Raw genomic sequence first — 72,089 nt, forward strand, 5'->3', positions numbered from 1 at the left:
TTAAAAGATTATAAACTTTTCATCTTATAGCTTGAACAATTTTTTCATAAACTTTCCTATTTGTCCTATCCATATGAAACATTCATATTCACAAGACAGCACCTAAAATCAAGACCCAACCATTAACCCAAGATTGAAATATATATTTCCTTAATTACTTCATAGAATTGTATTAAAAAAATTAATCCCAAAATGTTATAAGGCTAATCACAATTACCAAAAGACCACAACTTCTCAATTATCTGAAATCAAAAGCCATCACTTAGTATCCTACAAGAAAACCAGTTAATATATATACCTTTAATAGCCATTTCACAAATTGAACTCTTATACTACTACAGATACTTTTGGCATTCTATGACATAATTTGCATTTTACACCCTCAAACAAAGTTTTCAGATAAATCATTCAATTTGAATCTAATTTGAATCCAAGTTTCAAAAACCTTGTAATTTCTATGCTAACCTCTACTGTTCAGATAATCACAAGTCTAGTTTTGTCAATAGGTCTCAAATTATGCACACAAGCCCACTAATCTTCACATGTTCAACAATTTAAGAAAAGTTGGCATTTATGCTATCAAGCAAATATTTTCAATTTTTTTTGGTTTATCATTAATGCACTTTGATATTTATGCTTCAACCAAAAGATAAGTTAGTGAAAAAACAAAAACTAAGTTAATACCTACCATGGACGAGACAAAGATAGAGAACAATGACAATTGATGAAAACAGAATGATGGCAAGGCGTAATAGAGGATGAACCGATGGAAGAGAGAGAATGAGTAAACAAAACTTCGATCAGGGAAATGCATGACGACAATAAAGGGGAGAGAAGGGAAGAGTGATAAGGGTAAGGGATTTTAGGGATTTAAGGATTCTTATGAAAGAGAAAGAAAATAAGAAAGACATTTAGGATTTTGTTTTTATTATATTTATCGATAGATTACATATGAAAATTTCATCAATAACCAAAATTTATTAAATAATTTATTTCTTTTATACCGTATAATTCATTCTAATTTTTTTATGAAAATTGTTTATCAACAGAATAATCCATCGATAATGTTGATATCGATTGATTACCGACGGATTATTCTATTAGTATTTTCATGCCAATTATCCAAACTTGCCTCATATTTACGTATAGAATATCATGATATTTTTTTTCGTTGGTAAATTTTGTTGGTATTTCATCAAAATTCTATCAATGTTTCCATGGTAATTTTATAGTTATAATCTGTTGGTAAATCATTGACAATTTGTAGGTAATTACTGAAGGAATTTTTCATCGATGTTGAACAAATTTCTAGTAGTGATATTATCAACTTACAAAAATTATTAGAACAATGTTACTTCAAATCTTTGTCACACCTCCCATCATAATAAATTCACGTAAATATTTCATATTTCATAATGTTAAACTTCTAATTATAATAAAATTCATAATTTTAATTTTATGTAATAAAATATTTAAAAAATATAGATGATAGAAATAAATAAAATAATTTATTATATTAAATTTCATAAACAGTTAATGATTAAATCATTATAAAACTACATTGACATGACATTTAAAAATTAATATTTTCACAAACATTGATAAGTAAATTGTAAAATTTAAAATACTTGAAATTTTTTGAATTAATTGAATGATAAATACTTGATGTCATAATGTCTAAATCCGTAGAGCTATCGCTAGACATAGTTTAAGGAGTTGCCACCAATCTTTTTTCTTTAAAAGCAATTAACCACTTAACTGAATCTGTTTCATTTTAAAAAGAAATCTCAAACTTGATTTAGGTATTTTTAAAAGGTAGATTCTAATCTATGAAACCAAGTCAGATCCAGAAATACGGTTACATATAAAAAAGGTTCTAGCACCCTCATAACACCCAACAAATAATAGTACTAGCTATTTCGTGTTATCCATAGAGTCTTAAAAAATCTTATTAGATAGTTAATTATTATAAACTATTTTTAATTGACTCCAATATTTTTTGTAGAAAATTAAAAAATTCTCTCACCTTAAGATTATGTAAGAAAACTATCATTTCTTTTGCAAAAGTTTTGTCATCAAATTATTTAACATTTATTTTTAAAGCTCTACCATTGAATTACTTTTTCCTCATATTTTCAAATTTTCTTATTTAAAATATTTTAACTTTCCTAAAAAATAAACAAAATATTTAAATAAAAACTTATACGTAAATGAATAAATAATATTGGTTTATAAAAAATAAACAAAAATAAATAAACAAATAAACAGATAGATAAATAAATAATACCTTAGCTCGGCTGCAGGAATACCAAATGGCTGGAGTGGCTTAGAAAGCTATTCAGCTTAACTCAAACAATGCCTACTAAAAAGTAAGTCACGAATTGGGTTGCAATTGGATTAGGTTAGGCAATGAGTTGAAGCACAAATCTTGGCTTCTTTAATACCAAAAACAGCATTGTTTTTTCAATGGTATAAAAGCCTAATTTCTTTTTCTTAGACTACTTATTCCCTCTCTCTATCTCCTTTTGTTGTTTCTCTCTCTAGGTAATGTCAGGTCGTTGGTTTCTGTCAAAAACCACTGAAAAACTCATCGATATCTGGAAACATTGCCAAAAAATTCAAACCTTGCCAAAAAAAATCACCAAAAACTGTAAAAATTGCCATAATGTTGATCGAATTCTGAAATTTTTAGAAAAAAATTAAAAAATTCAAAACATTTTCCCAAAAAAATACTAATTCAACTTTCTAGCTTTCTAGAAACCTCTAAATGACCGAATGAAATTTACCACTCCTCAAGATTCTCTAAGTACTTTTTACCAAAAAAAATTTTTTTTTTGCTTTTAGAAAGATTTTTTTGAAATTTTTTATTAGTTTTTTCACTCACTGATTGCTACTGTCCTTTTTTTTTTTGTTGTGCAATCACTAAGGATTTATACAGTGATCAAATAGTAAGGATTAGGTGCAAAATCAATCAAAAATTTCAAAAATTAAAATCCCTTTTTTTAAAAAAATTATATTCCATTCATCCATTTTATCTTGGTGCACAATTTCAAATTTTAACTCTTTTTATCTTAGATTTTTATTAGAATTAGTCTTTTACCTTTTATTATTATTTATTATTTATTTTTCATTTTTTACCAAATATTTATCTAAATCATGTCAATAGGAAACGAGCCATATTTCATTAGATCATTAAAAACTTTCTAAGTAGCATGGGCCATAATCCATGGATAAAAAAATTAGTATTCTAAAAATGGATGTTTACACTTAAAGCAATAATATTTTAGTAATTTTGATAATTGATTAGTATTCATCTATTTTTCAAATTTAAATGGTATAATTATAATAAAATAAAATTTTATAATTTAATTTCATGCAATAAAAATAATAGATTTTTATTTTTTATATAATTCAAGGATTTATTTTAAGTATTATTAAAATATATTTCTATATGGAATATAAATGATAAAATAATTTATTATATGAAATTTTACAAACATTGTTAATCATAGAGCTGAGCAAATAGTCGATTTGGTTAATTTGGTTGTAAAAATTGAAAAATCGATTTAACCGATTTAATCTTAGGCTAAAATCGAACCAACCAAAATATAACATAAAATCGAAAAAACTAAACCAACTTAATCCAGTCAGTTTCAATCAGTTTTCTTGGTTTAGTCAATTTTTTATCCATAAGGGAATGCATCTATTATATGAATTTTGCTTTCAATCCACAGCAAGCAAATAGCTCTATAAAAAATGGCATAACCTTTGAACTATTAGCCTTCATAATTCACAACATCAGCTTTTCCTTCTTTTTTCTTGGGTGGTCCACTCTTTTCCATATTAGCTATCTCTCATCCATCTAATTTGCCTTTCTTAATGACATTTTTAATCATTTTACCCGAGATAACCATGTCGATGAAGTTTTTCATAGCATTTCCTATCAGTCTTTCATAATAGTTAAGTTTAAAAGTACTGGCAAAGAGCACTATTACCTCTTTCTCTGTGAGGAATGGTTGGACTTGGGTGGCGATAACCCTTCATCTTTAGGCATATAGCTTGAAACTTTTTATGGCTTTCTTTTTCATACTTTATAAGGAGAGGCAATCAAGAGCCAACTCTATTATGTGTCTATATTGGGTGATTAATGCCCTTGCCAATTCATTCTAGGAATGGATACAGGCTCAGTCCAACAACACATGCCATCTAATCGTAAAGCCTGTAAGGCTATCTTGAACCACATGTATCAGCAACATCTCATAATGAGTATAGGCAATCATTTTACGGCTATACATGGTAACATGAGTTACCAAGCATTTAGTCCCATCGTATTTTTTAAATTTGGAGACCTTAAACTTCGACAGAATAATCACATCTGAAATTAAGCATAGTCTAACTTCATCCATTAAATCGAAATAATCCATTCAATCAATAGCTCAAACTTTCTACTCTAAAATATTCATCTTTTACTATGAGCTTGACTCCTTTATCACCTTAGAACGTTTTATCTTTAATCTCTCCTTATTGAGATCATCAAAATCAAGGATTTTGATTAGGCCAAACACATTCACCTTAAAAGTGGGGTTAATGTAACTATGATATGGTATTTCAAGATTAGTGTAAGCATATACCCCAAAAATGGTATTTATGGAACCTGTACATCTTGAGAAGATTGGCCTTGATTTAGGCCAAACCTAGGAAGGTATAGAGAATCCACAATGTCTTAACTCTGATTTGAATTAGGGGTCTCTTTTACTATATTACCTTTATCCAACTTCTTTAGCATCTCCATCATCTTTGTCAATTTCCCTTTTTAACTCTTCTTGAGCTTTCTCTATCTTATCCATACGATAATTTTTTTCTTGTTTCATTTGCCTTATTTGTGATTGAGTATTATAAAGGTGATGGGTAAGTTGGATTACAGTTATCAACAATCAAGCTATCTTGAACCTTTAATACTATATCTCATAATTAGTAAACTTATATGATTATGTCATAAGAACCTAAGATGATTATTTTGTTAAATGTAGTGAATGAAAATGCATAAATGTAATTTAACCAAAAAAATCTCATGTATTTCAAGAACTCTGTTTACATGAAAATTATCATCCTAGAATTTTAACCGTAAAAATGCTTAATTTGTTTATATTGATCCTTTGCTTCATCAATGAAATTTAGCAGACACTACCCATGTTTCCTTATTGGGGTCACCACTTACCCCATTGCTTGTCTCTTCAACCATTTCTCTCGCCTTGTATACCCATTTTCAGATTTACGTTGCCAAGTGCTTAATATATTTCTGCCTCTTTAGATTTTCTCTTTTACCATACCATTCTTAGTATGATAATTTCCTATGCTTTTTAATCAATGTAACAATGTAATCTTCTTGTTCATTTAATCTTTGCCTCAACTTGCTTATATAACTATTTAACATGTTATTTTTTGTTTAAACCTTGGTAATTTTTTCCTCCAACTCAACATATTCTTGATTCAAACGCTCATTCTCATTAGTCAGCTTAATAATTGTTATCTCATTGGCTTTTACTTTCACATATAATCTCTTGTGTTCTTGGTGTAGCTCTGCTAGATCTCTTACAGTTATGTCATATTTCCTAGCAATTTTGTAAACCTTAGCTTCTTGTTTTTAAGCTTTTTCCTTCCATTAATCCTTCCCTTCTTGAAGCTTTTAAATCTCTTTCTTTAGCTTATCTTTTTCGACCTCAAACTCCCTTTTTCGTAAGCTTTAATTCGATGGTATTAATTCAAGTTTTCACCCATTGGTTGTTGAAAGTTTTTAAGAGTGAATATAACTTTTTTTCCTTATCTTGCTCTCCAAACCAAGTACCCATGAGTGACTTTATTAGTGAAAGATCCATGATTCACCTTTGAAGACTTTTTCATGCTTTAATCACATCATTCATCTTCTAAAATGCCTTTGGCTCACTATAAGAAAAATCTGACTGACAAAGTTTATATGCCATAGGAATGGTGCATAACTCGTTACTCTTTATAGGCTTAAAAGTGGAACCATAATCTTCTCTCCTCACTGATATAACAGGGGCTCATGATTCATCTATAAGACTAACCATTTTACCTTGGTGCTCATAAGCTTTTGTATAAAAGCCACTCACTCTTTTTTAAACTTTTGCTCTAGCCACTTGCTTTCACAAAATTCTTTAATTAAAACTTAATTACGAAAGTAAAGCTTTGAGAATGCATTTTTCTTACACTCAAAATAACCTTTCATCCATAGATATAATAGCGATGCACAGCCTGTGAAACTCTTTCTATTCTAACGATAATAACTTAATGATCTAACAATCTCTATCAATATTATCGATGAAGGGTTTTAGCCATTCACCAAATTTTCAAAGAAATCAACCATTGGTATCTTAATATAACCTAAAACTTTTGACAAAATCACCATTCCATATATGGCTAAGGCAACTACATCTAACCCTTGCTCATCATTGGAATGTTGCATAAGAAAATCATGAAAAAACTTTCAAAACAAACAATCTGCCCTAGTTTTCTCTTTGTTTGCAAATTTACAGTCTCCTTATTTATACCCATGAGACTCGTTAGATTCTTACAGAATCCTAACTTGTGTTTCTTGACATATATTCTGTTAGGAGCCTTGAGGTGCAAACCTAGCAAAGTCGAATATTCTTCAATGGTTGGTGTCATATTAACTTCATTAAAGATGAAATACTTGTATGAAAGATCCCAAAATTAAACTATAACTCTGATTAATTGACTCTCAACATTCACCGTAAGAAGGTATGCTATGTGTCCATGTCTTTAGCAAAAATCTTTTTGCCTTAATAGGCTTATCTTCTTCCACATGTCAACCAAGTCTTCTAAATGATTCTATTTAAGGAGGATAGATATCTCTTTAGACAAGGTAGAAGCATGATCGCTGGTAGACAATCTTCATCCTTTTGCTAGATTTTTTCCATCTAAACCTTTACTTTATTTGATGACTCGTAAGAAGATAATATGGATGAAGAACAAACTAGTCATTCTGTGGACATTATGAAAAACTTTTGGTTGAAGACTATATTCTCAGGTAAACTGATATGAGTATGAATCATGCAAAAATGAACAAATAAGAGAAAAGATTAGTTAGCACACTAAATAAGGAAAAATAAAATAAAATAAATAAATAAATTAGAGCATCATACATAATAAAAAGAATGAATCCTAAATTCTTGGTCAATTCTAGAGGAAATGACATAGCTTTTCCTATAGATTAGGCTTTTCTAAGGTTTATTATATATGGTTTAAGGTTGAAAATATAAAGGTTTCCAAATTATTCATTATATCATTGTCCATCACAAACTAGCAATCCATTTCAATCCTCTACCATTACAAGCTACAAGTAAAAAGGGTTTAATTTGAATAAGAGTATTTTGTTAGCCACTACGAAGGCATTAAAACCTCAAGAAAGTGTAGATACTTTACTCATTCATAAAAGGACGAAACTTGAGTGTAGAGCTTATATTATGCATATGCATATGATATAATAAGTAAAATAAATTAAATAAGTGAATAAATAAAAATCTTTTTAAAAAATCCAATTTTATTAGGCTATTAGATAACACAAATTTATTTACTGGTCTAACTCTCAACTTATCTCTAATGAAATCGTCAAATTATAATAACATCTAGATCCGTGAACTTATCATTAGACATAACTTAAAAAGTTATTACCAATCTTTTTTTTAGGTATGATTGGTCATTTGATTGAATCTATCCTATTTAAAAAAAAAAATCCAAACTTTATTAAGATATCTTTAAAAGTTAGATTCTTGTCTACGAAATCAAGTCAGGTCTGATAGTACGATTACATATAAAAAATATTATAACACTCTCATAACGTCTATCAAAGGATAATACCAGTTATTTCATGTTATTCATTGAGCTTTAAAAAATCTTACTAGATAGTTCATTATTGAAAATTGTTCTTAATTGATTCCAACGCTTTTGGTAAAAAATTAAGAGAACTTTCTCATTTCATGAGTATATAAGACAACTATTGTTTTTCTTGCAGAAGCTCTGCCATTGAATTATTTAACATTTATTTTTTAAAAATTTAAAATCCAATGAAAAATTGATACTTCAATTTTTTCTTAAAATTTTTTTTTATTTTATTTTAGAAAAAACTAAGGACTTATTTAACGAAAATTTAATACTTTCAAGTTTTTTCTTAAATATTTTTGAAACATTTTTCATTTTAGGAAAATTAATACTTTACTTTTTCTCAAACATTTGAAATATTTTTTTATTTAATAAAAATCAATACTTTAACTTTTTCTCAAAACAATTCTTTGAAGTATTATTTATCTTTTTTTTACAAAAAAAAAATCCTTTGAAATTTTTTTTTTGAAATATTTTTTAATTTAAGAGAAAAAAATAAATACTTTAACTTTTTCCTCATTTTTTCAAATTTTCTTATTTAAAATATTTTAACTTTCCTAAAAAAATTCAAAAAAAAAATCTTTGAAGAAAAACTTATATATAAATGAATAAATAATATTGATTTAAAAAAAATAAACATATAAATAGGTAAATAAATAATAAATAAATAATACCTTAGCTTGGCTTGGCTTGACTTAGCTTGACCCGAGTGCAAGAGTACTAGATGGTTGAAGTGGCTTAAAAAATGGCTCGACTCAATTTAAACAATGGCTACTGAAAAGTAAGTAACAAACCGGATTGCGACTAGATCGAGTCGAGCAACAGGTTGCAACATAGATCCTAGCTTCTTTAATACCAAAAACTACATCATTTCTTCGATGGTATAAAAAGCCTAATTTTTGCTTTTTTTTTTCAAACTGCTTCTTTCCTCTCTTTCTCTCGCTCTCCTCACGTCGCTTTCTCTTTAAGTGATTCTCAGCCGTTAGGTTTTGTCAAACACTATCGAAAAATTTGTCGATATGTGAAAATATTTTTGAAAAAATCAAACCTTGTTGAAAAAGTTACCGAAAACTATAAAAATTCATCGAAATATTCGTCAGATTCTAGAATTTTCAAAAAAAATTCACAAATTTAAAAAATTTTCCCTAAGAAACACCAATTCAACTTTCAAGCTTTCTAGAGCCGAATCAAATTTACCACTCCTCAAGATTCCCTAAAGACCTTCTGCCATAATTTTTTTTTGTTGCTTCCAAAAAGATTTTTTTTGAAATTTTTGATTGCTTTTTTCACTCACTATTTGCTACTGTCTTTTTTTTTTTTTTTTGTGATCACTAAGGGTTTATATAGTGATCAAATAGTAAGGATGACCAAGAATCTCAAAAATTAAAATCCTTTTTTTTTCCAAAAAAAAAAAATTCTATCCCATCCATCCATTTTATCTTGGTAAACAATTTCAAATTTTAACTCTTCATATCTTAGAGTTTCATTAAGATTAGTCTTTTGCCTTTATTATTATTTATTATTTATTTTCCATTTTTTACCTAATGTGTATCTAAATCATGTCAACAGGAAACGAGCCATGTATCATCAGATCATTAGAAACCTTATGAGTAACATGGGCCATAATCTATGGATCAAAAATTTAATATTTAAAAAATAAGTGTTTACACTTGAAGTAATAATGTTTTAGTAATTTTGATAATTGATTAATATTCATCTATTTTTAAAATTTTAATGGTATAATTATAATAAAATAAAATTTTATAATTTAATTTCATAAAATAAAAATAATAAATTTTTATTTTTATTTTATATAATTCAAGGATTTATCTTGAGTATTATTAAAATATATTTCTATAAGGAATATAAATGATAAAATAATTTATTATATGAAATTTTACAAACATTGTTAATCATAGAACTAAGCAAATAGTCGATTCAGTATTTAATTTGATTGTAAAAATAAAAAAACTAATTTAATCGATTTAATCTTAGGCTAAAATCGAACCAACCGAAATATAACATAAAATCGAAAACACTAAACCAACTTAATCCAGTCGGTTTCGGTCAGTTTCCTTGGTTTAGTCGATTTTTTATCCATAAGGAAATGCATCTATTGTATGAATTTTGCTTTCAGTCCACTGCAAGCAGACAGCTCTAGCTAGCTAAACAATGCTTGGAAGGCAGTAAATGTACTTACTAGCCAGCTAATACTACTTTTTTTTTTTCTAACAAAGCAAAACGAGCTTTAAAGTGAAAGCTTAAAAATTTATATTTGACTGGGGAACAAAATCAAAACTCCAGTTAGCCATTTGCTTCCTTTACCCACACCAAAAATATATCATGATAATAAAATTGCATGAAAGAAACATAGCATTACAGACAGGGTTTTGCAGCTGCATAAACAGAGTAATGTGAAGAAATTTTTGTTTTAATTTCTTCATATTATTCTGTTTGTTCCTTAAGAAAAAATGATAAAAAAAAGAATCAACTTTTGAGAATTATGACTTTCTTTTGTTTAATTGGAAAGACAAAATGAGAACCCAATTCAATAAAAAAAAATTGAAATTACTTTTGGAAAGTTGGTTTTTAGTTCATACTAGCAATTACTGAAATAATGAAAACATTAGTTCTAAAATTCAATTCAATTCCTTCTAATTTCGTCCACTTTTTCGGCCACATTATTCTTGATGAAAAGACAAAAAAAAATATTTGCTTCTTGAACCCACAGTTCTATATCTTACTCCTTGCTAGCATTAAAATTTTCAATGTAAAACCAATCCACATGCTTAAAAAAAAGAAGAACAACTCAATAAAATTGCTAAATTTGAACTTTAAAAAAATTTAATTCCTAGCCAAAAAAAAAAAACAAAATTCATTGAGAATCCAAAAAAAACCATCTCCCCATCCAAAAACCCAATTTCAAAAACCTCTAAAAGAATGAAAATTTCAGCTACATAACCGTCAAACAAGTTCAAAACCCAGTTCATCCTTCAGTAATAGTAGCAAAGGCAATGGGGTTTGAGGCAATACCTTGAGTGGTAGGAGAAGAGACAGAAAAAGTGAAAAAGAAAAAGAAGGGAAATGGGAAAGCTTTGAAAGGAGAGAGAAGAAGGAAACAAAGTGAAGGCATGGAGCTTGTGTGGTGGAAGGCCGCTTAGGCCACTTGGCAAAAGGGGAAGGGAAAGGGAAAGGACAAAAGGCGTTTGGACTAACCATCGTGTGGTGGCTTCGAGCGTTACTAATGGCTTCTAGAGTGATTATGAAAGGTGGCTTCCGGTACAATAGAGCCGTGGAGCTCAATCGGCGCTGCGGTAGCGAGAGAGACATAAGGGAGAATGTTTGAAACAGATGAAATGCGGTCTAGATTTTAGGGAGAAAGAGAGGTGCAAGAGTGACAGATTCATGTACTTAAGGTATTTTGTAAGGGTAAACATGCATTTTACTAAATATTTAATTATTAAAAAGTCAATTTTTTCAGTCAGCTCAATTCATTAGATTTACTTAAATGCAGGGTTTTTTATTGGCTTTTTCAGTTTAAATTGACGAATGCTCTCCCCTAGTTAATCAAATCAATAAAAATTTACGATGACAACGAATCATTAATAATAAAGACTAAAATATTAACAAATTTCAAACGAAAAATATCAAAGATAAATCCTCATGTCGTCACTCATTCATAGTTTGAACCTGTGAAATTCAAATAACAAAAGTACTATACAGATTAGCTATTTTCGACCTTGATTCAGCTGCAATCTCTATCATCTGACTCACTTCCAGAATCAAGCATGTTCAATATATATATATATTTTTTTATCTAGAACATACAAATTTCACTATCTTAAGGCAGGTGCTGAACAGGGAAGAACAGAGTCGTCTAGGCAGAAGGAATCACTATAGAGTTGCCTAATGTAGATTCTGTAAGTCCTGTCTCGTACGCCGAACTCTATCCATCGGTGAACAATCAGTTTCAGATGCAAAGTTAAATAACAACAGAATCCTTCCCAGTGATATTCTTAGTTCTTGAAGGATTCAACTGCTAAACTTTCAATTAAGCACAAGAACCACACCAGGCGTCATGGAATCAAAATTTCATGCCGGTCCAATGTCACTATAAACGTTTTTCCTTTTTCTTTTTTCTGGTTTCGGTTTCGGAATGGGGAAATTGCTAGTTATAAACCCTTTATAACTGGATTAACCTTGTTATTTTTCCATGGGGTGACTTTCTGACCATCAGAGCACAAGCTATGGAGAAAAATCAAGAAGGGCAAAGAGGAGCAGCCATTGGCGGCTCCAATGCAGTTCATTACCAAGTTGATCAACTTGTTCTCCAGACATGTAATAGCTTTGGAATTTATTAAAAGCTAGACAGCTAGAGCTAAAAGTTGGCCTTGGTAGAACAGAAGACACAACAGATAAGGATATTTGAAATGCATGGGCATGTAGAATCGATGAAAGATGAGTTCAAGATGCTGGTCTACTAAGCAACTACCAAGAATCTCCAAGGGATCGATAAATACAATATTATTCATTGATACTACTTAATAGTGACAGACAAATCCCAGAAATCAAAATGCCTGCAGAAAGTGAAACCATATAATCAGAACTACACAAAGTTGCCGAGTATCTACCAAGGACCAGAGCTAAACTAGCATATTGAACTTATTACAACTTCACACTGAAGAATGAGCAAAAAAATTGTAAGTGATTAAGCAAGCTATCGCCCATCATTGTAGACAATAACATAATTTGTACTTTAGTGGCGCTCGGTTCTTTCACTTTTCACCCACTTTACTTCAGTCGAATTCTTCACTTGTCAAAAACCAAATGTACAAAATATAAACAAACAAGATTCACAATCTTCTTTTTATTTTCCATTACTTACCTCAAAGATTCCACTTTCATTTACATAGATCATGTCCTTGCTTATTATTTCTCCCTGTGGTGAATTTTGTTTTTATCATACGCATTAAAACCAGAAAATTCCAGTTCCAGGTAAATAAATATTTCAAAAGTATCTTCTATAAAGCAACCTACATAAAAAAATTAAAAAAATTAGAGCAGAAACAAGGTTTGTTTCAAAATTTTCTTCAAACAGCTCTCATGATCACCTATCAAGACGCGTTCTTTAACTGATAGTTTCATACAAAATTTGGGAAAGGAGTTGCACAGACAGTGTTATAGCAGGCAATATGTCCTGACCCTCAACAAACTAAAATCTGTAGTTTCATCCAGAATTTGTGGACACCGGACAGTAAATGAAAATTTCACAACTAAGCACCGCAGAGTGACAATTACATTCTCAAAAGTAACCAAAATCTCAGAAAACATACTTGGAAATAGAAGAATATTAGGAATTGCCTGACTTTATTGATGACACAGAAATCACCAGATTTCTCATTTTACCAAGATGAAGAACGAAATGGCTCAGATTTATGGTACCATTTACAAACTAAAAGTTTCCAGATTCAAAACATCCAATTCCTTATAACAATTCTTTATAAAGATTACTGTGTATGTGTAAGAACTCATAAGACCAACAAATGAGGAGGAAATTCTATTATCACTATCACAGTACTTATTTCCGTTTGAATTAAAGAAATTACAGCACAGAGAGAAAATCAACATTCTAGCTTTATCATCCTTGTAGAAGAATATTCCCAACATTAATACTACTCACCTGCTCCTTTCTCAAAGGCCTTTTGCTCAAACACAACAAGAAGCAGCAGAGTCAAGGCCTTTTATCTAATCAAATGTTTTAGACAATTCCACCTCACCTACAAGAACAGGATCACAAATTATACAACAACAAAACAAAAGTCAGTTTTGCCTGTAAGCTATAAAATTAGCCAAAGAAATCAAAGGAGCAGCTTTCTCAGGATCAAATCCTTGGAGCAACTCTAACGCATCACTCTTTAACTTCTCTGCAAACTCCCTTGACTTCTCTATCCCGATCAACTTTGGATAAGTCACTTTATCAGCCACCAAATCTTTTCCTGCCGTCTTCCCTAATTCCTTAGATGACATAGTCACATCAAGAATGTCATCCACAACCTGAAACAAAAGCCCAATATACCTCGCAAATTTCCTCATCCTTTCCACATCTTCATCGCATCCACCCCCAAGAATCGTCCCCAAAACCACAGCCGCTTCAAGCAAAGCAGCAGTTTTGTGAACATGAATAAATTCTAAATGATCCAATCCCACATCTGTTAGTCCCTCACTGGTTATATCAACAACTTGACCGGCCACTAACCCTTCAGCCCCAATAGATTTAGCTAATTCCCCAATCGCCCTTACAATCCTCCCAGGCGTAACACCAACTGTAGAAACAGCTATATGTTCAAAAGCAAAAGCTAAAAGAGCATCCCCTGCTAAGACAGCTATATCCTCACCAAAGACTTTGTGGTTAGTTGGTTTTCCTCTACGAAGATCATCGTTATCCATGCAAGGAAGATCATCGTGGATTAAAGACATGGTGTGGATCATTTCAACAGCACAAGCTGCAGGCATAGCCATGGATTCTTCGCCACCAACAAGTTCACAGGCAGCTAAACAAAGCGCTGGACGGACCCTTTTGCCACCTGCTAGAAGAGAGTAACGCATTGCTTCATGGATTTTAACAGGGTCACGGAGTGAAACAGCTGACTCAAGGGCTTGGTTAACTGCAGTGGCTTTTTGAACCATATAGGATTTGAAATCAAAGGCTAGTTTTTGAGGGTTTTGTTCTTCTTCCTTGATAGTGTCTTCTTTGGTAAGGACTGCGGAAATTGAAATAAGAAATCTAAAGCTGCGTGTTTTGGGGGTTGAAGATGACAGATTTTTTAGGGGATTGAAGGGAAGGTATCTGGGTAAAGGAAAGGATTTGGATCTGGAAGCTTGGTTGATAATGGAGTAAGATTGAACCCATGAACCCAGATTCACTGAAGCCATTTTTTTTTTTTTCTTTGGGTGTTTCTTTTATGTAAAAGCCAAAAAAAACGGGGTCAATAGTTGATTAAGGGGTCAGCTAAGAGTAACAAATTCAATGCAATTTTCCACTTTTCAAATGCCAAAAAAAAAAAAAAAGATTGTTTATGGAGTCATACCATGAGGGAGTTGGGTCAAAAATGTTGGTACTACCCCAACAAGTGGCAGAGATCTGGGGAGTGGAAGAGTTGGGGAAAAGGAAAAGGATAGAGAAGAAAGCTAAAAATTCAATGGAATTGGAATGGATGAGCATTGGTTTTAAACTTAATGCCAACCAAGAGAAGGACAAAGATAGGATTTTGAGATTATGGTGGATTCCGTAGCATCGGCATCTTTTGCAACCCCACCGCCACGATATACATAATGGTAGTTCTATAGCATCGCACCAACCAATACTAGTATTAAGCACTAAGTTGACATCAGCAGCTAGTTTAGGCCTGGTTTGCTGTGGACATGACAGGAATTACTTGCTCGTAAATCAAAACAATTTTTACAAAATTTTTTATAAAAATAAAAAATTGATTTATGATTTTTTTTATGAGAATTAAGTAGACTTTTTTATTATTTATTTTTATCAGTTCTGATCGTCAAAGGATGGGTCATTTCTGATTTCTCATTTTAGCCATAGAATAATTCGGATAAGACATACCTGAAATTGGGTAGAATGTTATTTTTGGTAATATTTTACCATTACAAGTATTTAAAAAAAAAAGGATAACAGCTTAAAAATATAAAAAATTATAACTATTAAGATTTAAATTACATTACAATTAATTTTACAGATAAAAAAAAATTACTATGTTTTAAAGGTATTTTTCAAAGTTTTTTTTAATACCTTCCATATAGTAACTACATAGGCTTTATCTTTAAATAGATTTGGAAATTTAATTTGAGCATATATATCTGTATATATTCTTCTTTAAATTATTTGACATATATAAGAATCATATGATACGTCTTAAACATATCAGCTTAACAATTAAATTTTATCCGCAATCTAATTCCAAAAAAAGTTGACATGAAAAAGCATCCCTAATTTTTTTTTTGGTTAGAAGTATCTTATTTATTTTCAAAGGAATATTTTCTTTCTTCAAATGATAGATTAAAACAAGAAAAGATTCCTGCCATAAGCGACAAAAATTATACAATAACAACAACACAGGGAAGTCCCTTAATCGAATTTTATTATATTTGGTTTTTTTCACCCGATTTTTTTAAAATACTCCTACATATATCTTTTTGCTCATCTATTTCAAATCTAGTTAAGTGTTGGTTAATTAAAAGAGTACGCTCTTTCTTCGAATTTATTTAAAGATTGTAAAAAGATAATATTTCATGAATTTATTAAATTTAATGTAAATAAATCTGTTTAAATGACTCAAGAAAAAAAAAAAAACTAAACAAAGTTTAAAAAAAAAACCCGTTAAAAACAATACTACAATTGTTTTCAACATCCTAAACAGCTAACCAAGACCAAAAATAAAATGCAGAACATGGATATCACGTCTAAGGCCGCATCAAAAGATAAAAGTCCGAATTTGAACAGTCCGTTGCCATGGACGTGTTCCTCGTTTATGCCTGCCTACCTAAAACAAGTTTCATGCATGAAAGAAATTTGAAATTTTCGGTCTTGAATTATGGTCAGGGAAATGACCAATTTGATTCATCAGCAGCATAATCCAAATCCTAGAGAAAAAAAAAAAGATTAGAAAAGCAAATTGCTTTTTTCAGCATTAAAAAGAAATTGCTTTCATTTTCTTCCTCTTAAAGTCTTCACTTGTCATGGTCATAACATCATATTCGCACTACAATCTGAATGTCTGATAGTGTGATAATCATGTTCTGATGGTGTTCCAATAAACCGTTTCAAATAACCTTTAGTTCTCTATCATATGATTAAACTCAATGATATCAAGCTGATTGCAAAATTTAGTCCTCACCAGAATGTGCGACGTTGAAAAACAAATGTCTAAGAGGAAATTCTGAAATCCAACCCTGGATAATTCTGTTTATCCAATCTAAGCCCTAATCTATTCTAAAGTCCAAGTAGATATATCTCCAGAGAATGATAAGCTGCCAATTTTTCTTTTCCTTTTTTTTGTTCAAAAAGACAGCAAAGAACTAAAGTGATGATAATCCAATTTTCTTCAACTGACAGGCCTTACTTGTTATACAGGGAGAGTATGCTGAAGATAAAGAATTCAGCCATCTGCATTTAATGAAACCAAATCGTTTACCACAGATTCATTATTAAAGAGATATTGTACAAAAACACACACAAACACACACAGAGAGAAAGTACCGTTGTAAAAGAAGCTCCATAATATGGGAAAGCAGTTGTTATAAATCTCTCATATTCATTGTGCCTAAAGGATCGAACTGGAATCTGCAAGTTGCATGTCCATTAATTAGTTTTGGAACAAGAAATATGTTCTTTTTAGGAGTATGCTAGCAGTATAAGCCAGATGATAACAGGCAATATTTTCAGACGAATAGTCTGACATTATTTGATTGAGACTATGTATGAGGTGTGTATGTGTGTGTTGGGAGAGTTAGATTTGAAGAGGGGATGATCTTTGGAGGAGATATGTGGCAATGAGAAATGGATTTAGATTAGTGACAGAGACTAAAATGGTGAGTAAGGGAGAAAAAAGAATGGAAAGAGGAAAGGAGGAGAGCAAGTGTGGCTGCTCTTTGGCCTCTGGCGGTGAGAGAAAACAGGGGGAGTCAGAAAAAATGGACAGTGTAGAGAGAGAAAAGAGATATCAACAAGCTTCAGGAGGAAAGAAAGGAGACAGAAGAATCAGTGTTTAAAATCAAGTATGCATCATCTTCCTCATTAAACAGACTCTAAACAAGCCCATAAACAAGTTACAATAATGCTTGTTCATGAGCCAAGCTCAGCTATGATTGAGGTTACCTTGTTGATTAAATGAGTTCTGACATTTTGTTTAGAATTGTTCAAGTAGCTTGATAAATAAATAAAAAAAAAGAACAAACCTAAACCAAGCTCTTTAAAAACTTTATGATGAACATTTCCTCTACACCATTATAAATTAGATTTAGGAGTACCATTTCTTCAAAAGCAATAGCCTCTTGTCTATATTAAAAGCATAGTTCTAAAACAAGCTTTTGCTAGCTATAGTTAAGAATTATTCAAAGGACATGCAGTTCTAGTGCTGGGTTTGGAAAATAAGTTTACATGCTTTAGTCTTGGAAAAACACACCCCATGTACCAGAATTTAGGAGAAAACCCATCCCTATATAATATCTTGCATCCTAGTTTTTCTAATATCAAGTATTAAGGTATAGCGTCATCCATTTAACTCCTAATTGTTCATCCAATCCACTCATTAACAGTTGAGTAGCGTACTATGTTTCTAATACCTTTTAATTAATATATCCAAATGGATTTCTTATTGTTGTAAAATATGAAAAATTTAAAAGTAAAAACAACTAACAATTAAAATTAAATCAATCAAGCTAGAACCCAGAAGTATCATAAATGTAGAATTAAATACTGTACTACTGTTGCTTAAGTTGAGAAAACCGAAGATTTTTGTAGCTAAAAGCTTACCTGTTGGCAAGAGATAAGCTGGTGTAACCAAGCCTGTGATAGTCAACCTTAACTGAAATACCCCATAAACATCTGGCACCTTGAATGATGCATGGTACAACCCCTGTAAAATCGGACATACATATAAACAAAAGACTGCAGAAGAAGGGTTACAAAGTAAAAAAAACATGAACCTGGCCAAAGACTACCTTTCCATCAGTTGATAGTGTTTTTAGCACGTAAGGGCTCATCATGTAAAACTGGACCTAAACATCATCTACCACATAGGTCTCCCAGCTCTTTCCAGACCACTCGTACATCTCAACAGAAAATTTCTGCAATCATATATATTTAGGGAGATTCAATGTGAATAGTCTCTTAAATACATATATTTTCAAAACAGAACAAATTGATGGAGGCAGTATCAAGTCATCTTCGATCCTATACATTGCAGGCTCATCTGTTTCCCCAACTTTCTGGTGTCTAAGATTAACAGCCTGAAATTAAGAACAAGATTAGGTAAGGTGTAAGAGAAGAGAAAGAAAAAGTATTTTTATGTGCAAGTTTGATAAACAAGACCATTGGCATCCTTACTGCATCAAAAATTTACTCTTTCATAGATTATATAGACCACACCAAATGGAAATTGTTCAGCATTCCTCACCTTCAAGTGACCCCTTTCATGGAAGACCCATTTGCTAATTTCCGTCACAAACTGTTCATTAGCCAATTTCTCATACCTGGTATAGTAAAGTCAAGAAGAATATAAGCTACATGCTTGAAAATATCACTGACGAACAGCAAAAACTGCTAGTTTTTCTCAAGCAGAAAACAGGGGAGGAAGAAGAAAAGTAAAGAATTAGCAGGAATACAAAGTTACACAAATATTCATAGGAGGATTTTTTTAGTGCTAAAAACATCAAAAGAATTTAGAATCCACCGGATGTGCAAAAAGAATATGCAAAATGAAAAGCCTAAAAGGTCTATTCATGATTTGTCAACTGCATCGGCAGCATTGCTGCATTCAGAAACTTCTAAATTCATGCATTAATTTGGATGAATCAGAGCATCAGATTAAATAGAAGACACTTTGTGCTTTTGCAATTATGATCAAGACGTCAATTCACCATTTGCCAACCACAGTCAATATAGCTGCAAGTCAGAAACTAGTAAATTTATGCATTAACACGGATCAATAAAAGCAAAGAGCACAACCGCAGGCATTCTAGGGAAGGAAGAAAAGAAGAAAGTTGTCTAACAACCAACATTTCAAATGTATGTAAATATGCATTGCATTGAAATTAGAATTCAAGGGACAATAGTCTTTGCCATATGATGGAAGAAACTTTATGTACTTTTGAAACTAATTGACCATCAATTTCCTATTCTCACAAAGTTACGCATGAGCAAACTATAAGTATCAAGACAGACAAACAAATATCTATGCAGTGACAATGCAAAGAAATGGTCCATTTTGGTGGAATTACTGGACAATAGTTTTATGCAGATTATGAGAACATGCAAGATAACATTATTTTTTACAAGCCATTCACATAAATGCAACAAAAAGGAAATGTTCTGGTCTCACTTACTTATCTGGGCTGCCAGCTTTCTGTACAGCAGTTCTTAACAGCCTGAATTGCATAGAGGAATTTTATCAATGAAAATGAGGAAACAATATTCCAAGTCCAGCAATAAAAAACACCACATAGTATATATGCCAGTTACTGAACAAATCTAAAGAGCCAGTGATCATGATCCGAACATTGTTTCTAGCCTGCATTACGTAAAAGGATTGTCAACAATAACATCTGGACACTATAAACCACATAAAGTAGATGCAACCAATTATCCAGTTTCCTTCAGGGAAAGAGGAGTTGAATCACAAGTTCATGCCAATTACAAAGGAAAATATAAATTTATTGAGGAAATATATAGCTCATTTCATGGTGAAAGATATTGGAGAAGAAACAAAATACCTGCACAACTGAGACCAATGAAATGGCAGATCCAGTAAGCAATGTAGGGGTCAACAATTTCGATTCTGGATTAGCAAAATAAGCTGAAGAAGACGCAGAAAGCACCTTCAAAACCTACACATCGTATCATAAACCTCAAAAAGATTAGCGTATATTAACCAAAAGAAAAAACACCATTCATCTTCAACCTTACCAGGCTATTAGCCGCATTTACTGAATGTGCAATCCCTTTAAAAAGTTATGGCGCCAAAAACATTCGCAACAAGCAAAATTTCAATTAATAAGATGAACATTGTCGCCACCAATTTCAATTTTTTTTTTGTATAAATGCAGGTCTAATTCAAGTAACACTAACCTCGATTTTGGGTTTTCCTAAAATGACATCAGAATGGATAAAATCATCACAGGCAATCAATGTATGGTCACCTTCGGTTCCGGAAATTGCATAGTTTTTGTGATCAATAACCATTGCCGATGAATCCTAAGCAATTTATTAAATTTATTTAAAAGTAAAAGACAATATTTAAAAAAAAATCCAAAAGAATAAGAAAAAGACTGACCTCATCGAAATCAACTCCACATTCAGTAGCAATGTTCTTAATCAAATTAGAAGCAGACGCATCAACTGCAACTATCAAGTCGTGACCTGAGTCAACGAAATCAAGCACCGCCGTCAAATCCAAAGATCCACCAAACCCTACCCAAGAGAATTCAAAATTACGATTAAGATATACGGAATAAATCAAAATGCGTTAGAAACGAAAGGAGGAGGAGAGAACGGTGGCGTTTTTGAGTTGTGAGTTTACTTTCGGTGGAAGGGGAGAAGAGGATCAAGGCATCGTAGAGGTACTAGCTGTAGCGTTGAAGGGAGAGAGATGGATCGTCGTGAGTTTGAAATCGATGTTGACACTGCAGGATTTGAGGGAGTTGAAGAAAATGGAGTGCGACGATTTGAGTGAGAAATCGTCGAGTAATACCAAAACTGTGCGATCCATTGGAGATTCCGGATTGAAAGAGAAACAAAAAAGAGGAAAAAGAGAGAAACCGAAGACGAAGAAGAAAGAAAAGTTCTTCATTTTCACTACTCTTCCGCAGCGATTTCTTCTCGTCGTCTCCTTCTCAGTGTGGGAAAGATAAATGGAGTTCGTTGCAACTGGAAAGAAGTAAAACGCACCGTTTCAGTCAACTTCAAGACGGGCCGGTAACTTCCTTCAAGCCCAATTTTGTAACACTGGGAAAAAAGTGGGCCCAATCCAAATTTCGTGTCATTACCTTTCTCTTTCCTTTGTACATCCTTATACAAAGTCCCCCCCCCCCCCTCCCTTTTCCATTCTTCCCTTTTATCATTTTTCCTTTGTTTCTTTTCCTTCTTCTCTTTAGCATTTTCTCGAGCAGGTTCGTTACAATCTGATGAAACCAAAACACTCCTTTATTACGTTTTTTATTTTCTCTTTCCTTTTAATCGATTCTGATTACTGAAATTCTTTTGTTTGATTTATTTGCTTAAATCAGATTAAATTTCGCTGCTTTTAACGATCTGTACGTTTGCAACTAACTTTATCTTGAATTACGATCTATTAGCTATTAATTTAATTCTAATCTTTTTTGTTTTTCAAGTTTGCATTGCAAAGATGAAGAAAAGGCACTTCGTATTTTAAGTAGATTGAAAGTAGTCTAATCAAATAGCTATTGGGGAGATTCCAATTTTGAAATCACTTAAAGAGTCGATCTTTTTGGTTTTTTAAAGAAAATGAATTTCTCTTTGTATACAGTTCAAAAGTAGGAAATCGGAATTTGATAACAAAGGGAGGGTTTTTGAGTTAGGGTTTGTTAAGAACAAGTGTTTTCTTTTGATGATTTAGTTTATATTTTCAATTGATATTACTTTGGTTCTGTAACTAAATTCTGCTATCAACTATGGAAATTAATGGGTTTGTTTTAATTTTTTTAAAATATATATGTAGGAGCTATGATTCGGTTATTTAAAGTAAAGGAAAAGCAGAAAGAGCTTGCTGAAAATGCAAATGGGGGAGCACCTATCAAAAAGCAAACTGCAGGGGAGTTGCGTTTACACAAAGGTTTGCTTCTTCTGTTTTAAATTTCCTTCGGTTTTTGTTATTTGGTGTTTTGCATATGTTTTTGTTTTTCCTTGCAAGCTTCTTTAGCTTTGTGAAGGGGAGAGAGATTTGAATGAGGTTGATTTATTTAATCGTATGTTGCTCAAGCACTGAAGCTACTGGGTTTAAGAGGATCTGTGTTTGATCTAGGATTCAATTATTGCTTAATAATTTTGGCCTTCAATATGCAGACATTTCTGAGCTGAACCTACCTAAATCTTGTACCATAACATTTCCTAATGGAAAGGACGATCTGATGAACTTTGAGGTTTCAATTCGACCTGATGAAGGATATTATTTGTAAGGAATTTCTTTCATGAATCTTATCTTAAAACAAGTAACCTTTTGCTCTCTATCATAATTTTTTGGCTAAAATTCTTCTTTATGGGGGAAGAGGTGCTATTCTTTCGTACAATTGTTTTACTCTCCTTTTTTCTTATTAAGAAATCAAACAAGTATTCGACTGACTGGCTGCTGGTTTTATAGCGGTGGCACATTTTTGTTCTCCTTCCAAGTTTCTCCCATCTATCCGCATGAGGCACCAAAAGTTAAGTGTAAGACCAAGGTAGACAGCTCATCTTATTTACTTCTAGGTCCTCTGATCCTTCACTGAATTCATGTTGTGGTCTCATTTGCTTTTGGTTATAAACTGGCTTGTTTCATGTTGTATTCCAATTTCCAGGTCTACCATCCAAATATTGACTTGGAAGGAAATGTTTGCCTTAACATCCTTCGTGAAGACTGGAAACCTGTGCTCAATATAAACACCGTAATCTATGGATTATATCATCTTTTCACGGTAATGCCTGGTGTATTTATAACAGTAATTTTATGAATTTGCAGCCATCTGATATTTAAATCTTTCAATTTTTGTGTGCAGGAACCAAATTACGAGGATCCCCTCAATCATGATGCTGCTGCAGTGTTGAGGGATAATCCAAAGATGTTTGAGTCTAATGTGAGAAGGGCTATGTCTGGTGGTTATGTGGGGCAAACCTTTTTCCCACGGTGTATCTAGCTTTTGCAAGGTAGCTCAAAGTGCTAATGCACACGTGTTATCAACACTTGAGTTTCCGTGGGATGTATAATTTGTCTGCAAATTACCTTTGTCATCCCCTTTGATTTTCTCAGTGGAGCTAATGGTATTATCTCCTAAAAGACCCACCAACTGAAATTCCATCTATGCTTTATTGCAGCTTTCCTAATGCTATTGTATGTTGCTGTGGCATATATCGTCTTAATGTGGAACTAGGATAGATTGAATTTTATGTACTGGCGTAGAACATGACATTCTTTCTTAGGCCCTCTCTTTCGCTGAAAATGAACATGATGTCTTTGTTTCTTATACCCATTTTTGCTTTGCTGTGGAAGAAAATCTGCTGGGCTTGTTGGACAATCGTTCTAATAATTGAAATAATTCCTTAACTATTACAATATTCGAAATTGATCCGTTATGGAATTAGACTTGACCTTAGTAGCCGTCCTTAAATGAATCTTTAATACAATATTCGGAAAACTATACTGACAGATTTGTAATTGGCTGTTTCATTATAACATCTATGGTCATGATTTTGCAGTCGCATGTTCTTGTTTACAGGATACAACTGATATTACGTCGATGTGCCTTTATATAGATGCTCATCAACCCAATCAGGGCAGCTAATCGCTAAATGGTTTATCAAACCACAATGGTTATCCTTCAAACTATTGGTTCGCAATGTATTTCATTTGATTAGCATGGTAATGACTTTCTTGACAAATATTCTACGGTCCTTATTATCGTGAAAAGAAATTTTGAATTAAAAAAGTAACATGAAGGTGTCACTCAAATCATCTCTTCCTCTTTCAAAGTGCCTAATCTAACATTGTCACGGTCTCGCCTAAAAGTTTTGTACAATGGCGTGTAAAACAGGCAACACAACCCAAAAGGAATTGCCATCATTGATAGTAGCCCTCTGGACAATGCAAATGCCTCGCGTGGAGACCCATTGATTGGATCAATAGATCTGGAATCATAACCAAACATCTTCTCCGATAGAATACCAACCAAGGGAGCAGCAAAAGAAGAAAACGATCCTTCAAAAGCACGATCAAACGCATAGATCATGGTCCGATGTTTAGCAGGGACGACTTCAGCAAACATAGGACCATTTGCTGCCGTAGCATTCCAACTGATGGTTAAGCCCATCAAAAGGAGGGTGACGGCAAAGGTGTAATAGCTGCTTACTGATTGTGGAATCACTTTAAGAAGGAACCATGAGAATGGGATGCCCATGAAGGCACTGAATTGTGCACACATGATACGGCCAGAATGGGGGTAAATATGTGACATTCTATCTGCTATTAACCCACCAACAAAGGATCCCATTGCACATCCTGTCGCAAAAAGACTTAGGAGTGCTGCTGTAGAATTATGATCAAAACCTGGGAATGTAAAGGAAGACTCAAAGGTGTCAAACTTCAAGCACCAAACAGATCATTCTACTCCTATGATAATTGACGTGGCAAACTATAGAATTTGCTAATGTACTTACCTATTAGTTCAAACCACATCGTAAAGAATACCATGGCAGTCCATGGTAGTGAACCAACAATTCCCTGCAAGACAATTATCTGAAATGTTGGAACTTTTATAACAGCTTTCGTGGCCATCCAGGACTCAAACCAAACAGATGAGACTCGGGCATTCCCTTTTTCTATCAGCTCATCCCTGCAACAAAAAGCTGTTGAGTCACCAAATTGATATTTGAGACAATGAAAATGCTACTAAATTAAAAAAAAAAATGACTTGCACAACTATTATTTGATTGGTAAGGGACTAAGGGTATTATCAGGGGTGGGTCCAAGGCATGAACCCTAAAATTAGAAAATAAGAAAATTTTTTCTCTATACACTCCCAAAATTTTTCCCTGGACATCCTTTTCATCTATAAAATTGGTAAAACTGTCGGCAATTTTTTATACATATTATAAGTGGACACAAAAAAAAAATCCTGGATCATTATGAATATACTTACATGGTGGTAAGACATTGAAACAGAAAACAAAACTTTGAAGGAGCAATTAGTACCTATCAAGATTGTAGCCAGCAGCATGATTGACACCAACTGCTTTCCTAGGATCAACAACAAATAGGAACACAAGGAGCCCAATCAATGAACTTAAAGTTGCCATCATAATAAAGGCACAACGCCACCCAGGCATACCCCAGAACTCCTGACCAGCCATAATCGTAGCAACAACACCACCACCAATGCCACCCAAGGTACCAACAAGGCTTAGCAGCCCAAATCCAGCACCTCTCACACCATCCATGTAACTATCAGCAATGAAAGACTGAAGTGCTGGTATTACAATTGCCAGTCCAACGCCATTAACTGCTCTCCACAGTGCAACCTGAGGAAATTGTTGGCTGCCACCCACTGCAGCAGTTGATAAGGCCCAGCAAAAAGTGCCGATAGCAAGAACTTTAGGGCGATCATAGTAAACTACAAGTACACCTGCCAAGGGAGATGCCAATCCCTGCACAAAGTTCCTTATGAAGGTGAGATACCCAAGATCGGATGGCCCAGCATTGAAAGCTTCACTAACTTCTTTGTAGACAGATGGAAGGAGGTTTTCATCAGCACGTTCCATAATGGCAGCCAAGTTGATAAGAAGGAGAGAAAGAGAAACACCAAAAACCTTTCTTGCTCTGTGAAATGTTAAAGTATTGTCAATACAATCAATACATAAGTTACCATTTCCAAAAGAAAAGGAGCAAGCATTGCTAATAATTATTGCAATTGCACAAATGCATGACCATGCATACATAAAAGTATTTTGCAATAGGCACAAGATCTAAAAGCAAAATCCCCAAGGATTAAAAGTTTGTATAATACTATGACCATATGCACATACCAAAGCACTCTTAACATATTAGCTAACTCAGATATGGTCCCTCCAAGTGTTAGGTACATATCTCATGGTAGGTATAATAGCTATGACAATTCAAGAATTATGCATGTAGCACCAGTAAAATTCTCATTTGGATATCTTCTGAAAATACGGATAATCGAATAAAATACCAACAATAGAATATGCTTTCTTTTGCAACTAATGGATGTTAGGAAAGAAACCAAAGATCAAACCTTTCAAGGTGGCCTCCACACAAAATTCAAAAAGAGGAAGTCAATGCCTTCACTGGCTAGATTCACTAATCTAAGAAAATACATTATCCTTTGACAAGGATACCTGCAAGGCATTGTATTAATTAAATAAAATCTCTTCATCTAAGTTTGCAGACAAGGAATTCTGGTCCATTAAGAGTTTGACACAAAAATCAAAAACAGTAAGACAAAGAAATATATCGGACGAATTCAGCACAGAACTATAATTATCCAAGTCCACCTATTTGTAAGTACTGAAGTAGCAGCAATTTGAAGTGATGTCTCAAACATAGTTTAAACATTCACATTGAATTAGGAACCACATAGCAACTTCAATGGAAACCAATAAACCTAAGGAAAAAACCAATATCAGATAATGGCAATATGTTCTGGCTAACTAGTTGTCAGCAAACAAGGAAATTGCGTTTTCATAGCTTACTATACACAGACATCAACCCTCAATGGTTATAGAGTATAACTTTAGAAAGAAACTAAAATGGTAAAATTTCTGGTAAAGATCAATTTCCCTAGCGAATATACACACACACACACACATACATACATACATACATACATACATACATACATACATACATATATATATATATTATTGTCAAAAGCTTCAGAGCTACATCCTACCGTTAAAAAAAAAAAAAACTTCTAAGGCATGGTCTGTTACTTCATTTGCTTTTCTAATAGCATAAAATGCCCCTTCAAAGACTTTTACTTTCTATATTCCGATAATAATAAGACAGAAACTAAGTACCCAGATCCACAATCAACAAGCAATCAAATCATAAACGCTTCAATAATCAGAAAAGAAAAACCGAAAAATCAAAAGACAAAGATTTGAAAAGAAACTCACTTCATGGCTTGAAGATGTCTACGAAACAGAGGCTTCGATCGAACAGAAACAGAAGATCTTAAGCCCATAAAATCAAGAAAACACGTTAAAATCCAGGAAAGATGTGTTCCCAGCTTCGATGCGGATGTAGAACACCCACTTGCCCTGTTGAAACAAAAAGACTCCGGCCATCCAGGAACTCATCAGGAATTTATCCTCAAGAAAAATATTCAAATCCCAATCAAATCAAAACAAGATATTTATTTTAATTAATTTAATAATCATGTTTCTGTTGAAATATAATACTACAATCAACACATAAGTCAAAAACCCAAACTCTTAAAAATAGTATTTCTCGATTAAAAAACCCAGGGAAGAGTTTAAAAAATAGAAAGTTGATTAATTTATCCGGTTTAGTGAGAGGTTGCTTTCGAAATGTGCCCGCCATGAACCATCGTGGCTTGAAGTAAACAGCTGGTTTCATTCATGCGATCCAAACTAGACTTTGGATTGCTGGCGTTATGTCAGAATTTCGAGCTAAAATTCTAGGATACGTGGTACCTTGTTTTTTAGGTTGCATTTTTCCTAAAAAAAATAATAATAGTAACAGTTGTTTTTTTCTGGTCTTTGACCTTCCCTAACGAAGGAAAAAACGTGTCCGAAAAATTGAGAAAAGATCCGAATTTCTCTGCTTTGCTTCAATTAAATCTAAGATTAAAATTTTAATAATTTTAAATTAAATATAAAAATAACTTTAAAACTTTAACAAATATTAACCTTAAATTAAAAATGCACTAACCATCTTTCAATCAAATAATTTTTTAAATAAAATACATAATTAGTCATCTAATTATACAAATATTTTTAAGATAATCACTTAATTATTATTTTTTTAATTTAATCACTTAAATTTGAAAAAATATTTTTTTTATCACTTACAATTAGTTTTTGATAATATATTACAATGACACTATCAATTAGCACTATATCTTATGTGATATATTATCATGTCATTTGATATATTACATAATACATTAATAATTAACGTAAAAAATAATATGATATTGTCACGTGATACTTGATAGTTAACGTAATAATATTACATTAACATACTATTGAAAGCTAATAGTTAGAACGAAAAAAAATACTTACTCAAACTTAAATTAATAAATAAAAAAAATTAACAATTAAATGATTATTTGAAAAATACTGACTAATAATGTATTTTATTTTAATTTCTTTTTCTCTAGAAAGTTTTTATCCGTATGAAAATTTTTTAATTTTTTATAAAAATAAGTGTGAGCAACCAACCAATAAAAAAATAACTACTAGTAAAAATTTATAATAGTATTCTTAGTAAATAATGAATTCTTGCATCGATATAAAATTATACTTTAGGATTTGTTGATAAATTTTGCATTTTGTACATTATTTTAGGAAATAATTTTCTATTTAATGTAGTTATTAGTTATTACAAATGAAAAAAAATGAATTTTATATATTTTAACTGACAAAAATAATTGATTATTCGTGATATAGACTACTAAATATTCCTAGCCATATTATAGTATATAAGTACATATCAACAGTTGGAAAAAAAATTGAAAGAAATTAAAACTTTGACGATTGATTTGCATAATAAAAATTTTTCTATAGCAAAGTATGAATTTTTTACTTTATTTAGCATTGAAATTATGATGTAAAGAAAATTTTTTAATATAAACATTTTTAAATTTCAATGCTAAGCCGAGCCTTGATAATAGTACAATTCAAGATTCCAGAGATATCAAAATTTATTGAGTGAACATAATAGTTTTGCCTTCTCTATCAATGATCAAAGCAGGAAAAAAAGAAAACACATTGCATTTATTATGAGTTGTTCTAAAGAAAATTAAAAGTAGCCCGAACTAAATGCTGAGACGTTGTTTTCCTCTTTGGATAGGACCCGTCGCCTTTGACGATCTGGTGGGAGCATGGGCCCTAGTAATAGCAACATACATGTTACATTTGCCTATTAAAAATTTGGGCTAATTTCAGCCCTTATCTCACAATCCCTAACCCCTCGGCCTTGGCTACATAATAAATGGGCCCTTTTCTCCAAGCATCAATGCCAAGTATTTTTTCGTTCATACAGTGTCAAGTTTGAGCTGGCCCTTTAAGTGAGTTTATTCCCCCCTCTTTGCTTCGTAATATCTGTTGGAGTGCAATGAGAATTTTTTTTATATAAAAGAAGTTATAATTTGATGATAGAAAAAAATTTATAGATATTAAAATTTATTAAATGTTAATTTTTAAACTGATTATATTAATCAATTAAGTTAAGTTTTTAATTTAATTTTTTAATATTTAAGATTGTCAAAAAATAAATGTAATAAATGAATTAAAATTTTAATATTTTATCAATAATATCATATGATAATAAAAAATTAATGAAAATATCTCTACCGTACAGTTTTGCCTCACCAAATTGGGTTTTCTTGGACTCCACAATCAGATAGGAGAGATCGTCAAAAAGAATCCTTTTCAAATGTCAATATCTTCATTATCAATAACGTGTCGATTGTGAATTGAAACTATTTGAATTAATCTTTAAATATTATTTTTATTAAAAAAATAATATTTTATTAAAATTTTATATTTTCAGAATAAATTTCACTTTTATTTTTTTAAAAAATATAGATTTTTTTAATCTAAAATTTTTAAAATTAATTTTTTAATCAATTAAAAGAATAATTTAATATTACCCATAAATAAAATTTAATTAAACATATTGCCAGGTGTTAAATAATGGTGTTTGAAATGCCTACTTGCTATCAAATTCAATTTCGATTTATCATGAAAATACGTTGATATGAAAAAATAAATAAAATCATAAAAATTATTTATTCAATGCAAAAAAGAGATTCGGAACAAAATATCATAAAATCTCAAGAAGAGAATGATTTCAGATTTCTCTTGTTTTCCCTTACCAGATATCATTGAAAATATCAAATTCTTCTTGGATGCCATAAATAGTACGAAATATCAAATAAAAAAATCACTTTATGAAAAATTTTCTGAAAAAGGAAAGTTAAAATCCATCTGCCAAACCAAACTCCCTGTATGGATAAAATATGACGTGATACTAAAGTAATACAAATTTGGATTAAATTAGTCCTAATATTCCTTAAACACGACTCTAATTATCCCTTGATTGATTAAAATAATGTAAAGCATCGTGATTCAAACGCCAGCCTTAAATAAATTGGTATTGTTTCCTACGTGAACTAAAACCCTATAGATCTAAATGTCTTAGTAAGGCCATTTTGAATTTATGTAGTTGAGATGTTTCCATGGCAACTTCATGGATTGATCATTAATATCATGACCACCAACACATTATTTCCTTCACAAAATTTCTAATGATATCAACTATGAATATTATCAATGTTCATCATACTTTTCATAATCAAATTCACATTGAAAAAGAGAAAATGTGAAACGAAAACAGCTTTCATTGTTATTTTGCCTTAGTTAAGCAACTAAACTTTGTTTTTCGTGCTCAATTTTTACATACCCTTAAGCACTGATTAAGGAAAGTTAAAATACCATTTTAAAAAAAAAATTTACATTCAAGGTATTATTTTTTATCAAATTTTAAAAGTAACACATTAATTATAAGTTTCTTTAAATATCACTTCAATCTGCGCCTAATAACATCAGTTAACATTTTTTCAAATTAAAAATGAAATTTTGGTTAATAAACACCAAATGTGAGTTTAATAAATAATTAAACAATAAGATTAGATCAATTTCGATATATTGATTCAAATCATGTAGGATTTCTAATTATTATGATATTTATAAATATCTCCCGTCTTGTTTGACTTAAAAATTTAATAACTTACTTATTCATGGATTTTGTTCACCAAAGAAATTAATTTAAGAAGTTAGCCTCAATTAAGTTATTTTCATATCAATTCATCATTAGATAATACTGCTAGTTGATAATTTTGATGTGTATAAAAAGGTTAAAACATTTTAAATTTAATTAATTTTATTTATATAAATATATTTAAAATATAAATTTTAATACTTAAATTTTTTTATTTTCTTGTGCGATATCATTCCTATCAAAAAAAAATTGAAGAGGAAACTTGAGATTAAAATGGAAAATGGTGCATCAACCAGATCAGCTTCCAGGAAAATGTTTTCGATCACTGACCGCCCACTTGCTGCTCTCTTACCAAGGAAGACCAATGAGAGCCGGTGCAGCCCTTCTCGGAACAACAAGACAAAAAATAATAATAATAAAGCCTAGGTGGTCCCCAGAAAGCAAAAGACTGCAAAAGGCATGCCTCTATCCCGCACGTGGGGAAAGTCTCGTTGATTTTATGGCTTTGCCAGTTAACCCCTCTGGTCTTTCCTCTCACTTCTAAGCCTAGCTGGAACCGCACGTGCCCTACCACGAGCATTGCTTGTACTTTTCCTAATCCAACTTTAATTATCATCCTTCCCACGAGACTGATCTTACGCTTCAATTGTTTTGCAAAAACTATTTTTTAAAAAAAAATTTAATTGTTTTGATATTTGTTTGATAAAAATTTTTTTTTAGTTAATAAGAAATGATTTTTTATCAATTAGAAAATAAATATATTTTTAAAAATTATCTTTTTTTTAAATAAACAAATAATTATTTAAAAATAATTATTCATAAATAAGTTACTCATCAAACTGGAGAATTTAATAAAACTAAAGCCAGACCTTAGATATAATTTATTAAATTTGAACTAAAGTTTATTCGATTTAAATATTATTATATTAATAATTTTATTTAATTTAATTTTTAATTTAAAAATATTTAAAATATTAATATAAAATATTTTAATATTTAATTTAAAATATTTTTATTTTGAATATTTTAAATATAAATATTTTAATAATAAAAAAATTTTGAATGACATGATTGAATAAAATATTAGAGTAATGCTAAAATAGAAAATAATGTAAATCATATGATTCAAGCAATATGTTAAAGTGATGAAATGTATTGGATGTATCGTGTAATTGTAACATATATGTTAAGTTAAAAGTAAAGTTATATAAAATAACTGTAAGATTTGCATTATTATATGATATTTAGTTTTAGACTCTTAACAAAAAAACATGAGAATAAAATGAATATAACGAATATGATAATACTTGAATAGATATGTGATAAAATTAAAGAAACAAAATCAAAAGGAAGAGATTTACGAAAAATTAAATGTAATTTGAATTAAGGAAAAGATGAGAGATAACTGTTTGAGATTGTTCAAACATGTGAAACGTAGATTTATTTGTATATCATCAAGAGAAATAAAATTCAAAATATTAGAGAAAGCAAAACTTCTAAAAATAGACCATAAAAGACATGAATACAAAACAATAAAACATGATATAAGAATTAAAGAAATAGATGAAAGTGTTATTTTTTTATAAAAATTAGTGGTGCAAAAATATTTAAAATTACGACTTAACATGATTCATTTTTTTTATCTTTCATATAGTTAACTCCAAAGTTATAAGATATATGACTTAATTTTTTGTTATTGTTATTAATTGAATAAAAAATATATTAATTAAGTTTGAATTCATGACCTAATTCAATTAGTTTATTTAATTATTTTTTTAAAGTAACTCGTATAATTACTTTTAAAATATAACATTCAATAGGTTTAAATTTCAAATCACAATGTCTGTAACTCATTCATTAACCTTAAATTACAATCCCTTTTATGCAAAAAATTAGAAACATTATTCTTTTTGATGACATATTTTTTTATTTAGAATAAAAAATTTAAATAATAATTTTATTTCTATTTGAGTTTAAATATGATAATTATGTTTGTTATCAGCTTAAACTTATAAGACTTAATTATTTAATTTGATACATATTAGAGTTTTCAAATTTTGAGTTATAAATAAAGGACATTAAAAATTTAAGAAAAACTATTTCATTTATTATCAGTAAAATTTTTAGATTTCACAAATGAAATTAGCATAATGACATATTCTCTTAAAGTATACTAAAAAAATTAATTAAAAAATAATATATATGTTAATCTCTTAACTTTGTTTATGAAATTAAAAATTCATTGATATATATCGAAAACTGAATTTAAAATTTAAATATAGTAGTGATTGAATAATTTCTTATCAATTTGAGTTTATAGAACAATCAATATCCAACTTACCATTGCTAAAATTAATTAGTTTTCACTAAGATTTAATTTGGTATAATTGATGCAGTTAAAAAATTTTAGGTTGAAAAAATGCATTTAAAAAGAATAATGAAAAAAAATGTGATTAATATTTTTAAGTGTTTAGTATTGTTATAAAAAGTATTATGAGTAATTGAAATGTTTTAAAAATATGGATAAAATATTAAAATAATAAAGTGATTTTTATCTAAAATGTAATTTTCACCTTCAAAACACTTCTTAAAAAGTTTTTTAATTTGAATTGAAAACTTAAAATTTTAACGAAAAAGCTAAAAGTTTTTTGTTATTTAATATTACGTTTAAATCAAAAGTAATTTTTAAACATAAAAATTACTTTCAACGTTATTATTAACGGGCCTAAATTGAGGCATTTACAAATATACTTTAGTCAAGGACGAGTTAGCTGCTGGCTGAGCCGAGCCGAGCCGTGGGTCCTGTATCAATTAGAGAGAGAGAGAGAGAGAGAGAGAAACACGGACCACTTCACGCGTTCCAAGCGAGGTCGGTCCCCACACTTGGTTGGACTCTGCGAGGGCTAGGTTGAGTTGAGTTGTCCACTACATTTATTTATTATTATTAAAAAAATAAAATACAGAGATTTCGGTGTCGCACGTGTGGAGCCGACCGACCCCACCAAAAGTTGCTGTCGGAAGGAGGACCCATTGGGTCCCATCCTCGAAGATTGTAGTTTGTCCTCATCTGTACCGTTCAAACTGATCATCACGTCAGTAGACACAAAAAACCTCAATTACCGGAGGGATGGCATCTTTTTTCTTTTTTTTTTTTAAACTCTGCCAATATTCTAAATAAGTAGTTGCACTCTTTCCAAGGATTATTTGGATAGGATGAGATTGATTTGGGTGAAGATCTATTTATATAGATAAAATTAAAATTTATAATAAAGATAAATTTTATTATTATAATATTAATATTAAAATTAATAATAAAATATATATTTAGATATAAAAATAATAGTGAGAAGAATTATAGAGAAAGAAAAATAATTATTAAGAATATTTGATTAAAATTTATATATAATAAAAAATTAAATTATTTAATATTTATAAAATTTATAAATAATTAAAAATATTTTAATGATAAATAATGAAAAATTAATAATAATATATTAAATAATATTTTTATTATATTAAATTAAAAATTATTTCAAAAGTTTTAAATAAAAATAAAAAATAATAAAATTTTTTGTATCCATAATAAAAATTAAAGGGCAAAAAAAAAAAAAAAAGGAAACAAATCTCCGGTGAAGTACTAAACCAACAATAATCAATAAAAAATTTGCATCAATTGCACTGCCCTATTAAAATCAAATACATAATTATATAATGCACAGTGCGGTTTGCACAATCTCCCATAGCAACCATGGCAACCGCACCCCGACTTAAATTCAAAGGCAGCCTAAAACTCTTATTGCTTTTATGACCGTCGATTATTGCTCTATAATTGTGATGGAAAATTTTTATTTATTTTTAATATTTATGCTCGTCCAATTTAAAATTTTTATTTCTTATATTTTAAGCAATTAAAGATTAAATTTTAATCAATAAAATTAATGTTTCATTTGATAAATTAAAAAAATAAGTGTAAGATTGAGTATTAAAATTTTAATATTAAATTTGAATTATAAAATTTTTTGATGTTTTATAAAAAAATTAAAGGCTGAAAATAAATAATATTATTTAATAACTGTAAAATATTGAATTATGAAAATTTATCTTTTAAATTTATTTTCATTGTAGATAATGTAATAATGTTTTTACTAGATAATATTTCAAAATATTAAAAGAAATATTTAGAAATATTTTCTACATTAAGTGATAAGTAGATATTTATTTCCTTATCTTACTCAATATTTTTTAATTAAAAAAATTTATCAAGTGGATTTTAAAATGTCTTATAAAAAACATTGAAAAAAATAAATTATTAAAAATTTTCATTTTCGATGTATTAAAAAATTTTCCATGTGTTATCCAATAGGGCATAAATGTTTAATATTGTATTAACATAATTGTTACCAAATTTATTTCGCTAGTATCACTTCAAATAATATGAAAATATTATTTAAAAAGATTAATTAATGTCAGACAATTAGAAAAGGAAATGAGTGCATACGGAATACTTTAGTCACACGTGTGATCTAACATTAATTGCGATGAATATAATTATTATTCCTTTCTTTTCATATGTTTGATTTGATTTTTTTTTTTACAGTTAAATTTTATTATATTTATAAAATTTTGAATTAAATATTTTTGGAAAAATATTTTTTTATATTTTAATTAGTAATATATTTAAATAAAAAAATGAAGTTAAAATTAAAAAAATAAATCAGGACATTATATATAGGATAAAAAATAATAAAGAAAAACAATCAAGAAAAGGAGGAGAGGGAATAATTGCGAAAACATTATCCAGGTCAATAATGGAGGCTACCCATTTCTTTATGGGCCCAACGTAGCAAAAAAAGAATTGCTGTGTTTGCCTATTGCAAATCTGATACAACCAAATTCATCATGAATCAAAGCTTTGACTAGTCTTTTAGCCCTTGTGGCTATCAATTAGCTCCCACCAAGCCAAATGTTATCCTTACAAATCTTATTCATTTATTGTGATTAACAAATATCTCAAATCAAGAACTCAGTGATTTTTCAATTACATTTTTGATCTCTCAAGTTAAGAAAACACAACGTCCAAATGAGTCAGTTCCTTGAAACTTTTTCCAGGAATAACTGACAAAAGACAATCGTTTTGAAGCAGAAGTGAGGTCATAGATTCACCAAACTCTGGCCCTTTCCTCCTTTCCACAAACCAAAATTGAAGAGAAGCATGTCAAGAAAAATTCTCACAAAATTGTTTTTACGAAAACAACCCTCCTCCATGTGGCAAAGTAAGGCAGGCACTTTAAAGTGTACTGATAATTTATGGCTCTGTGCACATTTGTTTTATGTTAAAATGTAAATATAAATATTAAAATTATATTATAATTTATGGTTTACATAACATGTTAAATATTAAACATATATTTTTAATTTTTATTAAATTTATATATACAATTTTATTAACATTTTAATTGAAATTTTTTATTATTTTTAATCATGGTGTCTTATATGAATTTAACATATATACAAATTTTATTGACATTTTAATCATAATTTTTTATTAGTTTTAATCATTATGTCTTATATTAACTTAGCGTATCTAAGTTTTCCGTTTCTGATTTCAACTATGGATTAGGCTTTAATTAATAGTATTATTTTCGATAAGTTAATAGGCAATCAGCCTACCTAAATTCATAGGCTTCAACTGCACATAGCCAATCCTTTATTTTATATCACTTTCTATGTAAGAGTACTTTATTCATGAAAGTGTGAAAACAAAATAGAAAAGAGGGGCTGAGAGAGAAGAATCTACGGGAAGCAAACAGTGGAAAAGCGTTTTCTCTTCATTGGAACAAACAGACTTCCAAGTTCAACGATCAAGAAAGCAATATCCTCGTGAAAGAGAGAGAGAGAGAGAGAGAGAGAGAGAGAGACTTGTCCCCTTTGTGTCTATCTTTGGACTTGGCCCAATTCTCTTTCTCTCCTTAATGCAACGATTACTTCTTCTTCCGGTAGATAACATACAGCTTGAAGCTCGAAACAAAAAGCAAAGGTCTTTGAAAGAGAAAAAAAAACAAAAACAAAAAATATGACTGGGGCATCAGGGAGATTACCAACCTGGAAAGAGAGGGAAAATAACAAGAGGAGAGAACGGAGAAGAAGAGCTATAGCTGCAAAAATATACTCTGGGCTTCGAGCTCAAGGTAATTTTAAGCTTCCTAAACATTGTGATAACAACGAGGTCTTGAAAGCTCTTTGTTCTGAAGCTGGTTGGATCGTTGAAGAAGATGGCACCACTTATCGCAAGGTTCGTCTTTTTTTTCTTCTCAGATTTATGTGTGTTTCTTCATTGTACACTTGTAGATCTACATGCATGCATTGTTTTGATGTTAAATTTTGGTTTTTTGATGGTTGTTCCGAAATGGGTTTTGATTGATCTTTGATCTTTTATGTTTTTTCTTTTGTGATCAACTTGTTTATCTGGTATATTTTTCTGATGTAATTATTGATTGAAATTCTGGGTCTTTTACTTTGGCTTGACCTGGACTGAAGAAGGGAAGAATTAATGGAAAAGTTCTATGTTTGATTTCCTTTTTACTAAACCAAATTACATAAAAGTTTGATCTTCTAGCTAATCTTGGTAAACATTCTTTTGTTTTAAGACCTGATCAAGATTTTCCTTCTATTATAGATAGGTATATATCGTGGTTGTCAAGCGAATAATGTAATACTAACAAAAAAGATCTATCTTTTGATTTTTTTTTTAACTACTGTTATTTTGTTGCTTCATCAACATATTTGGATCATACTTTTCCTAATTCCTTTGATAATGGCTTTGATAGGGATGCAAGCCACCTCCATCTGAGCTTGCAGGGGCCTCAGCAAACATCAGTGCATGTTCATCTATACAACCAAGTCCACAGTCCTCATCTTTCCCAAGTCCTGTACCTTCCTACCATGCCAGTCCATCCTCCTCCTTATGCCCGAGCCCAACTCGTTTCGATGCAAATCCCTCAACCTACCTCCTTCCATTCCTCCGCAACATTGCAGCCATCCCTAATAATCTCCCTCCTCTTAGAATATCTAATAGTGCTCCCGTAACCCCTCCCCTTTCTTCCCCTACTTCTAGAGGATCTAAGCCCAAAGCTGACTGGGAATCCCTTTCCAATGGCTCCCTAAACTCGTTTCGCCACCCTCTTTTCGCTACCTCAGCTCCATCTAGCCCCACAAGGCGGCATCACCGCACACCAGCCACTATACCGGAATGTGATGAGTCTGATGCCTCAACTGTGGACTCTGGTCGCTGGATGAGCTTTCAGGCAGTGGCATCCACAGCAGCTGCAGCTCCTCCTTCGCCTACTTTCAATCTTGTGAAAAGGGTGGTTCAACAGAATCCTCTCCAGGATGGTGTCACTGGGCATGGAGGGGTGACCTGGGGGACAGTAACAGAGATGGGGAGAGGCTCTGAGTTTGAGTTTGAGAATGGTAGAGTGAAACCTTGGGAAGGTGAGAGAATACATGAGATTGGTGTGGATGATCTGGAACTTACACTAGGGACTAGCAAGACCTGTGCATAAGTGTGATCTCGATCAGTTCATTGTGCATTCTCATATTTCTCGGTTCCTTGTGCCATATTCGAAGTCTTCTATGAGTTCATGCATTGCTCAGAGATCATCATTCCTTTACTTGCCATGGCATATCTCTTTCACATGTGAACAGTTTTGAGCCCAAGGGGACTTTACAAGATCTAAAAAGTTAAGCCTAATATTGCATTTCATTGCCTAAGAAGGAATTTACAGGCCGGGAGGACACTACAAGTTCAATCTTTCAAGTTGTATGAAAGAAAGACTCTGGCAATCTAGAAATTTAGGGGTTTCTATAAAACTTGTTCCCCTTTCAATGTTTATGTTTACAATTTTCTTATAAATTCTTCATTTATCTTATGGTTGATAGGATTCTATTTTGTCAGATAGAGAGATTGTGTTCATTTTCTAGTTTGCAAATCAAAAGGATTTATCAATCCTTTGATGAAAACACAAACTTAGAATTTCAAAGGCAGCAATTACTACTATTTTTACTCACTACTAGTACCAGATATCTTGATGGAAATTGATCCCTGATTCCTGCTCTTTCACCATCGAATCTATCTGTTTACCAGCATTTAGATAATAGAAATGATATGACAAATGAACTGAAATAATACCAGTACTTGGTTGATTTTCTATGGGAATGGTAGGGCCATTCTCTGTTGTCTAAATTGTTTGATTTCTTATTTAAAATGTATTATGAAATTTGTGCAGTTTTGGGGATTGCGTAGGTCAAAGAGCATCTTAGAATGAACCGACGCCCCCCCCATGAGGGTTGAGGGGCCCTTTCACGTGATGTGTATTTTTGTGTAGGCATGTGATATATGTCACGCTTGATGTTGTACCAACCAATTCAATAACTTCGTTTCTCAATTATTAAATGTACTGGTGACCCGAGCTCGGTTTCGCTGAACTGTTATATTAATTTTTAGTATTTTTATTAAATTAAAAGTTAAAACAATACATACAGTTAACATAAAGTAATAAATTAAGAAAAAAATTAACAAAGCTTTTCTAAAATAGCTGTAAACCACATAGAAAATGTTGGTTTATTAGAAGTCAATAAAATGCACCGAACTCTGCGTGGGGTCATTGCTAGAGTTCCAACTGACATACATAAGGGAAAGGAGTCTCTTGAACCTCTTATTTGAAAACCAGAGGCCTAATTGTTGTTAAAAGAATCAAATAAATCACTGCATTTTTCTGTGCCTCAATTATTATTGTTGTTATGACCCATCAACAATTGAGAAATACTACTAATCAATACTTTTCTTGTCACCATTCTCCTCTCATAAAAGTGAGATCCACCTTTAATTTGTGTAGGATTCGTACACATGTGGTTTTAAGTTCAACTTTGTTGGCAGGGATGGTTAAGTTGAAGGTGGAAATTGGAGCATTTTTGTCAAATTTTAAAGAAGGGAAATGTAATAAAACATAGGATATCGACATAATTCTATTGTGTTTGCATATAATGAGCTAAAAAAAAGAAACAAATGCTGGTTACTCTAATAATTACATATTGGAAAGAGGGGTGGGATGATGATAAGGATGGATAATCAACTATCGGACCCAATATTAGAACATCGGACCCAATATTAGAACAACACTTCTGCTTTTTCAAAAACTACATTCCCATTGCAAGAAAAAACTACATTCAAAGGAAGCTGTCAAAGTACTTCACCAGCAACGACTAAAAAGGTGATTAATTGCCCAACATTTCATAAAAATTCCCTCATCTTAACCAAGAAAAGAGGAAAAAAAATTAAAAAAATATATAAACCCTCGAACTTACTAAGATCAATTAAATAGGCAAAAGAAAAAAAAGGCATATACAAAGTAAGACTTCCATTTAGTGCACAAGCAATAAAGCAATAACAGTAAAGCAAAACATGAATAGTTAAGAAATTGAGAGAGCCTGCAGCATACCTTATCGAATAAACGTGTAAATAAACAGTCGAATCCAATCCGGCATGTTCAGTAAGCTCAAGTTTTGAAATTCTCAATGCCTTTGGCATCCAATTCAAAAACCTCAAGTACGAACAAAAATCCAAATTGACAAATTTCGTCACAAATGCTCCAAACCTAGAAGGATTGCTTCTTAAACCCTTGAGATATCATTTAGGAAAAAAAACCCTATCATTGAAAGTTTGAAGCCTCAATATAACAAACGCTAGAAAGAATACAAATGCATTGAGCAGATTAATTGCTGTTGCAATTCCTATATCTCGTATGGTCACCATCTTTATAAAACCTCCCTGCATAAACAAAGATAATTCCAAATCAGGAAATCTACCAAATTAGACAATTAAACTTTACAGGCTACAATATATTCCTACTATAAACATAAAAATCACTGCTTCAAACAGAAAACTCACGGCAAAATCTCTAGTTTTCCATATAAGCATAAAAAAGCCGTATTTTTCACTAATAAAACTATTGTTTTCCAAACAAAAAACTAACTCAATTTCACTATAAAAGAAAGAACAATTCCTTTTAAGTGCCCTTATTTAAGATGAATAAATTCAATCACATTCAATACAAATCATCAGAAAAGGGAAACAAAAGATACGTTCAAATAGAATAAAATTCTTACTTGTTTGTGATCCTTTAAGTGAAAAAAAAAAAAAAAAAAACAATTTTTGGGCTATCTAAAAAGCCAAAGAAAGCCCTTTATCAGAAGTTGAACGAGGGAGTGTATGGATCGCTTCAGAACTCAATTAAAGTAAGAACATTCCTTATCCGTCTACTAATACTTGAATACCCTGCAACTTCCTATCTCTCAAACAACACACCATCAATACCACATACGCATCACCTATATCCCAAAATCCTAGCACCATAACTGTCACTAGCCAAGACCTCCCACTGAACCCACCATTTACTGCCAATTTCACTGCCACCTAAAACTCTTTTTCCACCACCATTCTTAACAAAAAAGACATTTTTTAATCCAAAAATTCTAAACCCGAAGGCTTAAAAACAGTTACGAAAAAAGTGCAAAAAAAAAGGAAGTAAAACAGAGAGGTTTTGGGTATCTGAGATTTTTGGGCTTACATGAGTTTTGAGGCGTGATATCTTCCATGAATGCCACGTGATCTTTGGATATCCTCCACGAGTGTCGCTTGATCTTTTGATACCCTTCATGAATGCCACGTATCCTTTGATATCTTTACAACCACACTCCGAAAACTAGAAGGAAAAGTCTTCAGAAAGGGAGAAAAAACAATGAAAAGCTAACCCAAAAACTGGATACGTGGCAACTTCAGCATCCATTGGATTCTTTTCATATATACTAGTATAGATGTACATTGGCTAACACCAAAAAGGCCATGCCTTTCTCCCTCCAACTTGATGCTATACTTTGTTTTTATCTTATCTTAGCTAAGAGTAGAGGAGATGCTTATACATGAGGCGGAGGTGGATGGTTATACAAGTCGAAAGAGGTCGTTGGTTCTCCCAAAATTTAAAAAACGATCAAGTTTGTTAAAGAAATCAAATAATTTATAAATTTGGTTTTAAATATGAATGTATTATGTTTAGTTGATTCAGTTAAATCATTTAATAATATTCTAAAATTTCAATGATATATTTACGGAAAATCAATAAAAAAGTATTGTAGAGATATATTTTAGGTAACTAAAATTCATTGATCCGTTGAGAGTTACTCTAAAAATTTTATATCTTAGCTTTGCTTCAGTGTTTATGGTCATAAGAGTGTATTTATTTTATGCATTATAGTGTAAGAGGGATTAAAATCATATTATTATTTGTTTAATTGTTATATCAATTAATTATTACTTACAAACCCTTAAAATCAAGAGATTTGTTATAAGAATTAAGAAATATACATAATTTACAATTATAATCATCTCCATTTAATAAAAATCAAATTAACTCTCTAGTTTCTCCATAAGATTTCAAATTTACAATCAAGTATCAAACATATATATATATTTTTTTATTAATCAACTGTAGCTTCTCTCTATATAATTTTTACTTTTAATTTTATTTGCGATTTTTTTCCCATTATAATACAAATTTTTTTCAACACAAAAGTTATATTTGAACAGCTTTTTAAAATGTTAAAAATTATTAACTTCTAATCTCAAAGTTTTAATTTTATTCTTTTAATGGTTTATTTTTTTTTCTTGTTTCGATAAAAAAATATTATTTAGCAATTGGTTTATTTGTGTTTTTTTAAATCGTTCACAATTTTAAGTTAAATGATTTATTTGATGTATTATGTTTCTTTGTACAATTTGTTTATAAATGGATAAAATTTATAATTTTGTAAATTATTTTTAGTATTTCCTTATATATATTTATTTTGATAATATATATAGTAGTTTGGAAAAAATTAAAATTCAATATAATATTAATTGATCTCTTCAAAATCAGATTTCAAGACCCGTCATTGACTAAAAGTGACCAACCCAAAGTATAGCAATAATTAATTAATTAATTAATTAATTTACAAGAAAAAGCGATTTAAATATGTTTCTCCTAGTAAGATAATATACTCATCTTTGAAGCAAATATATTTTTATAATTGAAATTATTAGAAATTAAATTTTAATTATTAAAATTAATAGTTTACTAATAGATCACTCGATCGTTAAAGCAAATATTTGGATTAATTATTGTGTGTTTAAAAAAAATAAAAAAGAACAATTGTTGACCGGCTAATTGAGTGTTCTTTAGGTTCAAAAAGGAAAAATATTATATATCCAACCACAGATTGGTATTTTTTATTTAAACTCACTATTAATTTCAGTATCTCTATTAACATTGTGATATTAAATGAAATATAATGTTTTATTTAGTTAATAAATTTGTAATATAAATAATCTATTGTTGTTATAAATCTTGTGTAATATGGTCTTAGTGTATTCAACTTATAACTTTTTTGGTTGGTGTGTGTTGAATTATAGGTTTTTTATAAAAGAGAACACAGCTTGAAATAGAATATATATATATATATATATATATATATAGGTATTAAGATTTAAATTTTAAATTTATTAGATATTATATTTTAAAAATGATTATATCTTAAAATTTAAATATTAAATTTACTAAATATATTTTTTAAAAATAATTATATAAATTAATTGAACTAAATTCTGATTTCGTTCAAATATAGTTGCCAGCCTCGTTTGATCTAAATATCTAAAATAATAATTTCACAAAAAAAAAAAAATTTAAATGCTATCCATATTCAATTATAGATGGTCATTATCATGGGCCACCCTCAAATTGGGTCCTTTTTGGGTCTAACAAACCTGTCCATTGAGATCAAGTATGAGTGGAGTCAGACTGGTCCAGTCTTCAAGCTCAATTCCAAGCCTGTCTCGAGTAAATGTCTACCAGGTCAGAGAAGTTTGTCCACCATTTTCTTTAATCCTTCATTAAATTGAAGAAGAAATTGTATGTACCAAAAAAATTGATCTGAAGTTTGTCCACCATTTTCTTTAATCCTTCATTAAATTGAAGAAGAAATTGTATGTACCAAAAAAATTGAAGGAGAGACTGTGCCTGCACAAACAAAAGCTTAAGTCCAACCATCTCAGTTAGATTCACATATCAGATCATGGGATGAAAATGATTTAAGTTCTTAATCTTTTTCTATCAAATAAAAACTAACATTCCAAACATAACTTTAAAATTACTTGCTGCAAACATAATTTCTTAAAAATACTTTAATTAGCCACTTAATTGTTATATTCCTTAAATTATATTCTAAGTATCAATTTGGATGAACAATAAGATTAAAAAAAATGGTGATGGTGATAATAATGACAATAGCAATAAAATTAAAATGAGAACTTAAATTATGTATTTAGACAACAGTAAGATTAATTATGTCAGTCAATTATCTAAAAGTAGTCGACAATCATATTTGAAAATGAAACAATCAAATGCCTGATCAAACGTAATTAATTGTCATTAACTGAAAAATAAATTTTTTTGTTTTAATTTTACATTATAACAATCAAATGCTTAAAACAGGGATGTTGACTGATTTAAGATTTAGTAAACCACTAGACCATTACACAAAAAAAAAAAAAAAGAAGGTAAATCACTAGACCATTTCCCTTTCAATCTCCAACTGAAGGATCGGTGAGATTAAAGCCCTCAACGCTACTAAGATGCTATACAAATACATATCATAAAACAGTTAAAAGCCAAAAAAAAAAGAAGAAACTATTGCAAGAAGGATGCCGTGGAATGTAAATGAACCTAACACAATAATTTTTTTTTTTTTTTTTTTTTTAGCAACAAGGGGTTACACACTTTGCCTTAGGCAAGTTTATCTATACTAGATCTAAAAATTATCTTTTCACAATCTTTTAGAGAAATTAAAATCAAATTAAAAAAAACACACACACACACAACACTCTTTTATCATTGGAGCCAACCATCCATTGGCTATGAATTCTATTTTAAAAATCCCAAAAAAACCTCTTCATGACCAAAAGAGTTATAGGTAAAGGTGTTCAAAATTCGATTCTAATTGAATTAATTGACTAATTAGATTTAATTCAATTAATTAATTAATTATTAAATTAATTTTGATTGATTAACAAATATGATTTTTAAAAAAAATTTACTTGAATTAATTCGGTTCAAAACACCGAATTAATCACACTTTTAATAGAAATATAATAAAATTTAAATATAAAATGAAAAATACATGATATGAGTTATTTTATTTTATAAGTTGTTAGAGTTTTTAATATAATATTTTAATATTTGAATATTTTGATAGATAATTTTATTTAATTTATTTAAAATATTAAAAATTAAAAGTTTAAAATATAATATAATTTAAATATATTTATTATTTGACTAACTAAAAAAATTAATCCAACTGATTAAATTAAATTATATTAGTTAATTTTTAAAATTAATAAATTTAATTTGATTAATAAAACTAAAATAAAATAATTTAAATAATTTAATTTAAAATTAATTGAATTTACCGAAGAAACGCGTCTAATAACATAATAATTAGGTAATATTCTGTGTCAATAAATTCTGATTCTCCCCATTTATTTATGGGAGAGCCCAGTCACTAATGTACTGTATCTTTCATTCTTGTAGCGCATTGAATTTGGTGGGTTAAGTGCATTTTTCTCAGAACCTTTCTTCTGCTTTTTAAAAAAGTTGCCTTTCCTTTCATTTTGTATTTTTTTTTCTCCCATTCTCCTTTCTCTTTTATAAATTAGTTATAGATGAATTACAACATTCCTCCAAATTTTCTACTAGAATAAGAGTGCCATATTTTCCCCTTGTGTTCTACACAATTTATTTTAATGTGCATAACATATATAAATATATATATAAACCATCCATAACAAAAGGATAAAATGAAATTATAAACGTTTCAAGATTTAAGGTGATAATAATGTTAATTTTTAAATAGACTTATAAGAAGATCAATTTTGCGATTTACCCTTAAATTTATTCCTAACTAATATATGATACTAACGATTAAGAGTTTATTTGACAGCATAATGAGAAAGATTCTTATCATATTGTGATATTGTTTTGTCATTAAATCGTTAAATGTTCAATCATAAAAATATAAATATAAAAGTGATAAGAATTCTTCTCATCGTACTGCCAAAAGTTTTTTTTTTTTTTACGGTAAAGATAGCTTTCATTCATAATTGAAACATGCATAAGATACTACAATGTTTTGACCATAAATAGGACACTCCTCTAATCCAATATGTACCCTTTGTAGCGTCTACCCAAGCCTTAGCTAAGCAATGTGCTGCTTCGTTGGCTTCTCTGTTGATATGATTTATGGAGATTGTTTGGACTGCAGCATCTTCGTCCTAGCTTCCTCTATAAGTGTTCCAATTTTGGATAAATTTTGCCCTACTGCTCTCAATTTTGAAATCACAGTAATATTGTCGCCTTCGAGAACCACATCTGAAAGGCCCATCTCTCTTGCTAAATCCACTGCACACATTGCCGCAATCGCTTTGATAGTTAACGGATCTATAATCCTTGGCTAGTTAGCTGTGCATGCTCCCATCACAAGCCCCTCAGAGTTTCTGATTATCACACCAGTTCCTCCATTCTTTCGAGCCACGTTCACAGCTCCATCAAAATTGACCTTATAAACACCAATGGGCGGAGGTTCCCATTTCTGTTTTCTAGGCGTCTACATGAATGAAAGTTTTAGTTGGGCATTGTTAAATTCCTGCTGGTACTTTATTGCAAACCTTGTTGACTCGGTGGGGTCTCTCCTTTGCTCACCATGCAGCGTACTGTTCCTGTCATTCCATATCACTAGGGTTGTAAATGAATCGAGCCGAATTATACTCAAGCTTAGTTCGGTTAATAATAAACGAGTTCTTAATGAATTGGACATGTGTTCGAACTCAGTTCGAATATTTTTAATAAGTTTTAGCCGAACACAAATGAATTCTAGCTTTAAATCCTAATAAATGGACTTAATGCTTACTATAGCCTAAAATCGTAGCCCACAACCAATTGATGGATTGGCTTGCTGACATCTATAATTGTACCATTAGTATATTACTAGATAACAAATAGAGGGTGAGAATTTATAGGCTTTACCTATCTTTTGTTTTGTTTCTTTAACGATGTGGAATTCATTTGTATATGCACAAATGTGCAATAGAAAAAAAGGATTGGAATTTATAGGCTTTACTCATTCTTTGTTTTGGTTGTTATGCTGATGTGAGATTGCTAAAAGTAGATTTCTATTCTTTCAAACTTCATTCAAAGTTATTATCCAATTTTTAAGCATATAAAAAGAGTAATTTAGTAATAATAATTTTAAGAAGTTAAAAGTTATTTTGATTTATGTCATTTATAATTTTTAATGATATAAATTTTATATGATAATTTGTAGATTGATAAAAGATATTAAATCTTAAAATAATCAACTTTTAATATTTTAAACAAATTATAATCAAATTTGTTCATGAATATCAAACGAGTTTGTTCGTGAATATAAACAAACTACATAGACCTTTGTTCATATTCAATTTGTTTAATAAATGAACAGTAACCGAACATATTTACGAATAGTTCATCGAAAACTCAGTTTGTTTACACCCCTACATATTACCCATGCAGCTATGATTAGTAATTGTGCCCTTTCTTTTCGTGTGCTCTCTATAATCTTCACCAATCTTTCTACCATTTTTGTATTGCCACCATTTGCATTGTCTCAACTCACGTCCAAAGCACTTTGAACCCTTTTTGCATGTTCACACTCAATTATTGCATGAGTCACTCTGTCGTTGGTGTCTTTATATTTAGGACAGTATGGACTAACCTATATCTTTCTTCTTAATAAATCCTGCATGATCGATAATATATCTCTGCACACTCTCCACATGAAAATTTTTATTTTCGTTGGCACTGTTGTAGACCATATTCTACTCTATACAGTCAATGTGTTCCATTTCTGCTAGTTTCCACATCCACCGGACTCATTCATGTCCTATAGATTGTAAAGAAGTTTATACGCACTCTTAATAGTTAATATCCTAAAATTATTAAAGTGTCATACTTGTTTGTATGATAATTCGATCTTGCTAAGTGGTATTGTGTTCATTGCTTTTGTTTCTTCTAGTGAGAACCTTTTTGGGAATGCTAAACATTTACACCATTTTGTATGGTCATTAATTAGTACTGCCACTTTTTCATTTTCATCTCTGTTAGCAAATGTGTGGTCTAGCCTCATGTCATTGGTTTTGGCCAATTAAAAAGCCTAAAGCCTTTTTTGTCTTTGACTTAAGAGAGCCATACTTAATAAAAAAGAAGAAAGAGGCTATGTTTTAAGGCAAAAAAGTGTGGTGGTATCAAAAAGAAAGAAAAAAAAAAGAGCCAGAAAAGATAGAGAGAAAAAAGGGAGAAGGAGAGTTGGTTAAACAAAAGAGGATTTGTGGTTCGATTAAGCTAAAATTTTATCAACAGATTTATGATTTAGAGTTTTACATTATGAACAATAAAGATCAAGTTTGAAGCTCTCTAGAAACAAATCCAGGGTATATTTATTGAGTCACCTATTTGGTAAAATTTCTTCAATTGTTTCTCTAATTGTTGATTAGCTCTAATTTTAGCTAGAAGAGAATTTTATATATCCATTATTTGATAGTGAAGATTTTTTTGGTGGTCCGTGATTTTTTTCTTTTACACTGAAAGATTTTTCATTTAAATTTTAGTGTGCTTTATTTTTTTTTTTTTTTTGCATTATTGGTTGTTGATTGTTGATTGTTGTCTATTGTTGTGAGTTTATTACGATATATTGCTTTTGCATTATTGTGTTTGTTGCTTCAGGTTTAATAATTGGTATCAAAGCCAAGGTCACGGGTTCGAGTCCTAATAGTGTTACTGGGAGGATATTGTTAGCAGATGAGAGATTGGCTACATCCATCAACTCCATGTGCTCGAATGTCGGTATCAAAGTGAAAGATTCAACTAGGATGTAGGGAGTACATGACAATAACAAAAGCAAAACACCTAAGCAGACGATGTATTGAGTCAACTTGAAGTGCAAGTTTAAGAGGCACTGAGACAACCTAGGTTGCAAGGTTGTGTGCTATGATTAAATCTAAGCTTGATGGGTATTGAGACAACTTAGACCCACAAAGAGATAATGTTGAATACTAGATCTAAGGTGCACTGAGACCATATAAGATGTAAGGTTAACTGGCCCGAAAGAGGTGTTGATAGGATTTACTCATACAGAAAAGTCGATGTGGGACTTGATGAGAATTCATAAGTGAACAGGAAAGATTGTTGGAATGGTTCACATGTGAGTAAAAAATCTCATATCATTAAAAAATTTGAATGAGATATCTTATATATACATAGAAGACCTAAGAACCTAATAACTTAAGCTTTTGGGCTAAAGTGGTGTCAACATGTATATATGGGTTCTTTTTTGTGCTTCCATAGGCTCTAAGTGTGATAAATCTTTCAACAATATGTATTAAAGCTAGGAGTGACATATCATTGTGTTTCTAAGAGGGAGTTGTTTATAGTTTATAAAATAAGTGATTTTGGTTACACCAAGGTAGGAAACAAGAGTGTGTCACAGATTATTGAGATTGATGGCATTATTATATAAATTAGTATAGGCAACATGTTAACTTTGAGAGATGTCGAACACATTTTGGATATGAGAATGAACTTGCTTACTATTAATATCCTTGATAAAGAATGATATGAGAGTCGATAAAAAAAAAACAGTAGAAGCTTTTCAAAAGATCTATGATTGTTGTAAAGGAAAAAACTATGTTGCATAATGTATAAAATATAGATGTAATTGCATAGCAACCAGATAAATGTCATTAAAGATAATGTTTCAGCAAACTTGTGATACAAGAGGTTGGCATACATGAGCAAGAAAATGATTACAGGTTTTGACAAAGCAGTCTCTCATTACCTTGACCAAAAGTATATCTCTCGATTCATGTGATCATTGTTTGTTTGGCAAGCATCGTAAATTTTTTTTTTGTAAAAGTTTTTAGAGAAAAGAAAATAGATTGAAATTAATTCATTCTGATGCATATTATCCCATTGAGGTTGAGTCATTAAGTGGTAGTAAGTATTTTGTCACTTTTATTGATGATACTACACGTAAAACTTGAGTGTATATATTGAAAAACAAAAGCTAGATAGTGTATTTTTAAAAATTTCATGTTATGGTGGAAAGGATGATAGGATTGCTTTTAAAGTGTATTTGGACTAATAATGGTGGGGAATACACATCCAAAGGTTTTGAAAAATATTGTTCAAAGCATGAAATTAGGAATAAGATCATAGAACTTGAAACACTACAGCATAATGGTGCAGCTAAAAAGATGAATCGTACCATAATGACAAAAGTCATATGTATGTTGAAGATGATAAATTACCAAAGTTATTCTGGGGTGAAACAATCAACACAACTTGTTATTTGCTTAATAGATTGCTATTAGTTATTTAGGCTTTGACATTCCAAAAAGTGTGTGGACAGGAAGAGATGCTTCATACTTTTAATTGAAAATTTTTGAGTGTAAAGCATTCATGCATACGTCGAAAGAGTAAAGGTTAAAACTCGATAGTAAAGCCACACAGTATGTGTTTGTAGGATATAATGATAATGAATTTGGATACAAAGTATGGGATCTAGTGAAGAGAAAAATAATCAGAAGTAAAAATGTGATCTTTCATGAAAAAAAATCATAACAGACCTTGAAAAAAATAAAAAGACTACTTGGGTGACTGTTGAGTATGGTATTTCAACACCGACAGAGGTTTCATAAGAAAGAGCCACATATGGTGAAAATAAGCAAGCAACAAAACTTAAGGATATGAATAAGTCAATCATAGTTAGTAATGAGCTAGATACAATTAGTTTTAAGTAGAATAAGCAATCCTCTTTAGCTGAAAATGTTGAGCAGGGTAAGTAGTCCTCTTCACCAAAGAGTGTTGAATAGAAATAGCTACCTTTGGCATTAGATAGTGTAAAGTCCCAGCCTAAGAGATTTACTAAAGAACACATGTCATCTATTAGGTATCCAAGTTCAGATTTTATTTTAGTTACCAGTGAGAGAGAGCCAGAGAGCTTTCAAGACGTGTAGACTACTCCAAATAGAGAGTATTGATTAAAAGTAATGAAAGAAAAAATAAAGTCATTGTAAAAAATGATATATATGATCTTGTTAAACTTTCAAAAGAAAGAAGACCGTTAAAAAATAAATGGGTGTTCAAGTTAAAAAAAGATTGTGACAAACTAGTGAGGTACAAAGCTTGATTGGTGGTAAAAAGTTTTTCTCAAAAACTTGGCATCGATTTTAATGAGATCTTTTCTCTAATTGTTAAGATGAGTTCCATTCAAGTGGTACTGAGATTAGTAGTTAATTTGAATATTGAGCTTAAGCAACTTGATGTTAAGATTGATTTTTTGCATAATGACTTACAAAAGGACATTTGTATGGATCAGTTTGAGGGTTTTAAAGTGAAAAAAAATAGTATTTAGTTTACAAATTGAAGAAAAGCTTATATAACTTGAAATAAGGTCCGTGATAATGGTACAAAAAATTTAATTTTTTTATGGTGAGCTACAGTTATAAAAGAACGACAATAAATTTTTGTGTGTCTGTCAAAAAATTTTCTAATGATAACTTCATTATTCTCTTATTATATGTTAATTATATATTGATTATAAGATAAAATACTGGTATGGTTCACAGGTTGAAAGAATAATTGTCTAAGTCTTTTGACATAAAGGATTAAGGTCCAGCAAAACAGATTCTCAGTATGGATATTAATTGGGATAGGAGAGCTGGAAAGCTATAGTTATCATAGGAAAAGGATATTGAACGGGTGCTTAGTAGATTCAATATACAACATATTGAATCAATTAGCAGTCCATTTGTCAACCATTTTCATTTAAGAAAAAAATCTTGTTTGGTGACTAAAAAAGAACAACTAGCTATGTCTAGTATTTCTTATTTTTCTACAATTAGTTTTTTGATATATTTTATGGTTTACACACAACCTAACATTGCTCATGCAGTTGGTGTAGTGAGCAAATTTTTTTTTAATCCAAAAAAAGTTCATTGGAAAGTAGTGAAATAGATTTTTAGATATTTGAAGGGCAATTCAAAATTGTGCTTGAGTTATGGAGTTTTACAACAAGTTCTAGAAGGATTTACTATTACTAACATGGTAGGTGATCTTGATGGTAAAAAATCTATTTCAAGGTATTTGTTCACTTTTGTAAGAGGAGCTGTGTCTTAGTAGTCTAAATTACAAAAGTGTATTACCTTGTCAACTGCAGAGGCTAAGTATATTGCAGCAATCGAAACAAGTAAAGAAATGCTTTGGATGAAATATTTTCTTCTTGAATTGGGGTTGAATCAGAAAAAGTATATGATATTTTGTGATAACTAGAATACTTTAGATTTGAGTAAGAATGCCATGTACCATGCTAGAACAAAGCACATTGATGTTAGATATCACTGGTTACATTTAGTTATTGAGAAACAATAGATGTTGTTGAAAGAAGTCTATACTGATGAGAATGCAGTAGATATATTGATTAAGATACCTTTTAGAAGAAAGCTTAAGCTTTACAGTAATTTGGCCGAAATGGATTCCTCGGTCAAAGTAGGTTCCAAATGAAACTCCTATGGTGATTAATCTCCTTCTAATAGGGTCGGAAGGGGAGATTGTTGAGAAATGTGGGGTTTAGCCCCATGCCATTGGTTTTGGCCAATTAAAAGGCCTAAAGCTTTTTTGTCTTTGACTTAAGAAAACCCTACTTAATAAAAAAAAAGAGGGGGGCTATATTTTAAGGTGAGAAAGTGTGGTGGCACTGAAAAGAAGGAAAATAGAAAAGTTAGAAAAGATAAAGAAAAAAAGGGAAAGGGAGAGTTAGCTAAATGGAAATCAATCCATGATGCAATTGAGCTAAAATTTTGTTAGCAGATTTATAATTCAGAGTTCTATATTCTGAATGATGAAGATCGAGTTTGAAGCTCTCTATGAATAAATCTAGAGTGTATTCGTTGAGTTAATTATTTGGTGAAATTTTTTTAATTGTCTATTTAGTTATTGATTAGCTCTAATTTTAGTTAGAGGAGAACTTTATATATCCATTATTTGATAATGAGGATTTTTCTAATGGTCTGTAGTTTTTTCCATCTACACTGAAAGGTTTTTTCACTTAAATATTGGTGTGCTTTATTTTTCCTATGTTGTTGGTTGTTGATTATTGATTATTGTCTATTGCTGTGGGTTTATTGCGATATATTGCTTTTGGGATGTTGTGTTTATTGTTTCAGGCCCAACAGTCCCAACTTTCTTTTGTGATCTTGGCCTGAAATTCTCTGTGAATGGCATCCATTATCCCTCCAGATTTGTACTATCTCCCCATCTCCAATTCTCCACCATACTCCCTGTTGAAGGATTAGTGATGGGGAGTTTCCCAGTTTAGAATGCAAGAAAGGTTCATTAGGAAAGTATCCGGATTTTAATCCCCTATGTAGTAAGGTATCTTTATTAACCAGTAGCTTCCACCCTTGTTTGGTTAGGAGAGCTTTGTTAAAAATTCCTGTCTCTAAAACCTATTCCACCTTCTCTCTTTGGCCTGCATAATTGCTTCCATCGAACCCAGTGTATCGCTTTTTGTTGTTTCCCATGTTCCCACCAAAAGTTGCTCAACAAGTTGTTCATTTCTTAACGCAAAGACCATGGCAATAGAAAGCAGCTCATCGTGTAAGTGGGGATGGCTTGGAGAATGGATTCTATGAATACTTCTTTGCCCCCTTATGACAACGATCTGTGACTCCATCCACTCAATCATGAATGAATTCTGTCTTTTACCTCCTTAAAAGTTCTTTTACAATCCCTGCCAACCATCGATGCGAGTCCCAGTTATCGCTTCAAGTTGGTTGTGGATTGAATTCCAAACATGTCTTTGATAATGTGCCTATGCTCCTCTACCATGTTTTTGCTAAAATATAAGGTCGACTTGTCGAAATTTATCTGTTGTTCTGAGCTTTCTTCATATTTCTGCAGCACGCACTTCATCCTCTCACTTTTACTTCTGTTTGCTATTTCAAACTGGATGTCATCAACAAAGAAGAAGTGATTCACTTTTGGAACAGGTCTACTTGCCCTCACTTCCTGTACGAGTCCCTGCTTTTGCTTGTCATTTAACATTGCTGCTAAACCTTTTGTGCACATCTGGAATAGGTAAACCGAGAGAGGGTCTCCTTGACGAAGTCCTTTTTCTGGATGGAACACATGACTGGTATCACCATTAATCACAAGGGAATATGTAACCGAAGCACCATAATTCATTATAATTTTGACCCATCTTGGATGCACGCCCATTTTTCCCATAATCGCTTCAAGATAACTCCACTCAACACGATTTTAGACCTTGCTCATATCCAATTTTAAAGCAAAACAATCATTCTTACCTTTTTTTCTAGTTCTCTAAGTGTGAAGCAATTCATAAGCGACTAGGACATTATCAGAAGTAAGACTACCCAGGACAAAAGCATTCTAAGACTCACTAATGCAAGCTAGTAATATGGTTTTAAGCCTATTCATCAAGACTTTCGAGATAATCTTATAAATGACATTACAAAGACAGAAAGGCCTATATTATGTTATTTTGGTGGGATCTTTGGTCTTGGGGATTAAAACAACATGGCTGTGATTTATTTTTTTTAACTCCCTATCACCATTAAGGTAAGACAAGCATAAATGCTTTATATCCTCCTAATGTATGCCAAAATTTTTGATAAAAAGTACGGACATACCATAGGGTCTAGGTGCTTTGGTTGGGTGTATATGTCTAATAGCCAGCATCTCCTTTAGTTTAAATTCTACACGTAAAGTTTGTTCATCTCTTGTGATACTCGAGCTGCCACTACCCCAAAGACCTCTTCAAAGGATGACGTGCTTTTAGAGCCAAATTGTCTTCCTTATTACCCCTCCCCCATGTATGCCATCTTCCTCCGTAGCCAAGTCTTCAAGACCACCATCAGTTAGAGCCTCTCTAAATGCGACCATCTGACTTTCTTTGGGAGGAAGTCTCCCTTCTTTCTCATACTACCAAAAGAATTTTAAATTCATTGATTCAAATGTTCTTTCCCATCATAATTTTGAAAGCCTAAAACCTTTTAATTTAATGTTACATTCAAAATTTAAAAAAAAAGGATAGAGTAAATTTACGGTACAAAATAAAGGTTTTTATATGTCTAACTATAACTACAAGATTCAATTTTCTCACCACTTTTATTGAATCCTTTTGAAGGATTTAGTTTTAGACACATTGTAGAAAATTATGTACCGAGTTCAGAAAGTAATTTCTAAAAGTAATTAGAAGTTCCTCCAAAAAAATGTATATTGATATGATTATATCACATTTCTCTCTCTAGTTTCTGATTCATAATACTTTGTTAGCCTATGAAAATGTGTTAATTCGAAAAGGTTTAAAATTTATAGGTGTCTTATAATAATTTTACAATACCACTGGGCACAACAAGTTAAAAATCTGAAAGTAGTAAGTAGGCCTGTAATCGAGTCGAGTCGAGCCGATATAGTGAGAAGTTCGAGTTCGAGCTTGACTCACAACTCGCGGCTCGATACTCGACTCGAACTCAATCGAGTTTTATTTTTCAAACTCGAGTTCGATTCGTGATCGAATTCGAGCTCGCTCGATTAAGCTCGATTAATATGTAAAAATAAGCTCAATTCGTATATTCGATAAGAGTTGATTATTTATGCTCAAGCTCAAACTCGAATTCGAAATATTTTATTAATTAAAATAATAAAATATATTTAAATATAAAAGTTTAATTAAACTCGCGAGTTACTTGAACCGTATATAAGAATACTCAAATTCGACTCGATCGATAAGTCGAGCTGCTCGAGCTCAACTCGATAATAATCGAATCGAATTCGAGTTTTTTTCGAATCGAATTCGAATTTTTTTCGAATCGAACTCGAGTAACTTACGAGTATTAATATATCATTTACAATCTTAATAGCAAGGCATGCCCAACCGATTTTGGCTATAAGCAATAATTGATCTTTTTATTTCTTAGGACAGACAGTATTACAAGCAAATTTTCTTACATTTAATTAATTATTTTATACATTCGTTTTTATTTTAAAAATTTAAACGAATGTGAAATTTAAATTTTAGTTAAATTAATTTATATAATTATTTTTTAAAAATTGATATTAAAAATATTAAAAATTTAAATTTTAATACTTATTTGTTATTCTCTGCTATTTCCTATATAATCAAAAAATATAAATGAAGGTATTAAAATTTTTATGAAATAGGAAAATATGTGAAATGAGTGTTTTAAACACATTATATATAGAAAAAGAGTTTTTGTTTTTTTTTAATATTTCATAATTGCTCTTTCTATTACTAGTATAGAAAGAAAAATCATTGTTCCTCTGCAGCATTAAGAGAAGTGAAATCCTCAGATTCATTTGATGCTTTATTAGACGCTTTATTTGGTGATGTTCTTTAACCTGTCCTCCACCTGCTCTTTCCAGCATGATCACCCGTTGTGAATGTGGATAGGTACTAGCTGGGCCCCATCCTTGCCATCAATTACTCTCCACGAGCTTTCATTATTTGTGGTGCTCCTTTCTTTGACCTCTGGGGTATTGGCTAAAGCTCCCTCTAGAAAGAAGAATCTTTCTTTTCCTTGTTGAATACCCTCTAAAGCAAAACAATTTTCTCAAGTTTTTAGACTTCTAAAACCATGGAGCAATCAAACCCAAAGCCTCATATAGTATTACTATCCGCGCCTGCCCATCTCATGCCCGTTACTGAGCTTGGCAAACGCTTTGTCACTTGCCAGGACGTTAAAGTTACCATTTTTGTTGCTTCTTTTGTCGAAATAGCTGCAGCGGAATCGCGGATGGTCCAGGCTACGCTTAGTACAAATCTCTTTGATGTCATTCACCTCCCACCTGCTGACATTTCCAACCTTGTTGACCCTAGCGATAAGGGACTTGCATCACTTTCAGCGACAGTGCGTGTAGTCAAGCCAGCTTTTCGGGCTGCTATATCGGCTTTGGGGACTCCAGTAACTGCTCTCATCGTTCACGTCTTTGCAATAGATTGTTTAGGAATTGCGGATCAGCTTAAGATTCCAAAATATGTTTTTGTCTCAACAAATGCATGGTTTCTTGCTCTGCTCATATACACTCCGATCCTGGAAAAGGAAGTGGAAGGAGAGTATGTTGATATGAAAGAACCATTTGTTATTCCAGGTTGCTTGTCAATTCGAGCTGAAGATTTGCCAGATCCGATGTTCTTCAGAACAAAAGCAAATTATCATGAATTTCTGAAATTTGGTATCGAGATTCCAAAGGCTGATGGGATTTTGGTGAACACATGGGAAGAACTGCAGCCTAAAACACTAGCTTCTTTGAGAGATGGTAACCTCTTGGGTAGTGTTGCTAAGGCACAAATATTCCCAATCGGCCCGAACAACTCCGAGGGCTCACCAGCACTTAAAAACGAGTTATTTGACTGGCTGGACAAGCAACCTACTGACTCCGTACTTTACATATCTTTTGGAAGTATGGGAGGGCTCTCACTTGAGCAAATGACGGAATTAGCTTGGGGTTTAGAGTTGAGCTAGTAAAGATTCATCTGGGTAGTGCGACCACCTACACAAAAATCAGGAAGCGGCGCCGGCTCCAAGTTTGGGAACACTAGTGATGATATTTCAAGTTACTTGCCAGAAGGGTTCAATTCCAGGATCCGAGAACGGGGAGTGATTGTTCCACAATGGGCTCCGCAAGTGGAAATCTTGAGCCATCCATCGTGTGGAGGGATTTTCACACATTGTGGTTGGAATTCAGCTATAGAATGCATTACCAATGGATTGCCAATGATCGCTTGGCCACTGTACTCTGAGCTGAGAATGAATGCTACATTGCTGACAGAGGAGATTGGCGTAGCTGTTCGATCAGAAACAATACCATCAAAGGGTGTTGTGAGGAGGGACGAGATAGAGAAGATGGTGAGAAAAATTTTTGTGGACGATGCTGGGCGTCAAATGAGGGCCAGAGTCAAGGATCTGAAACTTAGTGCAGAGAAAGCTTGGAGCAATGGTGGTTCTTCGTATAATGCATTAGTTGAAATGGTCAAACATTGCCAGAAAAACCTATAGAGGCGTTTGTTAGTGTTAGACCTCTTTGGCGATTTATGTAATATATAATTTCAATTGCCTTCATGCTTTTAGTCACTTTATGTTATCAATAAAATTATCAATAAAATAAAATTGTTCTTTCTTTTCCACTCTCAATTAAAAATATATTTCACCGCTGGCGCTGTTTCCAATTCGCTTTTAATTGCCCATAACTTTTTATTGCATAGACTTAAACTTGCTCGGGGCTATCTCATATATATATATATATATATATATATATATATATATATATATATATATAAAATTAATTAATTTTCTTTTAATATTAATTTATACATTTTAATTATATCAAAATATATTATATTTAAAAATATTTTTATATTAAATTTGATATCGAATAATATCGATTATTTTTATTGATTACGATTGATTTTGATAAATTTCAATAAATTAACTTGTTTCGATGATAGGTAAATATAAAACTTATTTTGTAATTATTTATTTATTTTTTATTATATGATTATTTTTAATTTAATAAAAATAAAATTAATTAAAAAATAATCTTTAAAATTTATAAATATTTCAACTGCTTTAAAAAAAGTAATTATATTTACTTAATAAAGTTTAATAATCGTGAAATCGAAGTTAATTTTTTTTTCATATTTTTTTATTTTAATATTTGTATAAAAATATTTATTTAAATATCATATGATCAAATTAAATATTTAAAAATATCATAAAAGTTTTATGATATTATTTTTATATTTTTAAATTTATTTATTTGATTTTTGAAGATATTTTATATTTATTTTGTAGATTATTAATGGTGTTATAATGTACAAATTCATATATATATTTATAGAAATATTTATACTAAACCAAAAAATATTAAAAGTATACCAAAACCACTTATACTGGTATATACCATATTTTTAAAGAAAACTGAAATATTATCTGGTATGGTATTAACAACCTTGATATACATATTGATGTGCATAATTTATGTGTAATTTTTATTTTTTAAAATTTAATTTAATAAATAATTTTTTATATTATGATAATAATGATAAATACTAATGATTGAATTTTAATTTTGTATAATATACGTAGAATTTGATAATTTTTTTATATAATTTTAAATTTGATAATATTTGATATAATTTGATAACCTTTGTTAAAAGATAAAAAATCATCAATAAAATTTTGGTATCTTTTAATATAATTTTAGTAGTTTTCAATATTAATTTAGTAACTTATAATATAATTTTTGTAACCATTGATACAATTTTGTTAATCTTTGATAAAACTTTTTTTAGTCTTTTAATGTAATTTTGGTAACTTATAATGTATTTTTGGTAATTATTAAAAGAAATTGTGTCATTATATATTTAACAATTTATTCAAATATATAATTTTTTTATTAAGTTCATTTTTTATGATAGATTTATTCTAACCTTTTCATATGAAAGTTCTAGCTTGGTTTCTACTAGTAACCAAGGTTAGATTTCTAACAACTTTAAATATAAAAAAAATTGTTAATAATTAAAAAATTAAGTTATTAATGATTTACTATTATATTAATAGTGAATTACTGCTAAGTTATTAATGATTTATTACTAAATTATCAATAATTTATTGTTAAAATATAAATGATTTATTACTAAACTATTGATGTTTTAGTACTATATAACTAATAATTTATTATAAAGTTATAGTTGATTTACTACTAAATTTTATTAATGATTTAATACAAAGTTATTAATAATTAAATAATTTACTATTAAATTATCACTTATTTACTGCTATATTATTAGTGATTTCCTACTAAATTATAAATTATTTACTATTATGTTATTATACATTTATTACTATGTTATCACTTATTTATTGCTACATTATTAGTGATTTTTTACTAAATTATAAATTATTTACTATTATGTTATTATACATTTATTACTGTATTATCATTTATTTACTACTTAATTTTCAATTATTTATTACAAAATTATCACAAATTTGATTTGTTACTAAATTATCCTCACTGCTAAGTTATCATTGATTTATATTAAACTATCCATGATTTACTATTTAGTTTTCATCGATTAACTATTAAGTTATTGATGATTTACTACTAAGTTATATTGATATACTTTTATGTTTCTAATGATTAATTATTAAATTATCATTGGTTTACTACTAAGTTATTTATGATTTACTAAGTTTATCAATTAATTACTATTAAAATGAAATTGATTTACTAATTAAGTTGTCACTTATTTATTGTTAATTTATCTTTAATTTATTACTAAGTTATTAATAATTAACTACTAAGTTATTATTAAAAAAAATAAATTATCACTTATATTTTATTAAGCTATCCTTATTTTTTAATATATTACTATTCATTTACAACTAAGAAATACGGAGTTTAAAAATCCATTAAAAATATATAAGATAATTTTTTATATAATAATATTATTACTTTATTCATATTTAGAAATTTTTTATTAATTTTTTTTATTGAATAAGTTTATGATAGATTTATCATAATCCTTTAAGATAAAAGTTCTTGCTTTATTTCTGCTAGTAACCAGAGTGTAATTCCTAGTAACTTCAAGTATAAAAAAAGTTATCAATGATTAAGAATTAAGTTATCATTAATTTATTATTATATTATTATTAATTTACTATTGAGCTATTACTATTAATTTATAAATGATTTATCATTAAATTATGAATGATTTACTATTAAATTTTTGATAATTTACTACTGAATTATGAATGATATATTATAAATGTATAACTGATTTATAAGTAAATTATTAATATTTTATTACTATATTATTAGTGATTTACTACTAAAGTATCAATTTATGACAAGTTAACAATAATTTATTATTAAGTTAATGATTTACTACTATATTATTAAGTATTTTTTGTGGGAGTAAGTTTGAGGAAGGGAAGTTTCCACAATTCATCACATGGCTTAGAGAGGATTTACTACTATGTTATCATTGATTTTTTATTTAATTTTTTATTATTTATCATAAGATTATTATTGATTTACTACTAAATTATTAATAATTCACTACCAAATTATCACTTATTTATATTAAAGGGTTAATGTTCTAAATGTCCTTTAAATTATAAGAAATGATCAATATGGTATCTGAATTTAAAAATTTTTTGATGTAGTATCTAAACTATTAATTTGTTAACTAATATGGTACTCGCTCCTAATATGGCTAACTTTAAATGATGACATGGCGCACCAACAACCCTCCAACTATTATATTAGTTAACAAATTTATAATTCAGGTGTCATATTACAGATTTTTAGAATTTAGATATCATATTGAACATTTCATTATAATTTAAGGGCCATTCGTAACATTAATCCTATATTAAATTATTCATGATTTACTATTAAGTTATTACTGATTAACTATTAGTTATTAATTGTTTACTACTAAGTTATATTGATTTACTCTTAAGTTTTCAACTATTAACTACTAAATTATCAATTCTATACTATTAAGTTATTATTGATTTACCATTAAATTATTTATAATTTACTACTATCAATTAATTATTATTAAATTAAAATTGATTTATTATTAAATTATCGTTAATTTTTCATTAAGTAATTATTGATTTATTACTAAATTATCAATGGTTAACTATTAAGTTATCATTTTTTTAATAAGTAATTATTAATTTATTACTATATTGTTATACATTTACAACTATATAATAATTGATTTACTATTAAGTTATTATGCATTTACTATTATGTAATTTCTGATGTATTATTAAGTTATCAATTATTGACTACTAAATTATTATTAATTGACTATTAAGTTATCACTAATTTACTATTAAATTATTCATGATTTATTGTTAAGTTATCATTGATTAATGATATCATTGATTAATGATTAAGTTATACTGATTATATTTAAGTTTTCAATAGTTAATTGCCAAGTTATTAATTATTTAGTAGTATGTTATCATTGATTTGCGTATATCTAGAAAGAAAGTAACCACAATGTATGCTATATGATATAATTTGTAAAGTAGAGAAAGAAAATAAGAAAATGTTAAAGTATAGACACTTGAAAAGTACTTAGTAAATACTCTTAATTTTTTATTTGTAGTTTAATACATAATAATAAGTTAAACTCAGTGGTTTTATTATAATGCAAGTATTAAAACTAAATTAAATAAATATGTATAATATATATTAAGTCAAAATTTCTATGATATTCTTCAAATTTTTTAGTTAATGGTAAAATACTATATATTAAGGTAAGATTTATAAAAATAAAATTTATAAAATTAAATAGATAATAATTTTTAAAAATATTAAGTTCACAATAATTATATTCACATTTTTCTTCAAAAATTTCTTCTACTAAACGGAAAGATGATATATTCTCAATTCTTGATTCATTCTTATCACCATCATTTAAAATGACTTTCTTAATATTTTGATACCAACCAATTTCTCCATTTGAAAATAGTAAAAAAATATTATAAGGGTTTATAACAATCTAAATAATATTAACTCTTTGTTGTTTTCTTGAATGAGTATGAATTAAAATATCTCTTTTAAATGAAATATTTGAGTTATTTTCATCAACTCATATAGTAGCAACTTGTTCATCAAAATGACTTTCTTGGTTCTTTTTTATTACCATCATTTGAAATAATTTTCTTAATATTTTGATACCAACCAATTTCTCCATTTAAAAATAGTAAAAAATTATTACAAAGGGTCATAACAACCCAAATAATATTTAGTTCAATGTTATTTTTGTGAATAATAATAAACTATGATATTTCTTTCAAATGAAATATTTGAGTTGTTTCTGTCAACTTATATAGCAGTAATTTGGTTAGCAAATAAACTATTATAAATTTATTGATCTAAATTAATATTTTGTACTATGAATATCAAAATTCTCTAAAAATATATATCATTTAATTTCTAAAAGACTTGGACATAACGATTTTCTTATAGAATTATCATTTGTATCTCAATAACTTTAGCATTTTAATTTTTATTATGTTGTATTCTCATCTTATTTTGAAGTTTATTGTTGGTATCATAAAAGTATAGCTAAAATAACATGATTAATTAATTCAAACTTGAAACAATTCAAAACTCAAATTGAGTATACATAAAATTTTTACTTATTTTAAATTTTAATTTAATTAAAAATTTTATATAATTCTCATAATTATAAATATGAACTAACTTAACTCGATTTCAATTTATTTTAAACAGATAACAACTTAGCAATTATTTAAAACTCGAAATGATTGAGCACCTAAATTCAAATTGAAATAATAACTCAATTAGAATCTAATATTTTTTATTTATCTTTGTAACAATTTAAAAGTTTCATATTTAGGTTTTTGTTTCTTCATCTTCAATGTCTCATTTTTATTGTTTTTATAGTTGAATTAGTTAACTAATTTTTAATAATGTTTCTAAAGTGAAATTGCAATTATAAGTAGTTGAGTATCTTTTTTTAAAAAAAATTTGATTTAAAATTATTTGAATTTATCTTTTTTAAATAAAGAGAAGCATGCACTAATTATTAAGTTAATTTATTTTGGTGCATAAGTAAATAATTGAGTATACAATGAATAAAAGTTGATGTTAAATTTGATTTAACTTAGTTCATCACTAATCCTAAGTCTAAAACACTATTTGAAATTATAAAAAAGTCAAATTTTAAAATGATTGAAATACTAAATACATAACTAAATAAAAATGTGTCAAACGAGTTTTGTTAATGAATGCAAATAAATCACTTTTAAATTTAATTAAATTGTAATTTATAATAATATTTTTATATTAAATGTAATAGTGATAATTAAGTTAATAAATTTCAATGGTTTTGAACAAATATTACTTAACATAGTAGCCTTAAAAATTTAGATACAATAATAAGAATTCTTCAACTGATATAATAGATAAAATAAAGGATTATACAATGTTTCTCCTAATAAAAGAATTTCATATTAATTCTGAAAAAATTTAAAATCAATAAATTTGTATATTCTTAATTGAAATATCATATAACACTAACTTTATTTGTTATATGAAGAAGATAGATTTATGTATAACCAGTTAATCTTTCATCTCATTTTTTTTGTTTAGGATAATTTTCTGTTAGTGCTTCCATTGATTGATTGTGACTATACGCTCTATCAAATGAAAGTTTAAATATTCTTTTATTTGAAAATTTTATTATATATAAAATTTTATTTATGAAATATTAAAATAAAATAAAATAAAATTCTAACCTTATTATTTGTTTTCATAACGTGTAGGCCTAGGAACTCGATTGCAAGACGTGAAAACATACGTTTTAAAAATCTCAAGACCAAGGGAGTTGCCACTAATATTTTTTTAAGGAGTGATTGACGATCTAAAAAGTTTATCCTTTTAATAAAATAATAATACGAGTTTAAAGTTTATTAAAAAGATAGTTTGATATACAAAAGCAGAGTTGAGTTTGGGAGTTCGATTAGGCGTGAAGAGTAATTAGCACCCCTACAATTCTTGTTAAAAACGATACAAATTGATTGCATGTTACCCTTGAGTTTTTGTAAAAATGGTCTTAATTTTAATTTTTGCAAATTAATTTCTTAAATTTCATTTAGTTTTCCAAAAGTATTTTTTGAAATTGAATCATTTTAAACCTTTGTTTTGAAAACAATTTTTTTTTTTGAATTCTTGAAAAACAAAACTAATTATTTTAGATCAAAATGAAAAATCCTAAGTATCAAAACATCTATTTCATTCTCCCGTTTAAACAAAATTCCAAAAATATCTTTATACTTTAGGAGTTTTCATGATGCCCTACAAAACCAAAATAATATTTCTTATAAATAATAACTTTTGAGAATTCCTCATATTTAGGCAAGATCTCAAAAGTTATTTTCACTTGAAATATTATCTTGTTTTATTTATTTTTATTTAAAAGAATTTGTAAAATACTTTATTCATGAAATATGTAAATGATATGCATGAACATAATAATACATAACATATGCATGACAATTAAAATGTGAATGAGAAATATGAGTGCATGAATGACAATTCAAAAATGCTAATGCATGAAATATTTTATTAAAATGAAATGCATAAGAATGGGTCTAGGGGGTTGGCTTTTAGGGTTTAAGGTTTGGTTTAAGATTTAGGACTTAGGTTAAGGTTTTGGGTTCGGTTTAGGATTTAGAACTTGATTCAGGGTTTGGGTTTGATTTAGGGTTTAGTTTGAGGTTTTAGGCTTGAGTTAGGGTTTAGGTTTGATTTTGGGATTTGGGTTAGGGTTTAATTTAAGGTTTGAGTTAATTTAGGGTTTAGGATTTAGGTCTTATGTTAAAGGTTTAGTTTAGGGTTTTAAGGTTTAGGTTTGGTTTGGGATTTAGATTCGTTTTGAGATTTTGGGTTTGGGTTTGGGTTGGGTCGGTTTAGGGTTTGAGGGTTTAGGTTTGGTTTGGGTTCGATAAGTGTTGCATGAGTGATGTATGTAACAAAATAATTAAACATAACATTAATGCAAAATGTAAACATTTGATGCATGAAATTAAACTAAATAGGAAAGGCAAAACTTAAAGCAATTTTACAAACATTTCATGAACTAACCATGCATGCAAAAACTTAATGAAAAGAAAATCAAGTACCAAGGGTCAAGGGAAGGATCAAGGTTTGGCCAAGCCATTGACAAGGTTAAAACTGAAACCTTTATGGCCATATGGAAAATTTCTTATGTTGGCCAAACGTGTATGACTATGTCTCCACCATTGATATTCAAAACAAACACTTGAGAAACAAGATTAAATCAACTAAAAATCCATTCATTCAACATTTTTATCCTTTGAAAATTTTATCAAGAAAAATAGAAAACATGAACTTTAGCTAAGAAAGAAAGTAAGAATGCATTTAATGTTAGCCTTTTAGCTATGGATCAAGGTGGAAGTCTTGGCCAACCAATAATGAGGCTAGGCCCAAAGCTTCTTATGACCTTTTCACAATCATGCCATTATTTCTTTTTAGTTAAAACATGCATCAAACATTAGAAAAACTAACTTATAAAGGTATTTTATTATCAAAGAATTTTTACTAAACATGTAAAAAAACTACCAAGAATGAAAGTAAGAAACATTTTATTTGCCAAGCAACCAACATAATACATCAAATAGTAGACTAGCATGAAAGTAACAATTTGCAAAATCACAAACACATTATAATACATTACTCCTAGCAAGCAAATTTCAAGAAAACATTAAAAGATGGTTCGACTAAGGTATGGAAAGACAAATGTCAAATTTTCATGTGGATTTTGTTGTTTTTTTATTCTCACTACCTTTAAACCATACAATTAACTTGGTAGGATGAATTTATTGAGTCATGGATGAAAATGTGGCAGAGAACAACTATGGAAGAGTTGCCTCCTTTTGAAAAATCATAAAAGTAAAAGAAAACTACATTGATGAATATGAAAGCTTGCATGAAAATGTATGAAACTGAAGAGAAATTATACCTTCCAAGCTTTCTCTAATTTTTTTTGTTTTCTCATCTTTTTCTTTTTCTGCCTTTCACACCACTTCTTAGCTATTGCCTTCTTTTATTTCCTAGCCCTTAATGATGAATTTAAAGGTTAAGTTTTCCCCTTCTAACCTTTTTATCAAGTTTCATCCAAAGGCAAAAAAATCCTCACTCCTTTTTTCAAGCTTAATAATCAAGCAACCAACTTTAATCATAGGACTTAAACCCTTTCAAGATCAATGGTGCAAAATGAATACATCATAAAATTTGATTTTTAGTGCAACTATTTTGATGGGAAAATGTTATTTTGTCCTTATTAGTGCATTTAGTCTTTTTGCATGATTTTCTTAAAAGCTTATGACCCAATTTTTATTCTTATGATTTCAATGCAGCAAAATTCATAAAATAATAATTAATCATGATTTGAAACTTTTCGTGGAAAGCCAATCTTAGGAAGGTCAAATTATGAAAATATTCCTAAAAGGTATTTTGATAATTTCAACTTTTCCATGGTGTGATCAAAGTTATCAATGCATGAAAATTCATGAAATAATATCAAAATATGATGTGGAGCTTTTTGTAAAAAACTGATCTTTAAAATGTCAAATTAAGAAAATACTCCTAAAGGGCATTTTGAAAATTTTAACCTTTTTGAGGTACCATCAAGGTTTTTAATGCATCAAAATTCATGAAATAATATCATAACATGATATAGAGTTTTTTGCAAAAAATTAACATCGAAAAAATTAAATTACGAAAAAACCCTTAAAAGTATTTTGTTAATTTGAACCTTTTTGAGATACAATTAAAGTTTTTAATACATCAAAATTTATGAAATAATATCAAAGTATGATCTAGAGCTTTTCATAAAAACTTACCTAAAAAAATCAAATTATGAAAATACTTCTAAAGGATATTTTGGTAATTTTATCTTTTTCGAGGTGCAATCATAGTTTTTAATTCATCAAAATCACAATTACACTAATCCCAAGCCTTAATAATTCTATTTAATTGTGCATTCTAAGGGTTGACTCAAGTTCGACCAAGTTTAATATATTTCAACCAAGTTTAACTTTGTTTGACTGTATTTGATCAAATTTGGTCATGGGGTGTTCAAGTCAAATTAATCCAAAATTTATTTTTTAAAAAATATTCAATCTTAAGGAAGTGTTGGACATGAAGTGGATCTGACTTAAAAAGCATCTCAACTAGCTAAAATATGACCAGACAAAATTCGGTGACTAAGCTTATCATATTTTTTTTCTTAAGAAAATTTCAATTTTTAAAATAACAAACTTGTTTTTGTAGCACCTATACAATTTATAATGATTTCAATTGCAGCATTAATAACATAAATTTTCATAAATAAATGTAATTTTGGCATAAACATATTCAAAAAATGATTCCCATAATTTTTTTAGACCTTGTAAAATTTACCAAAAACAATTAATCTTACTTCATTTAATAATTCTCTACTTAAAATAATCACATTAGGTCATTCAGTCACCTAGATGATAAAAAAAGTGAGTAATTTAATACAATTGAAAAAAATTAAATCATCTTGAGATGGAAATTAGTCAATGCGAACAATTCTTATGGCAATTTGGCCCTGAACTACTGGTAACTCCACTACCTTCTAAATCATCGAATTTTACAGGTAGAAAGTCTAATTAAAGTGTTCAAAGTGTTAAATAAATCATGTAGTATTAATTATTGGTGGAATGTGTGCAATTGATTTGTATTTAATTTGATATTAGTTTTTGTTTATGAGAATAACAATTATAAAATTTTAGAGAAAAAAATGCGAAAGAAAAATTTACTTAGGTTTCAAGTGACTTGCCAAATGCTTAGGATATTTTAATCAATTATTGTTATTACTTTTAGAATTAAAATTTTAATTAATTTAATTACATAGACTCTATTTTAATTGTAGTTGATTTAAATTAAACATAAAAAATTTAATAAAAAATTAGATATTTAAAGATAAGTTTGTTAATTTAAAAATTCATAAGGATATTTTGGTTGATTATTTTTAACACTTTTAAAGTTCATACTTTTATATATTGAGATAGGAGATGATATATATATATATATATATATTGAGATAAAATTCATAGAATTAATTTCATTTTACCATTTAAAATTAGATGGCTTGATGAATTTTTTTAAAAAGTTACAATTATAATCAAAATATTAAATTCATATGGAAAATTACTGAATTATATCATATAAATAAATTTAACCTAAAATGGAATTACACCACATATTAATAAAACTTTAACATGAGATATAAAAAATTAGAGCTTCGTCCTTGTTATATTGGCGCTCATGAAATTAAATGTTGGAATGCAGGAGCATTTGATATCTTTGTTGCAGATAAGCTCATTTCATATGTTAAACTTATTAGATGATCGGTTGCTTCTTCTATAATTAACAGATCTTATTCCAACAATAGATCTAAATGGGGTAAACTTTCGTCAAGCCTAAGCTGAAGTCTTGTCAAGTCCAACCCATATATATGCAATCGCTACCTTTTTCACATTAACTAGAAAATTGACCCGCACTTTGTTGAGAGTTCAAAATTTTTTTTGTTAGTTATAAACAACATTGTTTATAATAATTTAATGATAATGGAACAAGCATTTTTATTATATTTTTAAAAAGAGTAACTATTATGGAAGCATACAAAAATAAAAAGTTAAATAGAAATAATTATAAATAGTAACATTATCAATGTTAAAGAAGACACATATAACATGATAAATAGGCAAATGTTGTAAACCAAAAAGCAAAGACATTTATATCACATATAGACATGATCTAGAAATGTTCACAATCAACTAAAAGACAAAAATTAAAATCTTGATATATAAGCAAAAGAAAGAAATTGATGATATAATTAATAGAATATGAGAACTTCTTTTTACTTAAAAGTAAATATCATCTTTTAAAGGTATGATAATTATAAATTGTTATCATTTAAAGTCTCTAGAATAACCTAAAACCCACTTTAGGAAATTGTTCATAGAACTAGGCTAACCTCTCTGTTTACAACATTATAATATCATATTATGGTCATATCCCACTCTTCATTGGCACTATAGATCCTACCAAAACAAAGAAGTAAGCTGAAAAGAATGCTAGGATTGCATCTTTGTCTGTCTTGAAAATATGTAAATTTTGATTCTCATTTTAGATTATTATTGTATATTAATATTTGTATGTTAGCACACAATTATTGTATATTAATATTTGTATAGTGCCAAATTTGTCATTGATAAAAAAAGATGAGTCATCTCAAGCTTTAAGCTAAAAAATGACAACAAACAATTAGGAAGAGATTTTATAACTAAGCAAAAATAAGAGCGATAAAAGAATAGAGAATATTTATTCTACATCTTCTTTCACCTCTAATAACTCTGTACTTATTAATAGTGGAAACTTATGGATTCCTTAATGGATTTTACTTTCGATGTTTTAACATAAAATAAAATAGTTTTGTATCTCTTATTCCTTCACTTTTACTCAAAAACATCTTAAAAACTACTCCCAATAACATCATATAAAGACAACCTATCTAACCATTCATCTAATAGATCTATTCTAATACAAATTATAGTTAAATAAAAAGTGGGACTTCTTTGTTAATAGCAAGAAGCAAAAATTATAGACCAAGAGCAACAAAGAAAAGGTAAAATCTTAGGCTATCAATTAAGCATCACTAAAAATAATGACACAACAATCAAAGCATCAAGAATAAAAATAATTATCAATAGTTTTTCAATAATCGTCAACATAGAATCCAACCTAACAATAACATTAACAAATATATTCAATAATAATCTACATAAAATCCAACTCAATGCTAATAATAATCAAGAAAGAGCTACGCATGTTGCTAATAAGTGAGAATAAAGATAGAGTGATAGATACCAAAATTTTTATTTAAACTATTGGCAATAGTAGTTATAGCCTTCCCTCACCATATCATTGTTGAAGTATTCCTTATCTATTTTCAAAATAACAACTGGAAGTCTACTAATAAATTTAACTACAATTACATAGTAGGTTGCAGCATCGAATATATTTGACAAAACCAGTACGTGAAGCAACAATTAAAGAAATTAGGAGTTAAGAAATTAAGAAATCATATATTGATTCATTTCCTAATAAAGTAAAGGAAATTAGAGAAGTAAATAAAAGCAAAAAAGAAAAGAATATGACAAAGTTTACAGAAAATAAAAATTCAACAATAAATTTGAACATAGTATAAATTTTGAAAAGATAAGCAGAAAGTATAACAACCTTTCTAATTATGGTCATGAGACCAATAATACCATATCAATAATCTTGTACTCATGAAACTTAGATTGATAAACTTTCATTTAATTAATTGATCCCATTTACTATTTTAAGAGAAAAAATGAACAAAAAAGTTCATATAGGTTATAAAATTGTAATGATAAGAAATATATATAAAAAAGAAAACCAAAAGCAACATTAATATTTTATAAATTAACCTTAGTATTAAAGAAAAATAAAAATAAATAACTAATAAAAATAAATTGTTCAATACAAAACCCTTTTTTTTTCTTCTTCCACATTTTTTTAGCGGTGTCAAACTATTTTTTAACATTGATCGTGCAATGATTATCCAATAGAAAACTCTCTTTTTATTCACACTTGTTTTATCAATGCCTTCTGACGTCGAGTCTAATAATGTAGCCAACCAAAATCTAGCCCAAGAAATTAAATGTTGGAATGCAGGAGTATTTGACATCTTTGTTGTAGATAAGCTCATTTCATATGTTAAACTTATTAAATGATCGGCTACTTCTAGAATTAACAGATTTTATTC

The 72,089-nt window shown here is 29.5% G+C and overlaps 5 protein-coding genes and 1 pseudogene across 9 annotated transcripts; 3 read left to right on the forward strand and 3 right to left on the reverse strand.

Moving 5' to 3' along the window:
- Positions 1-13,453: 13,453 nt before the first annotated feature.
- LOC111291924 (geranylgeranyl pyrophosphate synthase, chloroplastic-like) lies at positions 13,454-15,258 on the reverse strand. Its single transcript, XM_022884056.2, has one exon. It carries the CDS (start codon positions 14,851-14,853, stop codon positions 13,741-13,743), a length of 1,113 nt encoding a protein of 370 aa, XP_022739791.2. The 5' UTR covers positions 14,854-15,258; the 3' UTR covers positions 13,454-13,740.
- A 1,337-nt stretch (positions 15,259-16,595) lies between these two features.
- LOC111292907 (dolichyl-diphosphooligosaccharide--protein glycosyltransferase 48 kDa subunit-like) lies at positions 16,596-21,552 on the reverse strand (annotated as a pseudogene). The gene is made up of 12 exons (XR_016345693.1): positions 21,231-21,552; positions 20,985-21,121; positions 20,780-20,905; positions 20,425-20,538; positions 20,179-20,222; positions 20,038-20,079; positions 19,110-19,185; positions 18,893-18,942; positions 18,655-18,780; positions 18,467-18,569; positions 17,192-17,275; positions 16,596-17,098 (listed from the first exon to the last, which is right to left on the reverse strand). The product of XR_016345693.1 is annotated as a dolichyl-diphosphooligosaccharide--protein glycosyltransferase 48 kDa subunit-like (transcript).
- Positions 21,553-21,740: 188 nt separating this feature from the next.
- Positions 21,741-23,886, forward strand: LOC111291920 (NEDD8-conjugating enzyme Ubc12). 2 transcript variants are annotated; one of them, XM_022884053.2, is made up of 6 exons: positions 21,741-21,819; positions 22,389-22,502; positions 22,733-22,841; positions 23,028-23,106; positions 23,224-23,340; positions 23,422-23,886. In XM_022884053.2, the coding sequence occupies exons 2-6, from the start codon at positions 22,394-22,396 to the stop codon at positions 23,557-23,559; spliced, it is 552 nt and encodes a 183-aa protein (XP_022739788.2). In that variant the 5' UTR covers positions 21,741-21,819; positions 22,389-22,393; the 3' UTR covers positions 23,560-23,886. The 2 variants fall into 2 exon arrangements, with proteins under 2 accessions (XP_022739788.2, XP_089622751.1); XM_089766625.1 differs by having other exon boundaries at positions 22,986-23,106; positions 23,422-23,769.
- A 318-nt stretch (positions 23,887-24,204) lies between these two features.
- LOC111291919 (uncharacterized) lies at positions 24,205-28,131 on the reverse strand. 3 transcript variants are annotated; one of them, XM_089766624.1, is made up of 5 exons: positions 27,554-28,131; positions 26,671-26,773; positions 25,611-26,234; positions 25,076-25,251; positions 24,234-24,965 (listed from the first exon to the last, which is right to left on the reverse strand). In XM_089766624.1, exons 3-5 carry the CDS (start codon positions 26,174-26,176, stop codon positions 24,367-24,369), a joined length of 1,341 nt encoding a protein of 446 aa, XP_089622750.1. In that variant the 5' UTR covers positions 26,177-26,234; positions 26,671-26,773; positions 27,554-28,131; the 3' UTR covers positions 24,234-24,366. The 3 variants fall into 3 exon arrangements, with proteins under 3 accessions (XP_022739786.2, XP_089622750.1, XP_089622749.1); XM_022884051.2 differs by lacking the exon at positions 26,671-26,773 and having other exon boundaries at positions 24,205-24,965; positions 27,554-28,071; XM_089766623.1 differs by lacking the exons at positions 26,671-26,773; positions 27,554-28,131 and having other exon boundaries at positions 25,611-26,481.
- Positions 28,132-37,083: 8,952 nt separating this feature from the next.
- On the forward strand, positions 37,084-39,472 carry LOC111292032 (protein BZR1 homolog 1-like). Its single transcript, XM_022884210.2, has 2 exons — positions 37,084-37,698; positions 38,234-39,472. Exons 1-2 carry the CDS (start codon positions 37,480-37,482, stop codon positions 38,966-38,968), a joined length of 954 nt encoding a protein of 317 aa, XP_022739945.1. The 5' UTR covers positions 37,084-37,479; the 3' UTR covers positions 38,969-39,472.
- A 17,411-nt stretch (positions 39,473-56,883) lies between these two features.
- LOC111292602 (anthocyanidin 3-O-glucosyltransferase 5-like) lies at positions 56,884-58,811 on the forward strand. The gene has a single exon (XM_022885045.2). The coding sequence runs from the start codon at positions 57,262-57,264 to the stop codon at positions 58,147-58,149; it is 888 nt and encodes a 295-aa protein (XP_022740780.2). The 5' UTR covers positions 56,884-57,261; the 3' UTR covers positions 58,150-58,811.
- Positions 58,812-72,089: the final 13,278 nt, after the last annotated feature.

Source organism: Durio zibethinus, chromosome 10 (genome assembly GCF_047325235.1).
Source record: "Durio zibethinus cultivar Kanyao isolate XHJ-2024 chromosome 10, ASM4732523v1, whole genome shotgun sequence".
NCBI lineage: Eukaryota > Viridiplantae > Streptophyta > Magnoliopsida > Malvales > Malvaceae > Durio > Durio zibethinus.

Coding starts and splice junctions, on each gene's coding strand:
- LOC111291924 (XM_022884056.2), bottom strand. CDS start 14,853: ATGGCTTCAGTGAATCTGGGTTCATGGGTTCAATCTTACTCCATTATC.
- LOC111291920 (XM_089766625.1), top strand. CDS start 22,394: ATGATTCGGTTATTTAAAGTAAAGGAAAAGCAGAAAGAGCTTGCTGAA. Junction 22,503..22,732: donor GGAGTTGCGTTTACACAAAG/GTTTGCTTCTTC, acceptor TTCAATATGCAG/ACATTTCTGAGCTGAACCTA. Junction 23,341..23,421: donor GATTATATCATCTTTTCACG/GTAATGCCTGGT, acceptor TTTTGTGTGCAG/GAACCAAATTACGAGGATCC.
- LOC111291919 (XM_089766623.1), bottom strand. CDS start 26,353: ATGTATGCATGGTCATGCATTTGTGCAATTGCAATAATTATTAGCAAT. Junction 25,252..25,610: donor GCTGGCTACAATCTTGATAG/GTACTAATTGCT, acceptor TTTTTGTTGCAG/GGATGAGCTGATAGAAAAAG. Junction 24,966..25,075: donor GATGTGGTTTGAACTAATAG/GTAAGTACATTA, acceptor TTACATTCCCAG/GTTTTGATCATAATTCTACA.
- LOC111292032 (XM_022884210.2), top strand. CDS start 37,480: ATGACTGGGGCATCAGGGAGATTACCAACCTGGAAAGAGAGGGAAAAT. Junction 37,699..38,233: donor ATGGCACCACTTATCGCAAG/GTTCGTCTTTTT, acceptor TGGCTTTGATAG/GGATGCAAGCCACCTCCATC.
- LOC111292602 (XM_022885045.2), top strand. CDS start 57,262: ATGGAGCAATCAAACCCAAAGCCTCATATAGTATTACTATCCGCGCCT.